Source organism: Balaenoptera acutorostrata, chromosome 16 (assembly GCF_949987535.1).
Source record: "Balaenoptera acutorostrata chromosome 16, mBalAcu1.1, whole genome shotgun sequence".
NCBI classification, from domain to species: domain Eukaryota; kingdom Metazoa; phylum Chordata; class Mammalia; order Artiodactyla; family Balaenopteridae; genus Balaenoptera; species Balaenoptera acutorostrata.
The window spans coordinates 83,722,499-83,793,417 of NC_080079.1; the positions used below are offsets into that span (position 1 = coordinate 83,722,499).

At 40.0% G+C, this 70,919-nt stretch overlaps 1 protein-coding gene and 1 pseudogene across 2 annotated transcripts; one reads left to right on the forward strand and one right to left on the reverse strand.

Moving 5' to 3' along the window:
- The first annotated feature begins 23,226 nt into the window (after nt 1-23,226).
- On the forward strand, nt 23,227-37,824 carry CDK1 (cyclin dependent kinase 1). 2 transcript variants are annotated; one of them, XM_007170833.2, is made up of 8 exons: nt 23,227-23,329; nt 25,416-25,477; nt 27,819-27,975; nt 28,779-28,902; nt 31,298-31,468; nt 32,654-32,817; nt 32,928-33,069; nt 35,818-37,824. In XM_007170833.2, the coding sequence occupies exons 2-8, from the start codon at nt 25,441-25,443 to the stop codon at nt 35,914-35,916; spliced, it is 894 nt and encodes a 297-aa protein (XP_007170895.1). In that variant the 5' UTR covers nt 23,227-23,329; nt 25,416-25,440; the 3' UTR covers nt 35,917-37,824. The 2 variants fall into 2 exon arrangements, with proteins under 2 accessions (XP_007170895.1, XP_057387219.1); XM_057531236.1 differs by having other exon boundaries at nt 23,302-23,343.
- An 8,051-nt stretch (nt 37,825-45,875) lies between these two features.
- Nucleotides 45,876-49,056, reverse strand: LOC102999590 (ferritin light chain-like; annotated as a pseudogene).
- Nucleotides 49,057-70,919: the final 21,863 nt, after the last annotated feature.

Sequence of the window (70,919 nt, forward strand, 5' to 3'; positions counted from 1 at the left end):
ATTTACGAAGTACCCACAATATACCAAATACTTGTGCTAAACCCGCTAGCTACTAAGGCAGAGTGCCTGTTAGAGACATTGCAGTTTGAGTAAATAACCATGAAACTCTAAGATCTAGAGAAATGCGGTTCTAATGTTGAAGGGCAGGCAATGAGATTCATTGGAACAAGGGGCCCATCTGTCATGCATCCAATTTACCTCTTGTAGCCCGCCTGTCAAAAGGTTCCACTTTAGGAATTGGGAGAATGTCATGCTGATCTAAGCTTAGTGTATTAGTCTTCGTTGGCTGCTATAACAAATTACCACAAACTAGATGACTTAAAACAGCACACATATGGGACTTCCCTGGCGGTCCAGTGGTTAAGACTCTGTGCTTCCACTGCAGGGGCACAGGTTCGATCCCTGGTCGTGGCCAAAAAAAAAAAAAGGATATATTTTTTCTCTTACAGTTCTGGAGGGCAGATGTTTGAAATGAGTCTTGTGGGGCGAAAAATAAGGTGTCAGCAGGGTGGAAGTGACAATTATCAAGTGGAGGCTCTTGGGGAAAATCTGTTCCTTGCGTTTTTCAGCTTGTAAAGGCTGTCCTGATTCCTTGTTTCATGTCCTCATATCACATCGTCTTTTCTCCCTCTGCTTCTGTCACCACATGGCCTTCTCCTCTTCTGTCATCACATTTCTCTCAGACTCCCTCTTACAAGGACACTTGTAATTACATTTTTAGGGCCCACCCAGATAATCTAAGCTAACCTCCCCATCTCAGATTCCTTTAACTTAATCATACCTGCCAAGTTCCCATTACCATGTAACATTCACAGGCTCCAGGAATTAGGATCTGGACATTTTGAGGGACCATTATTCAGCCTACCACAATGAGTATGTTAAAATATGCCATGAATGGCCTCATTTTTTTTTTTTTTTTGAGTGATGCTGCAGATGCATTTGTGCCTAGCAAGGGAGACCAGGCAGACCCCTTGGCACGTCAAGCTGAGTGTGTTCCAACTCAACAGGCTCCTAACAGCTTCCTTCTTAAGGAAGTGCTTCTAGAATCATAGCACTGCAAGGCCCCCTGAGAAGACACCTAGGTCCTTCACCTTATAGATGACAAGAATGAATTTTGCAAAATGCCATGAGGCACCTTGCCCAGACTAGAGCCCACGTGTTCCCATTCCAAGCCCCCTGCTCTCTCCCCTATTTCTGAATGTAATTACTTAATAAATATCCATACGTTTCAAAGTTAGCAAATGTTTTTTCATGGAAGGAATATGGCAAAACGACTCCTCCTAAAGGCCAGTGAAGCTAGAAATCCACCTGAGGGTGGAGTAATTAAAGTATGTATGTGTTGTAGTGCTGTGTATTTTTTATATATAATATATATTTTTTTAATTGAAATACATTTGTTGTACAACATTATGTTAGTTTCAGGTGTACTACATAGTATTTGACATTGGCATCCATTATGAAATGATCACCATGGTAAGTCTAGTAACCATCTGTCCCCATACAGTAAGTCCCCTGCATATGAACCTTCAAGTTGCAAACTTTCAAAGATGTGAATGTATTATAAACCTATTACAGTACAGTACTATATAGCCGATTGTGTTAGTTGGGTACCTAGGCTAACTTTGTTGGACTTACGAACAAATTGGTCTTACAAATGCGCTCTCAGAACGGAACTCGTTTGTATGTAGGGGACTTACTGTATGAAGTTATTACAATATTATTGACCATATTCCTTATGCTGTATATTACATCCTCGTGGCTTATTTATTATATAACTGAAGGTTTGCAACTCTTTTTTTTAACTTTTTATTTTATATTGGAGTATAGTTGATTAACAATGTCATGTTAGTTTCAGGTGTACAGCAAGGTGATTCGGTTATACATATACATGTATCTATTCTTTTTCAAATTCTTTTCCCATTTAGGTTGTTACATAACACTGAGCAGAGTTCCCTGTGCTATACAGTAGGTCCTTGTTGGTTATCCATTTTAAGTATAAGTGCTGTGTATTTTTGTTTGAGCCCACCTCCTTTGTGCCCTGAGGTCTGGAAGCTTTCTCATAGCTCTTTACCAGCTCAGCTGGCATTGCCGGTGATAATGGAACTTGTCAAGAAATACTGATCTTTGGGGGAAAAAGGGAAAATTAACCAGTGAATCTGCACTAAGTGGCACCCTACCCAATTAGATTCACCGAGAGGGCTTTTTCCTCTGCTGCCTCACCCCAGACCAGATCCAAAGTCTGAGGCTGGGGCCCAGCAATCTGATTCAACAAGCCCTGCTGATGTCAGCTCAAGTGTGAGAACCACTTCCTTAAGTCAACGCCAGACCTCTCTGGGTGAAGGTGGTGGGTGAGCAGGAGAAAAGAGCGAGAGCAAGGTTTGCTTCCCAAGTTGAGAATGACCATGAAAATGATTATACCTAAGGGTTTTCTTCTCTGGTGTGTTGGGATGGAGAGCTCTGACCCTATACTAGGACTGAGGAGACAGAAGCAATTGACAAAGTACGGAATCACGTGGCTAATAGAGTGGAGAGAATTCAGAAAGATTCTGGAGTGTGGTTTTGGGTGACAGCAAAGGGAACCATTTCAACCAATATGACAGGGAAACATGGAATATGTAAGAAAAAATCTTGCATCCCAGTAACCCAGAGACCTGAAAAAAAAAAAAAGTTCTATCTTTAACAAAAGAGCAAGGAAAGGAAGATGGAGTTCCAGCAGCAAAATCATTACAAGAGAGAAAACCGTAATTCACAAAGATACATCTACCACAATGTTCATCATCACAGCTCTGTTTACAATAGCCAGGACATGGAAGCAACCTAAGTGTCCATCAACAGACAAATGGATAAAGAAGATGTGGCACATATATACAATGGAATATTACTCAGCCATAAAAAGGAACGAAATTGAGTTATTTGTAGTGAGGTGGATGGACCTAGAGTCTGTCATACAGAGTGAAGTAAGTCAGAAAGAGAAAAACAAATACAGTATGGTAACACATATATATAGAATCTAGAAAAATGGTACTGATGAATTTAGTGGTAGGGCAGGAATAAAGATGCAGACGTTGAGAATGGACTTGAGGACACGGCGGGGGAAGGGGAGGCTGGGACGTAGTGAGAGAGTAGCACTGACATATATACACTACCAAATTTAAAATAGATAGCTAGTGGGAAGCTGCTGCATAGCACAGGGAGATCAGCTCAGTGCTTTGTGACGACCTAGAGGGGTGGGATAGGGAGGATGGGAGGGAGGCTCAAGAGGGAGGGGATATGGGGATATATGTATGCATAGAGCTGATTCACTTTGTTGTACAGCAGAAACTAACACAACATTGTAAAGCAATTATTCTCCAATAAAGGTGTTTTAAAAAAAATCATTACAAGAGAAACTGACAACTTGCCAGGTGACATCAGCAGAGATTTGTCAAACTGGTGAAGAAACGATTCAGGAGCCTCCTGTTGGAGGCCGGCTTGAGTTTGGCTTACATGGGGGGGGGGGCGCGGTGTGAAGTGTGGTAGGAGAGGATGCCTTTCTCTTCTTAGATCAAGAGATAAGAGGTAAGACTCTTCAAACTTACCAGGGAGCAGAAATTCCTCTTTACACCTATTGAGACATGGATCTAGGGCACTGGTTCTCCACTGGGAGCTATTTGTTCTCCCGGGCATATTTGGCCATGTCTGGAGACAGTTTTTTTTTTTTTTTTTTTTTTTTTTAAATTTATTTATTTATTTTTGGCTATGTTGGGTCCTCGTTTCTGCGCGAGGGCCCCCTCCAGTGGCGGCAAGCGGGGACCACCCCTCATCGCGGTGCGCGGGCCTCCCACTATCACGGCCTCTCCCGTTGCGGAGCACAGGCTCCAGACGCGCAGGCTCAGTAGTTGTGGCTCACGGGCCCAGCCGCCCCGCGGCATGTGGGATCTTCCCAGACCAGGGCTCGAACCCGTGTCCCCTGCATTAGCAGGCAGACTCTCAACCACTGCGCCACCAGGGAAGCCCCTGGAGACAGTTTTAATTGTCACAACCTGCAAGGTTTCTACTGGCATCTAATGCACAGGACTGCCCTCCGCAAGAATTATCTGGCTCCAAACGTCAATAGGGCTGAGGTCAGGAAACCCTGCTCTTGGGTAAGGTGCCCTGACAGCCTCCACTTCAGTCATATATTAGGTATCAGTCTTTCCCAGTGAAAACCTCATGTTTGCAGGCAGCAAAATTGTACCTTTGAGTGTTCCTACTGAGTCAAAGTGAGAACAGCTGTAAGTGACTGGGAGAACGGGGGGTAGTGATCTGTTGACTGGAAGAAGACTTGATGGCTGGACTCAAAGAAGAGAAAATCAAGTAAACAGGTCAGATAGACAAACCCCATCTTCTCTGTCTAGAGGATCTTGGTGCCCTAAAATCCAATCACCTTCTCCCAGCTCTTTCCCGGTATGGGGGTAATGGCTGTCTTCACGTCAGCAATTCCAGCCTTGCAAGGGGTGGTACCCAAAGATACATATAGCCTTGGGATGGAAAATGTACTATTTAACCAACCACTCTGAACATCAAACACAAATTATACCGACCCTGAATCACCAGTACCGTTTCATCATTTAGCAAAAGTAAAACCTAGTCGGGGATTCCCTGGTGGCGCGGTGGTTAAGAGTCCGCCTGCCAGTGCAGGGACACGAGTTCGAGCCCTGGTCCAGAAAGATCCCACATGCCGCCGAGCAACTAAGCCCGTGCGCCACAACTACTGAGCCTGCGCTCTAGAGCCCGCGAGCCACAACTACTGAGCCGGTGCGCCAAGACTACTGAAGCCCAAGTGCGTAGAGCCCGTGCTCTGCAACAAGAGAAGCCAACGCAATAAGACGCCCGCGCACCGCAACGAAGAGCAGCCCCCATTCCCCGCAACTAGAGAAAGCCCATGTGCAGCAGTGAAGACCCAACACAGCCAAAAATAAATAAAATAAATAAATGTATATATATAAAAAGTAAAACCTAGTCATTATTTAAAAAGCCTTTTAATGAACTTCTCCACGACCTTGCATGGTGTGAGATCCAAGAGGCTAGTATTTTGCACTTAATGTGTTCCAAAAATGCACCGTGTATTCAACATAAACATCTATCTACTTCCTGTCCAGAATCACCCAAAGCCACAAGATGTTCAGTTAAGAGAGCTTTGAATACAATTCACTAAAGGTACAGAAGAAACAAAAATCTGATTTTACTCATCTCTGGTATCTCTCCCACAAATTGTTCATGCTCAAATATAATCCCTTCCCCCCACCCGCACCCCCTTTTTTTGGTCCACTTAATTAGGTAGTGATGTAAAAGTTTGCAGGTGAAATATAGGTTTATTGGATGACTTTGTTGATTTTTACTGCTCTTCTAAGTAGAGCTGGGTAACATTTCTAAGTTTGTCTTAATTGTTTTTTAACCCCTTAATTAAACTGCCTGGATTTTAATTAACTTCTAATTAATTCCTCTACTTCTTCCTCCACTTCACAAGCAAAGTGGTTGAGATGAATAAATCTGGGGTACAGTTTTCAATATATAAGTTGAAATTAAAGCAGTTGTCATTTTTTTTTTTTTAATTGGGTGATTTGACTATATAAGCTCAGTCTTCCTTCAGGACATATTTCCTGGGTCCCCACCTAGTTACCTATTGAAGTACCTGGAGAAATTTTGCTTTGGCCTCTGGGCTTCTGGAGACCATGCATTATGAGCCCGCTTACTTTCCTAGTCTTTAAAAAAGTTTTTAGAGTTAGAAAGAAGAAATGCCATGAATATATTTGGTTATTTATTTATTTAGGCTGATAAAATCATAAGGGTTAAAATTCTCTCTGGATAAAAAGTTGACATACTTTGAAGCTTGTTAATTTCTTCCTGGTCACTGAGTTACGAGTAATAATGAGGAAATCACTCTGACTGCCTCAGGCTACTGGAATCAGAGAAAGGAATTCATGTGCCCAAGCCAACATACAGGAGACTGGCCTAGTCCCAATTACTGCAGTTACTGTTGAGAATGTCAGAAAACGGAGATGTGATCTGAAACAAGATCTAGTTTTCTCCTAAATGTAACTTCCTTTCACCCTGATCTTGCACAATCACACAGGCTCGCCTGTGCACACACACGCACACATACACTTCTCCTTGCACGCAATTTCTAAATCTCCACTCTCCTACTTTAATGGACACATCCACATATAAATTATTAGGACTCTTGTCGGAGAAGTCTTTTCTCAAAATTGTAAAAGGGCTTGCCTTAACATCAAGCTCCTGTTAAAAGTATTGCCCATCCACTCCTTACTGTTAGCCTCATTTCCACTCATCCTGTAAAACTCAGCTCAGTCAGTGCCACCTCCTCTGGGAAGCCTTCCGGGATGCTCCACTCCCAGTTGGAGGGAGCTGTTCTTCCTCTGGGCTCTCTGGTTTTGTGTGCTTTCCTCTCTATTGTAAAGTTGTGATGACTGGGGAAACCCCTCCCCCACCTTCTGCCTCTGCCTATGAATTTATTACAACTGAGTTTTTTTTGTTTAAGTATAGTTAATTTACAAAGTTGTGTTATTTTCAAGTGTACAGCAAAGTGATTCAGATATATATATATATTCTTTTTCAGATTCTTTTCATTATAGGTTATTACAGGATATTGAGTATAGTTCCCTGTGCTATACAGTAGGTCCTTATTGTTTACCTATTTTATATATGGCAGTGTGTATATGTTAATCCCAAACTCCTAATTTATCCCCCCTCCTCCCCCTCCTTTGATAACCATAAGTTTGTTTTCTATGTCTGTGAGTCTATTTCTGTTTTATAAATAAGTTCATTTGTATCACGTTTTAAGATTCCACATATAAGAGATATCATATGATGTTTGTCTTTCTCTGACAGCAGACTTTTTTATTATCTTTGTACATCTGGTGCTCAGGACCAAGCCTGTTACATACTAGGTACCCAGTACATGTTTTATCAATTTTCCTTGACAGACTTATTGATAGAATGAAAAAATTACTCCTCAGCTACACAGTACAGGAATGCATGACTATCAGAAACATGGAATTCACAGTGATGTGTCTGGATAGATAGATATTCCTGAGAGGCAACCAACCAATATGATTAGGAACCACCACACTCTGTAATACCCAGAGACGTGCTAAGCTGAACAACTTCTACTCTGGCTTAAAACCAATTCATTCATTCATCCAACAAACACTTAGTTGTGTGTTAAAAGCCTGGCGCTGAGCTGCTTTGTAGGGACGGAAAGGTAAAAGAAATCTTGGGGAGCCAAGATTGTACGGTTATAACAAAGTGAGATAAGAGCCCAACAAAGGTATATAATGTAATAGCAAAATGATGAGGTCATAAGCTCTAGAGTCAGACTAAGTTCAAGACCCTCACCACTGATTATTATCAATGTGACTTGGGCTAGGGACTTAACCCTCACTAAGCCTCAGGATCCTTACCTGTAGAATGTAAATATAATAACTCATATTTCAGAACCTTATAATGATGTTTTGATTATTAACTTATATAATCCTTATAAAGCACTTACAGCAATGCCTGGGACTTGGGGAACACCCAGTAAATGTCAGTGCTTCTACTGCCACTTCTTTAATAGCACAAAATATGGAAGAATGTCCTACTTAATGAGTAGAGAGAGGGACAGTGAGAGGTGGTATTTTTTAAACTTTTATTTATTTAATACATAATAAAATGTTTTCATTTGTCAACTTTATTTATTTAAATTGAAGTATAGTTAATCTATAATATTTTGTTAGTGTACAGCAAAGTGATTCAGTTATACATATGTATGTATCTATTCTTTTTCAGATTCTTTTCCATTATTGGTTATTACAAGATACTGAGTAGAGTTCCCTGTGCTATACAGTATGCCCTTGTTGTTTACCTATTTTACATATGGTAGTGTGTATATGTTAATCCCAAATTCCTAATTTATCTCTCCCCCCTCTTTAATACATAAAAAATTAACTCATTACTTAACCACATTAGAAAACAAAGATTAAACATACGTCACCGGTATTCTCAAATGAACACTTTGGTGCAAATTGTTCCACAATTTTTTGTTTCCATAGAGAGAGATCATACTACACATACTATTTGGTATCATATTTTCCCACTATTACTCTCAATAATGCATTTATATCATAATTTATAGCTCCCTGTATTCATTACATAATTGCATACTATTGTGGTTAGTCGATTGCCTGTCAGAGTTCTTTTTCTTCTATTAGAATCGACACTGTAATGAACATCTCTCCCTCTCTATCTCTCCCTGTCAATTGTCTGATAATCATCTGATAATTTCTTTCTGATTTCTTTCTAGAAGGTAGCAAAAACTCATCAACAGTTAAACTTAGATTTTTTTTTTTTTTAATGAGGAAATTCTTAAATATTATGACAAGTACAGAGGCGGGCAGAAGGCAGAAGCAAAATTGTGTTCCGCATTTGATCTTTTTTTTTTTTTTTTTTTTGCTGGAACCAAATTGTGAGTGCTTTATTATACCATTTTTTCTCTTTTATTTTATTTTATGTTTTTTATAATTTTTCAATTTATTTTTGTTACAATAGGTCCTTGTTGGTTATCTATTTTAAATATAGCGGTGGGTACATGTCAATCCCAAACTTCCAGTCTATCCCTCTCCCCCTCTTCCCCACTGGTAACCATAAGTTCCATAAACTTACTTTTATCATCTTTTTTTTCAGTAGATAAAACATTTGCATATTTCAAATATCACAACAATATAAAAAATCATAATTAAGATGCCTTGCTAACACTCTCCATCTTGTTTCCTAATTTCTCCCATCATAGAAAACCATTTTTATTAGGTTATTATGTAAGTTTATACCGTTGTTATGCAAATATTAACAAATGCTCCACGTATATTCTTATTTTTCCCATTTCTTACCCAAAAGCTAGCATAGTATACTCATGTTCTGCATCTTATTTTTTTTTTATTTAGCTGTATATTGGAGATGATACCATTTTGATACATAAGAAACTATCTCTTTTCCCCACCCTTCCCTCCTAGGCTTCTTTTTTCTTAATAGTTTAGGATTACAATTTGGGGAGATATCATTTATTTAACAAGTTCATTATAGATTGTCTCCTTGCTCTAATCCCCAGGATAGGTTTGGATAAATTTGACTCTGCCCACTACACCCCTCCACCCCTTCCTCGTTTAGTAATGGCAGGACCAGAAGGGCAAGCCAATGACCAAACTGCCGAAATTGTTCCAAACCTTTGGGAGACAGCAAGTGTCCACCATTTCTCTAGTCTAGCTTCTTGATTTCTAGGGTTTCCTTCCAAACAGAAACAGGTGAATAGACTATGAGAGACATTTATAACCACATGCTTTATTCGTTTACACTGACTGGCAAAAACAGTGGGGAAAACACAGGTGTCTGGTACCAGGAAGCTCTCCCAAGCACAGGCTCAAGTTAATCCTGTAAATACATAAACATTTCCCTCCCCTCCATGACTTCCTTCTTTCTTTATAGCACAGACCCCTCCCAAAATAATCCCCTGACTTTCTTCCAAGGAATGCTTACTAGGCCAAGATCCCTAATGGCTATTTATTTTATTTGCACGTAGGTTTTCTTGTTATGGTATAATTACCGTAAAATGATGATCCCACAGCCAAGGTAAACCAGAACCTGATAAAGGACAATGAAACTTTAGCTAATAGTTCTGTTTCCTCTCCTTGTTTTGCTTTCCACTCTATAAGGCTGCTGCCTCTCGTGTTCTGGCTGACCTTCAATTTCTCTTGAAATTACTGAATTCATTCCTTTACTACCAGCTAAAAGTGAGGCCTTTCTCTTCCTCTTAGCCAGAAAATTGCAGACCCTTTCACTCAACAAAGTACAGATAAAGCAGATAGTCATTCCAGATAGAGAGAATGCAATATGATGTGACTGAAGAATCACAAGTTGTTTGAAGCTACTGGATGTAGCACAGAATGAAGCGTCAGGGCTAAAAGGAGATGTGATAGGTTAGATAGACTGGAATTGTACTGTAAAGAAAGGAGAAAGCCATGCTAATCGGTTTAGGCTCTATTATCTCTGTGATGGAGAGCTACTGAATAATTTTAAAGAAAGTACTAACATGGCTGTAGAGATTGAGGAGACTCTGGAGGGAGGACAACCAGGTAGGCAGTTATTGAAACGGTAACCAAGAAGTGATGATGACATAAACTACAGGAGTAGCAGTAGGAACGGAAAGAAAAGAAAAGGCAGAATGGACATATCAAATTAGGTGTGGCTGGGGAGGACAATGGACCATTGCAACTTCGGGAGTGGGTGAAATGGAGAGACTGTATTTGGTTGGGGAAGATACTAGAGGTTAAGATGCCAGTGGGAAATCCAGGTGGAGATGTCCAGTAGGAGTAACCCTGGAGCTCAAAAGAGAGGTGAGGATTGGAAATAAGCATTTAGTCATCACCATTCTATAGATGGTAGCTATCACCTTGGGGTTCAATGAGACGGTCTATGCAAGGAAAGAGAATAGAGTGAGAAGTGAACGCCCAGGGTGGAATCTTAGCAATCATGATGGAGAGAAAGGAAATCAGCCAGTGAAGGAGACTGGGAAGCAGAAACCAGTGGTAAGAGGAAAACCACGAGAGAGGCTGGTATTGAGAAAGATGTGTCTTTTACTTTTTTATTTTATTTCATTTATTTTTGAAAGATGTGTCTTCTAAAACATAGTTTCAAAAGGCAAAGTTTTGCCAAAAATACTGAACGCCTCATAGAGGTCATACAAACTTATGTACGTATAACAAATAAATGCTTCTTGTCTGACTTTTCTATCTGTATGAATAACAAACCAAATAATTTTTACTTCTGTAAAATAACCCCATGAACTTACCTTTTTTTTCAAATTCTTTATATACCCTTACCTTCTATCTTCGATATTGTTAAATAGCCAATATGTGTTTGTCATCAATATGTAAATACCATTGCTGTCCCACCCTCATCTCATTTATCACTATTTCACTACAGAATTACTTATTGGACCATTACAATGTGCTAAACCCTGTCCAGTTCCTGTGGGTCCAGAGATAACCAGTCTCTGCCTCCAGGCCCACATAGTTTGCATTCTTGTCATCTTAAACTAAACAACTGGAAGTCACTAGGAGACTGGCAGAAATTGCTGGACCAGAGGGCAGCACGGGAAAGCTGTGTAGGTGAAGGGCAGGGAAAACAACCGCAGACCAACAAGTCTTTTTTTTTGGCATGCGGGATCCTAGTTCTCCGAACAGGGATTGAACCTGTGCCCCTGCAGTGGAAGCACAGAGTCTTAACCACTGGACCACCAGGGAAGTCCCCAGACCAACAAGTCTTGACTGGTGCTTCCCCACTCCTACCCTTGACATTTCCTGGGCTCAGTTACATAGTCTAAGAAGGGAGGGAGGTAGGGGTGAAGGGAGGGAGAAGATAAGATAAAACAAATTTGGCAAAATGGTGATAATCAGTGAATCCAGGTGAAGGCATAGTGGTTTTATTGTTACTACTCTCAACTTTTTTGTAGGTTAAAAATTTTTTTATTAAAAAGTTGAGGGGAAACATATACCCACACACTCTTTAAGACTGTACAGATAAGATAAAATTACACAAAAATACAAGCAAAGGAATGATGATTCAGGATAGCAGTTACCCAAGGTTGGGGTGATTGTGGAATGAGATGGTACAAAAAGGATCACACACATGTAAGCTATTGTTAAGGTCCCAGTTTTGTAGTTGGGTTATGGTTTCGTGGGTGCTTATTACATTATTACTATAAATTAATAATTGTATGAATAAAGGTAGTCAAAAATACACCAATGATGAAAGTGTGTCACAAACCATTAATCCACTTCTGTGTTCTTAAGGCACCACCAGCCTACACCCACAAAAACAGTGAAAATAACCAGATACCTTGAGTGGAAAATTCTAGTAATGAGAGAAAACCTGGACCGACAGCTATTTGAGAATGAGTTCTGAATTTTTTCATCCCTTTCATCTGAAGCTAATCATTGTGGTGTTCCAGGAATAATGAACGACTATTTTAAATATTCTACTATTAACCTATGATTCAACCTTGTTTAATCACATTCTTGTTTAAAGAAAATGATACACTTCTACTGTTCTTTAAGGAGACACTAGTGAGAATGAAATTATCCTTAAGATATGCAGTATAAGGGCTAAACGTATAATTCCTATTTACCAAAATTAGTGTTAATAACATTTCCAATAATTTATCGTCTTAGAGGGTCATATTTATTTTATCACATGTAAGTGGAAGATTGCATGGTAGTGGAGAAGCTGGGCTTTGGAGTCAGAAAATCCTGGGTTCAGGGCTCCATTCTACCTCTTGTCAGCTGACACTGGACAAATTATTTACCCTCTCTAGATCTTAGTTTCCTCCTTTGAAGCTGAATCTGCACCAATAGGACTGTTGCATTTTTAAAGATAGACCATGTAAAGTTCTTAGCACAGTTCATGGCATAAGACTAAATGTTATAAAAGGTAGCTATTATTATCATACTGAAACATTTAAACTGATTTATTTTATCTATTTTACTATACACACATATACATATATTAAAACATGTTTACATTATTTCCTGCTTACTAACAAAGTTACACTGCTTATTATCTGGAACTTAAATAACAATACAAATAAGTCTGTGGAGCTCTGAAAATAGGGGAAATGTAAAAACTTTATTTCCTTAACACTCTCTTCATTCCTCATAAGATGATCTCTAAGGCTCCACAGCTTTAACATTTTATTATCTTATAAATTCTATGATTATTGCCTTTGCAAGTGTTTAGAAGGCATTGAAATGAAGGTGAGTTTATTTTTAGTTTTGGAGTTTTATCATGTTTTTACCAATGGAAGAGGGTGGTCAACACAGACATTTTCATGACTGAACAAGTTTACGGAAGCATCTACTCCTACACTAGGACATGCCTATTTGATATTTAGTAACACACAGTACTGCTGCAATACCGACTCATTTCATTTGAACTTACTGTTTGCTCTGCTGGCTTCTTTGCATTCCTTTTCTTAAGCTGCTGTGGAAGGTAGTTATAAATCTTTTCAAATACTATATTTTACTCCAGAGATGTATTGATTGTAGACATATTCATTCTAGGTGTCTCAATTTAGTTTCTTCCTTTCCTCCATACCTTTCTTCCTTTTTTTTTTTTTTAAACAAGATAAGGTCATTGAAGAGGGTTATTGTGATGAGAAGTTTAATATATAGTGATCTTTGCACCGCGCAGCCTTGAAAAATGTAAGTTAAATGGCAATATCTTGAAATTGTAAGTAAAATGTTAGTTGCAGTACATTCCCTTTTAGTGTGTGGTCATTGTAAAAACACCATAAAACTAGTTGGATGGAAATGTGTTTAAATGACCACACATCCCATCACACTAAGAGAACAATTCTGTGTCTATTTCATTCTACAATAAATTCATGCTTTTATAAACTTGCAATCATAGTGTATGTGTTTGGGTGTGTGGTATTTGATTAAGGGGGGGAATATCATAATTCACCTATTTAACTATTTGCCTATTAGACTTCTAGGTTGGCTCTAAATTTTTGTTATTATAGAAAATGTTGTAATAAGCTTTTTCAAATATATGACTTTTATTCATTTAAAAAGTTTTACTTATGATAAAATAATGTTGGAGGAAATACTAAGTTTACAAAAAAAAAAAAGTATGGGTATTATAGCTCTTCAGTGCTATATTAGTTTCCAAAAGGATGTGTGTATGTGTATAAAATATGGCAATATATACAACATAGCAATATATATTTTAAGACATTATCTATAAATGAGTATATTAAAAATATGCTTCTTCCAACTTCAATTATCTAAGAGAACACACCAGAATTCACTTTTACCAATTTTCTTTTCTTCTTCTTTTCTCCTCTTCCTCTTTCTTCTTCTTCCTCTTCTTCTCCTTTTCCTTCTTTTTCCTTTACTATAATCAATAAAAGACTTGGTTGTAATATTTTTGGTTCACGTTTTTAAAAAAAGAGTTTCTTTTCAAGGTCATAATGAGATATTGGTTATTGTGAAGAGGCTAACTAAATACCAACTAGTTTTCTGGTCTTGCTAACCCAGCTATATCACCTTCTAAAAATTGGGTACCTTGAATTTACTAACTTGTCTAGAGCTACAACCTACTAAATGTACTTGTCATATTTTTCTTAGCCATGGAATGACTGAATTAAGCTTACAACCATTACAAAATATAGACAAGAAGAAAAACACTTGGCTTGTAACAGGTAGAGATGGTAACAGCTTCATCTACTTTACCAATTTGTCTCTACTACCCTCTAGTGGAACCATAGTCATAATATCCTTACAGCATTGCTTCCAGATTACACACACACACACACACACACACACACACACACACATACACACACAGATTTATAAATTTCAGCTTTACAGAGTTGGTCCCAGCCTTAGATATGATGAACTCCTGGAACGAGTTATCTTTTAACTGACATTCTTGTTCCTCTCTCTTCCCACACTAATCCTCTGTGAAAAATATTGCCAGATTAGTCTGTTTAAAGGGGAAATGTGATCCTATCACTCCCCTGCTCAAATGAATGAAAAAACCTTCAGTCCTTCCTTCCCTTTGAGCTGTTGGAAGTGCTGCTGGTAAACTTCCCCACAGTGACTTCCAAAAGTCTTCACAATGTAAATCCAGCTCTCCTTTCCCCTCTCCTATCCCTTTACCTCCTGTCACACCCCACCTTCCAGCCAAATCTCACTGCTGGGTGTTCTCCGTGCCTGCCCTACGATTTTCCTTTCTGCCTACCTTGCCACCCGTGCAGTCATCTCCACCCCACCAACTTTCCTTCTTTCATTTCTATTTGCCAGAATTGGGCTCATATTTCAAGACCTTGTTCAAATGTGCTTTTATTCAGCATCATCAAGCTCCCTTCACCAATTTCACGCAAGCTGGGTACCTCTGACGCTATGCCATCTATTGCATATGCTATGCCTGGATGTTCTCCGCAGGCGTCTCCCCTTCAGTTGCCATTTAAACTGACATCAGCTTTCCTTCCCAACCCAATGCAAGGGTCACGTCATTTAATGAAGCCTGATCTGCCTCCCCCAGTTTTGTTTTTTCCCAACTCTCCTGTGACCCCATAGCAATTTACTCAAGTCTCTGTTCCAGTATCTACCCCCAGAGCTAATTTTGTGAGAGATAGTGATCAATACAATCAAGGAAAATCCTATGTGTGAAGTCCTTACTGTGGGCGAGGCGTTGATCTAACTAGACATTTCATGGATTACCTCATTTCATGCTCAAAACTGGGTACTATTACTCTCATCATTTGAGTAAATGAGACACAGAGAATTGAAGTGACTTGCCCAAAGCCACAGAGAAGTTAAGGGAAGGAGTCAGGTTTTAAAAGGATTTGAGCCCAGGTGACCTTTGGACCCTGAGCTTTTTTTTTTTTAATAGAAGTATAGTTAATTTACAAAGTTGTGTTAGTTTCAAATGTACAACAAAGTGATTCAGTTATACATATACATATCTTTTATTTTTCAGATTCTTTTCCAGTATAGATTATTACAAGATATTGAGTATAGTTCCCTATGCTATACTGTAGGTCCTTGTTGCTTACCTATTTTGTATATAGTAGTCAGTATATGTTAAGCCCCAGCTCCTCATTTATTCCCCCACCACCACCCCTGCTATCCCTGTTGGTAACCATAAGTTTGTTTTCTATGCCTGTGAGTCTATTTCTGTCTTGTAAATAAGTTCATTTGTATCTTTTTTTAGATTCCACCTATGAGTGATATCATATGATAGTTGTCTTCATTTTACTTAGTATGTGAACTTCACATACTAAGTTGTCTTCACTTACTTAGTGTGATAATCTCTGGGTGCATCCATGTTGCTGCAAATGGCATTATTTTATTCTCTTTTTATGACTGAGTAATGTTCCACTGTATATATATTCCACATCTTCTCCAGCCATTCATCTATCGGTGGACATTTGGGTTGCCTCCGTGTCTTGCCTATTGTGAATAATACTGCTATGGACATTGGGACCCTGAGCTTTTAACTGTGATGGAACAGCCATTCCAGAAGGGCTCTTGGTCAGGACAGTGTCTCCTGAATGGCTTTCCTCCTACTTTTCATTTTGGATGTTTGGTTTGGGATCGGCTGTGAAAGAAATCAAAACTGTTTCCTGGGGTAGGAAAAAGTTTTTGTTTTGTCTTGTTGAATAAAACGCTCTACTTTCCTCTTTGAAATTTTTTCATTTTATATGTTTCCCCATCTGGAGTCTGAAGTTTGGGGGCTTGCATTTGATTCTTGTTTGTACGCCCATTATTTAAGCTAGTGCTTGGGACACAATAAGGCCTTCATAAAGTTATCAAATGTTATTGAAACAGTGAATATCTTTCTCTTTTTGCCTTATTCGAATGTAAATCACTTTACCTTGTACTCCCTCAGTACTAGGCTCAAAGTACCAGCCTAAGGAAAGTATTTAATTAATTAGCATAAAAGAAGTATAATCATTTGGTGCATTTTTCTTATCTCGACCCCTCCTGTCAAGCTCAATAAGAACAGATATCTAATCCATCTTTGTATCTTTAGTAGCCACCAAATAATTCCAGACAAACAGAAGAAACTCAAATATTTGGTGAGTGGAGCCGATAGAGTTTAATTTGCTGTCGTACTTCACTCTCACATCAGGTATAAACCGATGCACAGACAAGAGCCAGACAACTGATGTTCATGGGGAGGCCCTCGGGTTCTACAAGGCTCTGAAGTGCCTGTCTTGTTTTTTAAAGATAGAGTAAATAATGTTTACGTATCATTTTAGCAGTAAGAACGGGTAACTGTAACTTCGCTATTTGGAATCTGGCAATTATAGTAAGCATTTCACCTGAAGCAGAATATTTCATAATGTGAAATCCCAGCCCTGTATCATTCCAGATGACAGTTTATTGAGTTAAAATAGAACCTCATCTGTTTGACACCATTAGAAAATGGTCTTTTACATTAATTCCTTAACCGACTGATTAAAGATCTAATCATAATCCATTGCCCTGGTTTATTGAGGTGACTTTTCAAACATAACTATTTAAAGGATTACTTGTCACTATAAATTTTTAGTTCTGGCAGAAGGGCCTATCTTAGGCATAAGCAGTATTGTGAAATTTAAGGGACATTAGGAATTCATAAAACACCATCAAAGGTATCTCAGATATTCAGCTAAAACAACAGCCCTGATCATTTCTCTTGGCTCCAAATATGTATGAAATTGTCTGCCAATTTCAGAGTTAAATTCACCATGAATCTCATGAAACTTACATATCAGGATCCTGTCTTTGCACAGGCCCCTTCCAGGGCTCTGAGAGAGGTGTTCACATGGTCATGTCTTTGTAAAATGTATAAAATAAGATATTCTGAACACAGTTTGTTAAGGCTGCTGTTTCCACTTCAACTTCCAGGCAGTCACACTTCTCCACCTGTCCTGTGACACTGGCAGGACCGTGAACACTGTTGAGATTCAGCTCAGGAGACGTTGAATTAAGGATATATTTAGTTCAGGATGAGTGATATCTAACACTTCCAAGTTACTCCCAGCAGTCCTAATATAAGAAAAGCTTCCGGGGGCTTCCCTGGTGGCGCAGTGGTTGAGAGTCTGCCTGCCAATGCAGGGGACACGGGTTCGAGCCCTGGTCTGGGAAGATCCCACATGCCCCGGAGCAACTAGGCCCGTGAGCCACAACTACTGAGCCTGCGCGTCTGGAGCCTGTGCTCCGCAGCAAGAGAGGCCGCGATAGTGAGAGGCCCGTGCACCGCGATGAAGAGTGGCCCCCGCTCGCCGCAACTAGAGAAAGCCCTCGCACAGAAACAAAGACCCAACACAGCCAAAAATAAATAAATAAATAAATAAATAAATAAATAAATAAATAATCTAGAAGAAAAGAACATATATCCATGAAACAAAAAAAAAAAAAAAAGAAAAAGAAAAAAGAAAAGCTTCCGGGACAACTCCTTCCATCCATTCTGTTCACTCTCCAGGCATCTGGAAATGAAGATATAGGGCAAGAGATGTTACCTGAACTGGAAATAAGTGGGTAGTGGGTAATAGGGGCAAAGCTAATCTGTGGAAAATTCTTCCAGTTATCAGATGTGTAAAGTTATATCTACGTGTCCCATCAGTGCAAAGAGAAAACCTTACCAGACGACTCTCATTATCCTCAGTTCTGTTTCACTCCTTTATTTTCTTTTTAAATTTTATTTATTTTATTTATTTATTTTTGGCTGTGGTGGGTCTTCGTTTCTGTGCGAGGGCTTTCTCTAGTTGCGGCAAGCGGGGACCACTCTTCATCGCGGTGCGCGGGCCTCTCACCGTCGCGGCCTCTCTTGTTGCGGAGCACAGGCTCCAGACGCGCAGGCTCAGTAGTTGTGGCTCACGGGCCTAGTTGCTCCGCGGCATGTGGGATCTTCCCGGACCAGGGCTCGAACCCGTGTGCCTTGCATTGGCAGGCAGATTCTCAACCACTGCGCCACCAGGGAAACCCCTTTTATTTTCTTAAAGAGTTAAGAATAATGTTCAAGCGCAGAAATCTCTCTTAAGGATATGGTAGAAGCAATGAAAGAGAGAATTTTCCATACTGTAGTGTATCATTACCTCCACTAAAATGAACTTTTCTTGTATTAGGAACACACTCGTAACACAGCATGAATAATTATAAATGCATCAGACAATTTTGGGGATCTGGAATATTTAGAATCACGTAAATTAGAATCTTCCATAATTGCTGTGTTTGTAGGACATAAACTCAGAGTATTAGTACAAACACCTCATATGTGAAAGAAACTTGATTTAAAAATCCCCCAAAACAAAAAACAATGCCATTGAAAAATGGGCAGAGGACCTGAATAGACATCTTTCCAAAGAAGACCTGCAGATGGCCAACAGGCACATGAAAAGATGCTCAACATCACTAATCATCAGGGAAATGCAAATCAAAACCACAGTGAGGTATCAGAATGAATATTATCAAAATGACAACAAATAACACGTCTTGGTGAGGATGTGGAGAAAAGGGGACCCTCTGGCATGGTTGGTAGGAATGTAAATTGGGGCAGTTAACTAAGGAAAACATTTATGGAGGGTCCTCAAAAATTTAAAAATAGAACTACCATATGATTCAGCAATTCCACTTCTGGGTATGTTTCCAAAGAAAACAAAAACACTAATTCGAAAAAATATATGCACCCCTATGTTCATTGCAGCATTATTCAAAATAGCCAAGATATGGAAGCAACCTAAGTGCCCATCTTGAAATGAATGGATAAAGAAGATGTGGTATATGTGTACAATGGAATATTAGCCATAAAAACTAAAATCTTGCCATTTGCGACAACATGGATGGACCTAGAGGGTATTATGTTAAGTGAAATAAGTCAGACAGAGAAAGAAAAACACTGTACGATTTCAGTTATATGTAAAATCTAAAAAACAAATGAACACATATAACAAAGCAGAAAGAGTCATAAATACAGAGAACAAGCAGGTGGTTGCCAGAGGGGAGGGGGGTAGGAGGATGAGTGAAATAGGTGAGGGAAATTTTTAAAAATAAAAAATTAAAAAAAATAAAGTACCAAAATGTTAGCAGTGATCCCTCTGTCTGTCTTTTGTCGAGGAAATGAGGGTGGAGGCACGGATATCGTATGTGACACACTTTTTTTTTTAAATTTTATTTATTTTTTTATATAGCAGGTTCTTATTAGTTTTCCATTTTATACATATTAGTGTATAGATGTCAATCCCAATCTCCCAGTTCATCCCACCACCACCCGCCCCCCGCCCCCCGCCACTTTCCCCCCTCGGTGTCCGTACGTTTGTTCTCTGCATCTGTGTCTCTGTTTCTGCCCTGCAAACTGGTTCATCTGTACCATTTTTCTAGGTTCCACATATATGCGTTAATATACGATATTTATTTTTCTCTTTCTGACTTACTTCACTCTGTATGGTATGTGACACACTTTTATTATGGAATTGTTTGAAACATTTATAAAAAACCCCATTATTTTGTAATCAGAGAAATGTCTAACTGAGGAACAGCCATGAGAGTTCAGTGTTTTCAGTTGTGATTAAAAGGTCTTGAAACTATGTGTCTTGCTTTTTTCCACTGTTTTACTTTCTGAATTAATGTAAAGGAACAGTCTTTTCCTTTTGGATACGTTTTTTTTAGAAACTTCTATGAATTTTATCCAGTAGCAAAAGAGGACTTGGCAAGATTCATTCATGCATGCATTCCTTCATACATTCATCCATTTACTCTTTCATTCATTTTTGGACTAAGGTGACTAGCTTTTGAGTTTTGAACCATACACTCATATGGTTCAAAATTCAACAGCTACCAAAGCCTCCCTCCCACCTCTGTGCCCCAGGCACTATTCCACTCCACACAGGCGCATTGTTATTAATTTGTTGCATCTCCTTCCAGGGTGTTTTATGTATTTAAAAGCACGTTTCTCAAACTTTTTTATCTGAAAAAATACTTGTCTTAGCTCAGGCTGCCATAACAAAAGGCCATAGGTCGGGTGGGATAAACAGAAATTTATTTCACACAGTTCTGGAGGTTGGATCGAGGTGTTGGCATGGTCGTAATCTGGGGAGAGCTGTCTTCCTGGCTTGCAGATAGTGCCTCGTTCTAGCAGTGTCCCCCCACGGAGGAAATAGAGGGACCAAGCTCTTTGGTGTCTCTTCTTAGAAGAACACTAATCCCACAGTGAGGGCTCCACCCTCATGGTCTTATTGAAACCTAATTTCTTTCCCAAGGCACCATCTCTAAATAACATCACACTGAGCCAGAGGCTGCAACATATGGATGGGAGAGAAGGGGTAGTGGAGAGAAACATAATTCAGTTCACAGTAACACTTATATCTCAAAACAAAACAAAACAAAACAAAACTTAGGTGCAGTGCCAATGGATCTTTTTTTTTTCCCCCTTCTAAATGGAGGTTGCCAAAATATAAATATGTAACTTAGGGGAGCACATGCCTTTCCATCCTCTCCTCTTTAGTTTTTTTCCACGCCACTTCCAGAATTGGTCCAAAATATTGTGCCAAGGCTGTAGGTCTCCTGAGCAGCCCCTTAGAACAGTATTCAGGGCTCTTCAAGATTCTGACTCCAAATTCCCTTCCCTGTTTATCACATAAAGAGCCCTACACCCTCTGATGCAAGCACCCTGAATTACTTGGGCAGACTTCAGTGCTTTACTCATGCAACTTCCTCTGCGTGGAAGGCCCACGCCACAATTCCTTCTCCAGTGTTCCTTCAAACGTCACATCCTCTGCTTGAATTAGTAATTTCCTGCTCTGTGTTTTCATATCGGCTTATAGCAGAACGTACAACCTCAGTGCCAGAAACAAATTATAAGTAATGGTTGTGTTCTCCCACCCCCAACACCTAGAGCAGGAAAAGTATCTGACTTATTTTTTGTGACACTGAATAGAAGTTGGCCCAATGTACAATAAACTGTATTTGCTAAGATGATAGCCTGAATTTACAATAACCCTGAAACTTTAAAAAGAAAGACGACCAAAACAAAAAACAAACAAAAAAAGACAAGTCACACACACAAAAAAAGAGAGATAACGGAGCTAAATTTTTTTTTTGGCTTTGCCACGGGGCTTGCAGGACCTTAGTTCCCCGACCAGGAATTGAACCCAGGTCCACCATAGTGAAAGTGCAGAGTCCTAACCACTGGATCGCCAGGAAATTCCCCCTGAGATAAATTTAAATAAAAATCTAGCATCAGAGCTATGGAAGCCTGTGGTCTTCTTTATGTTGAATGTAAAATGTATGTAATGAATTACTAGCTGTTTTTAGATGATATAAATTGAATCCCTTGCTTAAGCCTCCCAGAGAGAAAGCTATATATATATTTATTTGTTAAAATTAGTTAAAAATAATATCCTAGACTAGCAGAGGAAAGTCTTCTCTAGAGCACTTCTCTGGGGCAGATTTTTATTTAAAATGTGAATTTGGGATTTTAAAAATAAGTTTTAAAAGTTATTAGGTTCAGGCCAAGATTTCCCAATCCCCTCCTTCTACCCTGAATCCCAAATGCTCTGCCTCTGTTACCGAGTAGCACAAAATTGCCAAGGCTGAGTGTTTGTGCCACATATACGGCCAGATGACAGATGCTGCTCCTTGTGTAACAAGGTATTAAACACTTAAATGCATGTGATATGCTAGTTCCATTGCTTATCCTAATCTGGGTCATCTAATATGTAATTGTAGCGGTCACGGTAATCAATCTTTGTTCTAGGTCCCTTAGAGTCAGTGCAAAGACTCTTATTATCCCCAGTTCTATTTTACTTTTTTATTTTCTTAAAGACTTCACAATGATGTTCAAGTGCAGTAATCTCTTTTTAGGATACAGTGGAGGGCAACGAAAGAATTTGGAGATACTGGATTATTTAAAGTGTAATTTAGATCTCTTTTTCTTCCCCCGCGGAAGTGCAAATTTTTGTGTTTTAAAGAACATTTCAAATTCTGATGTGAGAATATTTTAAAATTTTAAAAAAGAAAAATTTTGTTTTTAATTTTTAAATAAAATGTTAAATAGATTAAAAATTTAAATTAAAAAAGTGAGGTAAAAACATAGCACAGCCATATATATATGTGTGTGTAATGTAAGAAAAAGGTATCTAAGTCCTATATCTATATATATAGAAAAATTTTCTTTACATTATTGAGGACATCTTTCCTAGCTTTCTGTTATCTCCTTCTTAAGGTAACCGAAATGTGCTCTTTTGGCCCAGCCTGAGAATCATTAATTTAGAAAAACATAAATATACACTAGCTTTAAGTATTAGAAGTGAAAGTAATGGGATTTGGATTACATGTAGTATCGCTTTTGTGATGACCTATTTGAGCACAATAAATTTTAATTGTGCCAATATTGGGAGGGAAAACAAACAACCCAGAGCGAACAGCAGGTTTCTGATGACTAGAAACAGTAAGACGACGCTTTCTTGGAATGAAATACGGCGCTTGCGCTCAGACTCAGTGGGCGCCCGCCCTCCTGCTTTTTCTCCAGCCGCCGTTTCCTCCGCCTTTCGCGCTCTAGCCACCAGGGAAGCCCGGCCTAAGGGAAGCTGGGCCCTGATTGGCTCCTTTGAAAGTCTACGGGCTATCTGATTGGTGGATCCAGGACGCTTTAGCGCGGTGAGTTTGAAACTGCTCGCACTTCTCTTCAAAGCTGGCGCTTGGAAGTCAGGGTAGAGCGCCGCTGACGTGGTAGCCGCCGCTGCTTTCGCCGGGGGATAATAAGCCGGGTAGAGTTGCCGGGGTCAGGGTCATGCCTATGGGGCGTCGACTCGGCAGGGCCGGCGTCGACTCGCGGGCCTCGGAGGGGGAGTATTACGGAACCGGGTGATAATTAGGCGGCTGGGGTCTGCGTGCGGCCAGGCCGGGCCTTCACCTGGGGTCCGGGGCCTGGGCGTGGGAGCGACGCCGGCCGGCTCTAGCGGGAGGCTTGTGGGAGCCCAGCCCCGGCGGGGTTACTCCGGCAGGGCTGGGGTTGCCCTGGCCTTGGAGTTGCAGTCTGGGGTCACGCGGGTGGCTGAGGAGGCTTTCGGGTCCTGACTGAAGCCAAATCCGTGCCTTGGTTGGACGAGGCCGAGCGCTTGCGGAGTGCCAGGCTCGGCCCTCGGCCCTGCAGCTCCCGCCCGTCCGCGGTGCGTCCTGCCCTCGCCTCCGGGGGTGGAAAGCAAGACCGCACCTGGGCCAGGTACCCGCGGCCAGTTCCCAATCACAGGCTGTCCCGGAAAACCGATCGGATGAACTACCTTGTGGGCCTTCTCAGGCTTGCCTCTGTGCCCATGACCCTACTAGCCCTCCTAGAGCTTTTAAGAACACTTAGCCAAGGCATAGAACACTAGAGAACTTGAATTTTTTGTTGTTGTTGTCGTCGTCGTTTTTATTTTATGCTTTGTGGTGGTTACATTCTATGGAATTGGCAAAAAGTGGAAATCTAAGACATGCCGACAGTTAGAAACGTGTGTTTTAAAATCCTTTAATCAATTTTTATTTAATACTAAAGTTACCCGTGTGCACGTCTTGCTTTCTCTAAAGACCTGGAGGTCTCTGGGTGGATTAAGCCGCTGGTATTTCACATCCTGCCACGGGTAGCACAGGGGGCATTCAAACGGTATGCTGAGACCGTATCCTTTATTTAAAATAGTTACAACCAGGAAAGGGTGGAAGAGTAAGCTTTGGAATTGGGTTGGTTTTCAGTTATTTGTTTAAAGTGAGCTCAGCAATTTCATCGTGCTTTAGGCGTATTACATCTGGATATTGAAGAAAAGAGAATTATCCTAATCGTCCACTGTCATTTGTAAAATTAAAGCATTTTTAAGATGGCCGGGGTAGTGCAACTTTGTTCATTTAAAAAGATTTATCTCTACTTATTTCTGGAATGCTTTTGAAGAAGAATGTGAGAAATATAACTTAAGGGTCAATATAACTTCTGGCTCAGTGACCTTTATACATGGTTTCATCGGTGATGTATTGTAAAATGATGCTTTGGGCTGCTGCAGCTATTGTTTCATTGCAAACTTACCAGCCAAGACTTAGCAGGAAGTCTTGAGTATCTGGTTGTCATTTCAGCTCTTTTTTTTTTTTTTTTTTTTAACCATTCTTTGTGATTCAAGTATATGGTTTTTCACTTTGTTCTTGACATTTGTGTGGGGTATAATTAGATTTTATGTGTGGAATTGCACTTTTTCTTTTAGAGTGCTTAGTGATCTTTCCTACCTTACAAAAAGTACCTTGAAACTTTTTGTCATGTTTGTGTTACGTGACTGCTGACAACAGGAGAAAGATTAAAACTGTCACTAGAGCAAGTTGAAACATGTATACTTTCGCTAATGCGTGAGCAGTGTGACCACATTTTAGCTCCTTACTCATGTCTTTAAAAAAAAAATTTTTTTTTAAATTATCTTCATAAAAATATAAAGCCGTACAAATTCAGTCAAATAACCTTGTTAAAATATTTGGGTATAACTCTGGCACACACTGGCGTTCCTTAGAAGTGTTACATAAAAAGAACATCTGGGATTTGTTTGGGAAGAATAGGTAAATCCATGTGTGAATTTGAGGGTTAATTTGGAAGAGGCTAAATGTTACACTGGTATAGGATATACAAATATTTCCAATGTTTCAGAAGCTAAGAAGGGTGGGAGAGTCTTTGAGTTCTTTCCCTTCTAACTATTGTTTTAATATAATAGCTAATATTCATGGAAAATTAATACTGCACTAGGCACTGTGGGAAATGCTTTACTTATAGTATCTCATTAATAACGTAAAAGCACGCTTTGAGTTAGTGACACGTAATCAAATCAGCTTTTCCTCTCATTTTAGGATCTTCCATACCCATTGATTAACTATGGAAGACTATACCAAAATAGAGAAAATTGGAGAAGGTGAGTGGTTTTAATAATATAAAAGGATTTTTAAAAAATGATTTAATGACGCTGTAACATCCTTGACATGAAGACATGTAAATATTCATTAAAATCCAATCTTTGGGACTTCCCTGGTGGCACAGTGGTTGACAATCTGCCTGCCAATGCAGGGGACACGGGTTCGAGCCCTGGTCCGGGACGATCCCACATACCGCGGAGCAACTAAGCCCGTGAGCCACAACTACTGAGCCTGCGCTCTAGAGCCGGCGAGCCACAACTACTGAAGCCTGTGCGCCTAGAGCCCGTGCTCTGCAACAAGAGAAGCCACCGCAATGAGAAGCCCACGCAGTGCAACGAAGAGTAGCCCCTGCTCGCTCCAACTAGAGAGAAAGCCTGTGCGCAGCAACGAAGACCCAACGCAGCCAAAAATAAAAAAATTAATTAACTAATTAATTTTTAAAAATCCAGTCTTTCAGGTACATGTAACAGTATATTAGTGCATTAATACATATGTTCTCTACATAATAAAACACAAAAATGTTCACATTTCAAGAGAATTGAAATTATTCTGACATGTCTCCCCAACAGCCCCCTTCCAATAATCTTACATCCTTCTAATACTAAATGCTTAAAGCAATATTTGTATTTTGAAAACACTATTGATATCTTGTAGGTGTGTTGGGAAGGGTGTTAGGGCAGTGGAATTATGTGCTTTACTTCTAAATACTTCTGCATATATACTCTGAAGTTCTAGTCAGGGTCATGCATTTCATTTGGTGGTTAAATGTCTCCTTAATGTCTTCTGATTTAGAATTGTCCCCCTGACTTTTCCCCTTTGACATTGAGCTTTTGACAGCCCAATTCATTTCTTAAATATATCCAGACTTATTTCAATTATTATAAAGTTGTTCTCTGGTTTCTTCTGAATAACAAAAATCTGAGTGTTGTTACATTAGTCTTGGAACTCCTTCCTGCCTTAAGGAAATGTCTTTTTAGATTGTAGAGAACATAGCTATATCCATGATGTGGAACCTTAGCTGGCATTTAGTAGGCACTCTGTAAACATTTGTTGATCAAAGGTTTTTCTCTTTACCGTTCACTCTCCATAACTTGTCCATACCGAACATTTTAGAATTTTATAATGCCTAGTTCATTTCAGAGCGCATACCTTGTATGTCACAAATAATTTTTGGTAATTAACCAGTGGAATCACTGTGCTCTGTTTAACTAGAGCTCTATTCCAGTAGTTCATTGAGAAGTGATATGGTTCAAAAAGAGTCAGAAGAGAGACATAGAGCACTTGTGATGTCTAAAACTCAATTCAGTACATATCAAGGAACTTAACTGGTGGCACAGTGGTTAAGACTCTGCGCTCCCAATGCGGGGGGCCCGGGTTCGATCCCTGGTCAGGGAACTAGATCACACATGCATGCCTCAACTGAGAGTTTTCAAGCCACAACTAAGGAGCCCGCGTGCCGCAACTCAGGAAACAGCAAGCTAAAACTAAGACCCAGCGCAACCAAATAAATAAATAAATATTTTTTTTAAATGCATATCTAGTGTTTGCTGTAAGTTAATCAGTGGTTGTTATGAGTAAATTTTAGGACCAGGTGAATGTTGTACACTTGAGGGAGAGGTAAGCATACTTAAAAAAAAAGTTCTGAATTTACCATTAACAGTTTCTTTGACTATATTATGCAAATGACTGGCCTTCCTGAGTGGGATCCACTCCAGGATCCCTGTCAATGTCAATATTGACATTGTTGCTCATTATCTGAAGCCCATATATCAGAATCAGTGTCCTCAACTTCCAAATGGACGTGAGGCTTTCTCCTATATAGTAGATGATATGAGCTTGAATAGATCAAATATTTAATAAAATATTTTATCCTCATTCTTTTCTAGTTGAGGATTGTTGACTATATATTTGAAGTGTATGAAGCACTCTATATGAAGTTTTCTGAAAGTGTCACAGTGACTCCTGTTAGTAATATTTCCTGAGCCCAAATCTTTACACTGTATTTTATGCCTACCTTGTTGCCAGGTAGGATATTTGACAGGAGATACATTCCAATCTGCAAACGATCCTTCTTCTCTAAAATGTGCTGGAAAATTACTGGTAATTTAAATGTATGGGAAACCTGTGATGACTATATGAATTCTCTAAACTACAGCCATAATAGGTTTTAGTTACCTTCAGTGTTGTTTTGGAAGTGATGAGGGTATAATTATGACTAAGATGCTTCCTATCTGGCCACAGCAGATATTTCTATCATGTGACACCTTATGGGATTCAGTCATTTTTAAAATCTTTTAGTTTGTGGAGGTTGTCACATAGCAGACACTTTGTCTATTTCAGGTACCTATGGAGTTGTGTATAAGGGTAGACACAAAACTACAGGTCAAGTGGTAGCCATGAAGAAAATCAGACTAGAAAGTGAAGAGGAAGGAGTTCCTAGCACTGCAATTCGGGAAATATCTCTATTAAAAGAACTTCGTCATCCAAATATAGTCAGGTATGGTGTAATATCTGAATCTGAATCATTTTCCGCATACTATTTCAAATGTGAATTTCATTGTGGAAACTTTTATATTTGCTTAATTTCTGGTCTAACCTTGCTGAGCTGACTAGAACCTTACTATTTTTGTTCATTGAGAATGCTGGGCATAGAAAAAAAGAGGCTGGTAAAGCAGGAACAGAGTTAGAGGAGCTTGGTGATAAAGATTAGTAGTGGGGGCTGGAAAATCAGGGTAAACTGGTCAAGGGAGAAAAGGAAGTCCTTTTCACAGAGCTTTGACACTGCTCCCACTCTGAGAGCTCTGATGCTTAAAGACTCCTTAATCAGAGACCTGAGACAGTTAGATAGGTCAGATGAAGATAAAGCTTTCCTTTCTAAGTATTTGGGCTGGCATCTTTCCAAATTAGGATTTAACTGCATTTTTCTGGGGCGAGAGATAGTGAGCAACTAGTAAGGTCAGATACTGCTCTAAGGTTTGTTTCTATTATTTACCTCAATGGAAAGACAAGCTCTGAGCAGCAAGCAGTCAACCTAGAAACGTTCTTCTGGAGTAGAAGCCGCTTGCCACTTAGCGCCTAATATAATATGACTTAATTTTCAATTGCTGCCCTGAGGTTCCTTTCTCAAATTCTAGTTTAGTGCTACGATTTTCACCACTAGGGAAGCTACCCCCTCTTCTTTCCCAAAGCAGTGTAGTAAGATTTCTTATGGCCCTGCTTTATGTAACAGCAACTGTGAAATTTGTGAGAGGTCAAAAATGTTAGAGTTTTAAATTTTCATATAATTATTTTATTCTTCAGTCTTCAAGATGTGCTTATGCAGGATTCCAGGTTATATCTCATCTTTGAATTCCTTTCCATGGATCTCAAGAAATACTTGGATTCTATCCCTCCTGGTCAGTTCATGGATCCTTCACTTGTTAAGGTAAGAATCTTGCCTAATTTTATTAGTATTTTTCCACTGTGAATGTAAAGTGTAATTATCCTTACACCATCTCTACCAAACCTCTCCTCAGAGGTAGGCATTCTTTTTTTTTTTTTTTTTTTTTTTAATATCTTTACTGGAGTATAATTGCTTTACATTGCTGTGTTAGTTTCTGCTGTATAACAAAGTGAATCAGCTATACATATACATATATCCCCATATCCCCTCCCTCTTGCGTCTCCCTCCCACTCTCCCTATCTTACCCTTCTAGGTGGTCACAAAGCACGGAACTGATCTCCCTGTGTAGCCATTGTTTTATTAGTAATCTTAGAGATACTCATATGTCAACTTTGTATGTGTATATACATATACTGTTTTTATTAAAATGGGATTATGTATATATATATATATATGCATTACTTTCCATTTTTCTATGTAAAACGTTCGACCATAGGTCTACCTGTCTTTCTAATTTTTTTTTTTTTTTTTTTTACTCAGAAACATTATTTATTTTTGACATCCATCTATATCTTAACGTAACTGTAATGAGTATTCCTTGTAATATCACCTCGTAGGGAAATCCCCACTATGATTTTTCCTTCAATTCCATTTGTTCAAGATGTCTTCCTAATTTTTGATACAGTTATGTAAACCAGTTCCACACTGGTGGACCTTGAAATTGTTTTCCAGCTTGGTGATTCATGCCCTTATGATCAGTGCTGCAGTGAATATCTTTATATCTTCGTATACATCTTTATAGGATGGATTCTCACAGGTGGAATCCATGGGTTGAAGATGTTTATTTACACTTAAAATCTTGATAGAGAGTGCCATTTGCCCTCTAAAAAATTAGAGCAATTTACTCTTAAACATCATGGTGTGTATTTTCTTTTAATACCTCACTGTCGAAACTTGTTTTTATCAATCTTTTTGATAATAATCTATTATGTGAAAAAGACTAATATCATTTTACATGTCATTTAACATTTTTTCATTTCTTAGACATTTTATAAACAGCCTATACATATTCTTCACTGATGATTCTTTTTTTTTTTAATTATTATTTGTTTCTTTATTTTTATTTATTTATTTGGCTGCGTTGGGTCTTCGTTTCTGTGCAAGGGCTTCCTCTAGTTGCGGCAAGCGGGGACCACTCTTCATTGCGGTGCGTGGGCCTCTCACTATCGTGGCCTCTCTTGTTGCGGAGCACAGGCTCCAGACGCGCAGGCTCAGTAACTGTGGCTCACGGGCCCAGCCGCTCCGCGGCATGTGGTATCCTCCCAGACCAGGGCTCGAACCCGTGTCCCCTGCACTAGCAGGCAGATCCTCAACCACTGTGCCACCAGGGAAGCCCCTTCACTGATGATTCTGTTAGGATATTTTTTCACTGGTTTCTAAGAGCCTCTTATCTGTAACATGTTGATAATAGTTCTTTTATTCCTTTTTTTTGTCTTTTGATTTGTTAATGGAGTACACCGTTAGTAATTTTTATAATTTAACAATCTTGTGCATGACTTTTGGACTTTGAGATTTTTTATGTCTTATTGAAGTCTTCCTCACTCAAAGATCACATGTATTAGAACAATACATGACAATGTTTCTAGTAGTTCTAGTAGATAACCCCCACCCCCTACTTTTGTCTTAAATTCTAGATAGATCAAAGGTTTATTTTGGTGTAAGAACGAGGGTTCTTAATTTTTTTCCAAATGGCTAGCCAGTTGTTCCAACTGATTGATTTTATGTATTTTATAATTTTGAACTTTATAAGTCAATACTGTAACTATGTATATTTTCTATTTCTGTAATACCCATGTTGCTTCAAACGCCAATTACATTGTCTTGGCAACAAGTATCTTATTAAAACACTTCTCTGAACTTACCAAACAGCATTTTGCGATAATTGTATCTCTTTAAATACACAGTCATAATATTCTCTTTGTTGTTTCTTTTGGAGTCTGTGACCAATGTCTCCAAAGAGGAAATGAATATGTAAAGATAAAAGACTGAAATGGAAAAGACTAACCTTATTCAAGGTAGAAATAGAGTTGCTATAATTATATAAAACAAAAGTTTAAGAAAATTTCTGTATAGAAAACTAACTTATGACTTAAGAATTAGGGACCAAAATAAGTAAAAGAAGAATAAGTGAGTTCATAAAGATGTGCCCATAAGGTGAATATCTTTGTCATAGGTATACAAACATGATACCTTATGTAAATGGGCTTCCCATCCCCAAATACTTCCTGTTAGTCTCAAATGGCCTGAGAACTTTTTGGTAAATTGTTTATTTCTCCGCATTATAATCTCTTATGTCTTTGAAAGAAAGCCACCAAGATTATTTATAAAATCGTTAAATGGTATGGTTAAGTTTCTAACTTATGGTTCCTTCTTCCAGAGTTATTTGTACCAAATCCTACAAGGGATTGTGTTTTGTCACTCTAGAAGAGTTCTACACAGAGACTTAAAACCTCAAAATCTATTGATTGATGATAAAGGAACAATTAAACTGGCAGATTTTGGCCTTGCCAGAGCTTTTGGAATACCTATTAGAGTATATACACATGAGGTATGGTTTTTGGTGCTTTTGTTAAGTGTGATTGCTGGATTGTTTTCTATATTCTTTAAGTCAAGAAAGAAATACTCAATCAGAAAGATTTCCACTCTGTGCCAGTATCGGTTTATTGCCTCTCTGCTCCAAAATCATCCTTCATTGCCTGCTATGTGAAAATGTATCTGGAACCTTTTGAGTATTTTTCTTTTGCCAGTTGCTGTGATGTTACTCTTTGACAGTAGAGGGTGCTGGAGAGGCATTACAGGAAGGAGTCATTATTCTTACTAGTCAATCTCTGACTCTTCCAATCCTCTGTTGTAGTTACTAATCCTTTACAGTAAACTTTCCCCATTCAAATTACCATGAGATTTCTGTCTCTTGATTGGATCCTCTCTTGAAACAATAAGATTGGTTAAAAGACAGGTTTTGTTGCTTAAGTGCTACTATTTCAGATGCATTTAGAAGCTTCTAAATATAACCAAGTTTTGTCTGTGTTATATTGATGACTTGGCATTTTGTTTGCTATTTCTGGAGGGAAAGGGAATGTTGACTCACATAGTTAAGGATTATTGGGAAACCTTGTCTTCCATGGAGTTGTCTACCCTTCTGCCCAAAGACTTCCTCCAGATCAAAACTTAATGACAGTGCTGATCTGGTCAGATGTCTTGGCTTCCTTTAATTATCTCTTTTTATCATTTTTCCCATGGCTCTATAAATAAAGATTATTTGGTTTCCATTGGCTTAAACATATGCCACTGACTTCCAGTGTGATAAATTAGATATGCTAAAGTAGTAGATTGGTGCTAGACCACTAATAAACTGTTGTTTGACTTAGTTGTGATTTCAGCATGTAATCGGTACATGCACTTGTACAGTGTCAACCCCAAATCCATTATCATTGGGCTTTTTTTTTTTTTTTTTTTAAGTGAAGGCTATCTTGACTATTTTGATCCTCGCATTTTAATGATTTGAAAAGACTTGGTGTGCTTTTTTCTTTTCTCCCCTAATGAATATAGCTTAGAAATACTTCATTATTTATCTAACATTTAGTATTGTGAATAGTTAATTGACTTTTAAACACTATTATCAGAGGCAATCAAGCAGCATTCTGAAGGACAGTCCTAATGAAATAGAAATGTTTACATTTAGGTAATTTAACATGCCACATTTATTCCAAGTAAGATATTTTCTTCGTAATAGGTAGTAACACTCTGGTATAGATCTCCAGAAGTATTGCTGGGGTCAGCTCGCTACTCAACTCCAGTTGACATTTGGAGTATAGGTACCATATTTGCTGAATTAGCAACTAAGAAACCACTTTTCCATGGGGATTCAGAAATTGATCAACTCTTCAGAATTTTCAGGTATTTTTGTTTTATACTTGAGCTATTAAGAACTTTTAAATTAACATGTATATAGCAAGAGTTATGTTTATACTTTAACCATAAGTTTTTGTTTTGCTGTGGCTTTTTAGAGCTTTGGGTACTCCCAATAATGAAGTGTGGCCAGAAGTGGAATCTTTACAGGACTATAAGAATACATTTCCCAAGTGGAAACCAGGAAGCTTAGCATCCCATGTCAAAAACTTGGATGAGAATGGCTTGGATCTGCTCTCAGTAAGGAATGCCCTTTATATTGACTTTAACACTGTGCATGATTCTGAATGTACTTAATTCTTTCTTTCATGTAGGAAATAGGAAGAAAACCACCGTATACTGAGCCAGGCACATAACTATCATGTCTGTTATGTTTATTGCCGAAGCAAGCACATTACTAGCTCCATTGTAGATACGCAAAACACTAGTGGTTTTGAGAGGAGGATTTGGCATTTGTTCACTTTTTTTTAAATATAAATTTATTTATTTTTTTGGCTGCATTTGGTCTTCGTTGCTGCGCGTGGGCTTTCTTTAGTTGCGGCGAGTGGGGGCTACTCTTTGTTGCGGTGCGCGGGCTTCTCATTGCGGTGGCTTCTCTTGTTGCAGAGCACGGGCCCTAGGCGCACGGGCTTCAGTAGTTGTGGCTCGCAAGCTCTAGAGCTCAGGCTCAGTAGTTGTGGCGCACGGGCTTAGTTGCTCCGCGGCATGTGGGATCTTCCCAGACCAGGGCTCGAACCCGTGTCTTCTGCATTGGCAGGCGGATTCTTAACCACTGCGCCACCAGGGAAGCCCTTGTTCACTTGTTTTTAATCTGATAGGCAGCTGTAGATACTCTGAAGGGGAGGATGAGGTTAATAAACCTTTAAGTTGCGGACTTGGAGTGGCCTTCCTCTCCAGCTTTTTTGTCTCAGTATTTACTGCTTTTTAGTTTAGACACAGTCGTTTTAGTTTTTAAAGTCTTTACTGCATGAATTCCCATTTCTCACTTTGCCTCGTTTCCACATCAGACCGGTTAGCAGAAGGACGAATGTAGTTCTTAAAACCTTTCCCGTCTGTAACGTTGCTGTTCCCAATTAAACAGTTGTGTTCTTTAAAAACAAGACAAAAAAAAAATTTGTTAGGATAAAAAATTGTCCTAGACCTGCCTCAGGAAATTTGTTTTAGAACAGTATTTAAATACTGAGATTTTCTTTTCTTTTCTTTTTAAATTTATTTTTTAATTTATTTTTATTTATTATTTGGCTACATTGGGTCTTCGTTGCTGCACGCGGGCTTTCTCTAGTTGCGGTGAGCGGGAGCTACTTTTCATTGCGGTGCACGGGCTTCTCATTGTCATGGCTTCTGTTGTTGCAGAGCATGGGCTGTAGGCGCATGGGCTTCAGTAGCTGTGGCGCGCAGGCTCAGTAGTTGTGGCTCGCAGGCTCTAGAGCGCAGGCTCAGTAGTTGTGGGGCACGGGCTTAGTTGCTCCACGGCATGTGGGATCTTCCCGGACCAGGGATCGAACCTGTGTCCCCTGCATTGGCAGGCAGATTCTTAGCCACTGCACCACCAGGGAAGTCCAATACTGGGATTTTAGAAGGGACTAGTTTTTATGAATCTCAGGTACTGTGATTGCACACAAAAAAAAGATTTTGACAGGTTACTAAACAAAGGAAAAAATCTACTGGTATATCATCATACACATGTTCTAACTGATCTTTGAGCCCCTTCACAATTTATAAATCATGCCACCAAATTCAGCTTAGAGTTCCCAAATGCTTACAAGTGCAGTCCAAGATCCTTTACTGCCACTCAGATATTTTGCACATTAATATTGATGGTAAGATGTAAAAGGCCTTCTATATTCCTGGCCCAGTCTGTCTTTTTAACTTCCATGACTCTTGAACATGAAGAATTTCACTTTAGTTAACGAAATGAAAATCGTACTGTCAATCACGGTTCCTTAGTGAGCCAGTGTTGACATCTTGGACTGGCTCCTTCTTTGCTGCTGGAGGCTGTCCTGTACATCGTAAGCTATTTAGCAGCACCCCAGCCCTCTGTCCCATAGGTGCCATTAACACATGCCCCCCAGTTGTGACAACCCCAGATGTCTCCACACATTGCCAGATGTCCCCTGAGGGGCAAAGTCTCACCAAGTTGACAGTCACTGCCGTAAATCATAAGTCGGTCTTGGTTTCAAGTTTCAGCTTTATCACTCTTAAACTCTATGAACTTGGGCAGGTTCCATAACCTCTTTGAGCCTCAAAGTTCTTATTTGTAAAGTGGGACTAATTCCTACCTTTTTTTGTGAGGATTAAGTAACATGAAACGTACAAAGCACTTAATAGAGTGCTAGCTATATAATAAGAGCTGAAATGGTAACTAGATAGTAAAAGTATCTCTGGGTCTGCTTATTGATTTAGTTTTCTTTAAGATTAATAATATTTCGTTAAGATAAATTTTAACTTTATTCGGCCTTTTCTGTTAATGTGTAAATAAACTTCAATACTAGGTTGTCTGACCATAATTCATTGAGTGACTCATTTAAACTATGTTTATAACACATTGCAGTCTGGTTTTGTTTTTATTTGGAACTTGCTGGAAACTACATTAGACACCTCTATAGTTAATTGCCACCACTTCAGGAATGCTGTAAATAACTCAGAGGGCCATTTAATTCTCAAAGTAAATATAATTAACTAGATAATCTTTCTTAAATTTATGCCTTGGTTTTAAAGCTATCTGAATGCTTGTGTCTTAAACCATAATTTATAGCAAAAAGGGGTTATCAAGATATCTATGATTTAAGGAATAGATTATGTAGAGCTAGGGGGTGAAGTAGGACATTTATGTGTTTTGGTATTAAACTGACAGAAATGTTCATTTAGTAGTTTTTCATTAAAATTATTAGCTTATGGCTTATTGGTAGAAAAGTAAGGCTTTTTGGAGATTTTTTTAAATGGTTTATTTCTTAAATAACCTTTTAAAAAATCTTTTTCCTCCCACAGAAAATGTTAGTCTATGATCCTGCCAAACGAATTTCTGGCAAAGTGGCACTGAATCATCCATACTTTAATGATTTGGACAATCAAATTAAGAAGATGTAGCTTTCTGACAGAGTTTCCATGTGTTGTGTCGAGAACAGATAGCTGTATTTTTACTGTTAACTGTTTTTGTCTTATGTATTTTTCTTTTCTTTGTTGTAAAACTTAAGCTGTGCCTCATCTTCTGATTTCAAAAGTGTAACTTAAAAATGTAAATACTGTTCTATATGAATTTAAATATAATAATTCTGTATATGTTTGTAGATCCCACCGTAACAACTATTTGTTACTATAATAAAACTATATAAATCTAGTATTGATGTCAGGAATTGGGAAAAATTTGAGTTAGCTTAAATCATCTAAAATCCTACAGCAGTCTGCTTTTCCTGTAGTTGGAAATACTAAACTTTAGGAAAGTGTGCCTGGTTGAAAATTCATAATGCTTTGAAGTATTTTTATGTTCTGAATGTTTAAATTTTCTTGTCAGTTTCTTGCCATGTGATAATTCTACAACCTGCTTAAAGATGAATATTTTTCTACTGGTATTTCAATTCGTGACCTAAATGTTTAGGCATTCAGATGAGAAAACTATCCAGATTTGAGAACTGATGCTTAAATTTAGAGAGGTTTTTAGTAAACTTATAAAACTAACATTAGCGTATGCCAAAGTTTGCTAAGTTTTACAGTCAGAGATTAAGGGCTGTCCACAGCAGGGGAGAACAGTTTAGAAAATTTATGAGCTATCCTATTTTTAGGTAGGTTATGAAAGTTATTTGTCTGAGTGAATTCTTGTGCCTTGGTCAGAGGTAATAACTATACAAGGAGTTGCTTATCTTGGCTTTCAAGCCTGACTTTAAAACTCGGTTTGTAAATTTTGACATAGTTTAGTTTATTAGCAGCCTTCTTAGAAGGTTCTAATGTAAAATTATTTAGCTAAAATCACTAGCTTTGGGAATTGTTTAATTAATAATGCTGCTCATTGTGATTTTTACCTGTAAGCAGGCTAATTTATTTGTTATAGCCAAGAGAAATGTCTCTAAAGATAGTTTTATCATTTTTAGTGTACATCTATCCATTGTCTGCCCATATACTCTATTTTTCCTCCTGGTTACTTATGGCTAGAATGGGCATTCTTGTGTGACTGATCCAGTTGACTGAATATGTAATGGGTGATCTGCCTAATCTTGTTGTCTTAGAATTTTTGCACTTGAGGAGAAAGGATAGGTCACTTTCTTTGGTGACAGGGCTTATAAGGTGAGAGGTTTGGTGGCCTTGTTCTAGGTCCTTTGGCGGAAGCCAGCCTGCAGTAAGGGAATGCAGAGCTTGGAAGTCATTTGAGGTCATACTGTGGAGAGATTTCATGGCTTGAATTTGTTAAATGAAAGGTCACACCAAAGATTTAATTGAGATGGTGAAGTGGTGTATCTACAGAATTGTGTTCTCTTACCTGTGAAGTGAAGTATTGAAGTGAGTCTACTTTTCAAATTGTGCATTGCAGCCCTTTAGCGCTTCAGGATCAGCATTAATCAATGATACCCTTCCCCCCGCCCTCCCCCCCGAAATTATCGGTGTGTCTTATATAATTATTTCTTGGTATTTTTGTTTCAATAATATATAGATGCACTGGCGTCAGCAATGTCTGGGGCCTTGTGGACTTGGTAGCAGCAGCACGCATCCTCACTGGTATTGTTCCTTGCCGTCTAATTGTTTGAAAAGTCAGTAATTCATCAACTGAGAACCTACTTAGTGGACCAGGGAAATGAGACGGTAGAACACTGCCAACAGTTGCTGTAATGAGTGACCTCCTTTCCGTCCTGCTCCAGCTATCTGAGTAGTCCCGTGTAAAGTGTTTACGGCAGCTTCAGTGACTGCGTGAAGAGCTACTGAATTGGGTCCTCATCTCATGCATATTTTTACATTGGCTTGTGTTGTGGTGCTCCTGATTCATTTTAAAGTGGATCTTTTCCCTGAGCCAATAGTTCTTCTATTTGTTGTGTGCTAGAAACACCTGAGACTAATTCTGGTCCTACCCTGAACAATTCTGAAATTGAAAATTTGTCTCTTTTCAAAATTTCCCCAAGGTGATTCTGATGTAGCCAGTTACCACCAGTTGGTGGTGAGTTTAACAACTTTGGACCAACATTTAGTTTTAGTTGTCTTAAAACTTCATGTCATCTTGCATTACCTTTAACTTGTTCTATTTCTGTTTCAGGCTGTACTCTTTAGTGAGGGGAGAGGGTTGTATATTTCATCACCAATAGAAGACTTCCACATACTGTGACAATTTCTCTATCTTCTCATTGTCCGTAAGCTTTAGAGAAGGGTTTTTTGTTGTTGTTGCTGTTAAAGTTAAAATATATAGGCAGTAATGGTGCAAAGAAGTTAATACGTAATTTGTAGTAAAATCTTACTAATTTATATGTGGACATGGCATATGTGAATTAAATGTTTGAAAAAAAATGATAGTGTTTTAGAGTTAATAAAAGGTCTTTTGGGGACTTGGATTAACATACTAAAATAATTTTTAATTAGTAAAAAATAATTTTTAAAGTACTTAAGGAGACTTGAAAGTTCTACTAGGTGGAATACACTTCCACTTTAGTGCCTTTAGCAAACTGTAGTTCATAATAGGTCAACTTCGGTTCCACCCCTTCTAAATCGTTGCCATATTCAAACTGAAGTCACTGAGGTTCCATAGGACCCTAGGATCATTTTGCATTTTGTGGACAGAGTAGAGACAATTAGAGATGTTTGTGGGCTATGGAGTTAAGAGAGTAGTGGACATTGTTTAAATAAGTCTGGGACAAGATGGATAGAGTATTGAATGATTAAAGGGAAAGCGAGGGATGGAGGGATAAAGGGTGAAAGTCCCTGAAGAGGGAGGTACTTCGGACCTAAAAATAGCATCTAGTAGAAGGCTCAGGTGGGATATTAATGGTACTGACAGGGATTGTAACTTTAGACCCTTTGGAGAAAGGAGTGAAGTATTTGGAAGCAAGACTAGACGTTTTTAGTCCCATGCTGTCATGTAAATATCAAGTTTCCTAAGATGCCTTAAAAGCTTCAGAAGAGATGCATTGAGAGTCATAGACTTGTTGAGGAGGAAAAAAGGTATTGCAATACCAGCGTTCCTTAGAATGCTGAATTAGGGTCTCCTGGAGAGCTTGTTAAGAGATTTCTGGACCGTCCCCAGAGTGTGATTCAGTACATCCTGCATAGCCACGAATATACTTTCTTAACAAGTTCCCAAGTGATGATTCTGATGGTCCAGGGACCACACTTTGAGGATCACTGCCTGGGTAGCTCTCAGAACTCTAGAGAACTGAACAGAAACCTAGCTATTTGGTCAGCTTATTTGTAGAGGAAGCACAGAAGAGCAGAAGGAGAAACTGACTTAGAGCCAGGCATACATTTAGAGGTTGAACTGGAATTCGAACCTAAATCTTCCATTGTCATTGAGAATTGAGAAAAGTGAATAGTGTAATGTAAAGATTCCAGTTTTAGAGCCATATTGGAGCTTGGTTCCCAGTTCTGCCAATTCTGTCTGTAGCCTTGGATAAGTCACTCAACATCTCTGAATCTATTTCCTCAATTGCACAATGGAGTTAATAAATGGGATTTATTTATGTAAATACATAGGTAGGATTGTAGTGAGGGATGTAGATAGGGCTGCCAGGCATCATGCATGTATTATATATAGTACATGTCTTGTCAGAATGCCCTAAATATTCTTTTTTCAATACATTACAAAAATTGAGCAGTCAGAGCTATTTTTTCTGCCACAGTAATTGGTGCTTAAATCTGTTAAATGGCAACACAAGGTGCCCTAGATGGGGAATATGGGTAAAGTTCCTGACACACGGTAATTCCTCTCTCCTTTGAAGTCTCAGCACTTTTTTCTTATATTACCTCTTCTGGCACTTTCACTTTCTCCCTTACTAAATTCTAAGTCCAGTGAGGGCTGGGGCCATGTCTTGTTCTTTCATCCTCACAGCCCTTGGTCTAGAACCTCGAGCATTAGACACGATCCCAGCCCTTTAAGGTTGCTCACAGGTTATGGTGCCTCCACATCAGTAACAGCTGAACATCTACAGTGAGCAGCTACTGCGCTTTACATACATCCCGTCTTTCCCAGCAACCTTGTAAGGGAGTGGGCAACGTTACCTTACAGATGGTGAAACTAAGATGCGTTGAGCATAAGTAATTTGCCGAAGGTCTCAAGGCTAGTAAACGCTGGAGCAAGGATCTGGGGGCTCTCTGGCTTCCCATCGTTCTCTTCCCATGGCATCATGTTGTTTCCCACAATAAACCGATAAAGTGAACGTGTGTTTAGTTTCTAAAGCTTAAGAAGAAAGAACCTGAAGAAGGCAGGCAACTACTAAAGCCAGCGCAGCCCAGGTGCCAAGGAGCACCCAGCTCAGGGGTGTGCAAACCAGCCCTCACGGGCCTGCAAGCCCCTCATTAGCACCGAAGCTCCTGAGACCTCTGCCTCAAGGCTGAAAGGACCAAGGTGAGAGAGTTTGCAGTCCAGTTCATTTTCCCGTCCCATTTTAGGTAGCACTGTCTCCTTTTATCACATTGCACGTGGTCCTCTTCTTGAGCTCCTTAATTCTGGCTCCTTGTTCATACGGATGACCCAGAATGGATCAGTGCAGTAAACCATAACCTGACCTTTATAAACAAACAAATAAACCGTAACCCAGCAGCAGTAATTGGTCCAGGGGTGGGCAAACGATCTGAACAAGGCCCATGAGAGTCCTTTTTGCTACGGAAACCTCGAGAGAATGAAGTCGTCTTTCTGCTGATTGTGCCAAACTGGGATGACATGGCTGGAAGCCTGAGGCATCTCCCGCATTCTGCCGAACTGGCTGAGCCAAGAAAGTGATGAATAGAGAAAGATTCTCAGGAGTTTGGTGTCCTTGGTTCCGGCGGGGCTGCCTTAGCATTTGGAGCTACCCACTATCCCTTGTGGGTGTAGGAGTGGTGGGTTGTTTATTCTTTTTTGCTTAATCTTGTTTGAGTTGGGGTTCTGTCATTTCAACCCCAAAGAGCCACAGTTGTCAATACCAAGATAACACTTGGATAAATAATCCTAAAGGAACCCCCAATTTTAAGCACCCTCATAGTTATAAATCCTTACATAGTTAAATATCTTCCTTTAAAAGCACTTTATTTCTCATAATTATTGTTTTCACTGCAGCTTCTAGTATTGGTTGTGTAGAATGGTACTGATATAGATGTATTCCTATTGACCTTTCAAAGAACCTACAAACTTTTGAGGAATGCTTACATACGTGTACCTACTCTTTACCAGTCAGGAGTAGAAATCTGCAGCATTTATTTCCATGGGCAGTCATGCCTTTCCTTGAGATAGGATTTCAAAACCATGCTATACTTTTCTGTTAAGGAAATAATGCAATAACAAAAGCAGAACGTTTGGGGAGAATTTGTTTCCTAATGAGTATTAGTAGTTTTTTGTATTTGTAAAGAGCTTTGTAATAATTAAGTGGCCTATGCTATTTCAATAGACAGAAGCTTCCTATACTATAAAAATACCCTTAACTATAAAACCACAAGAATAATTATACCATAAAACATACTTTATAATATGGACAGAAAAGATACATTTCCCAACCGACCATAGCCAATTGTCTTAATGGTTCTGGTATCATGACAGACATATTTATGTGCAAGAAAATACAAATCTATTCTTCATGAACTACATTCACTGCTTCAGAGATCCAAGTGGGGAGCAGAACATTTGCTCCATCTTAAATCTTCTTGCTAGAATTTGAACATAGTTTTAGAAATGCTTTTTGGCTTCTTGTTTGAATTACTTCTCATGCATAGGCACTAACGGAAAATGGTTCAGAACATAAAAAGATTGCAATTTCCCCGGTGAGCACAAAACATTTTAGACCAGTCAACATCAATCTGAAGCCACACGGACTGGATGACAAATGCAATGTTATTTATATGTTCAGAGCTCTTAGTTACCCATGCCAACAGAAGGTTCTAGCGGCTTGGATAACCTTAAAGAGCCAACATCTCACCTCCCTCCCCCCAAATTTTGGCATTCACTCTGTGACCCACCCACTTGCAGCAAATCTCATTTCCAAGTTAGTGAAATAAAATTTTAGAACTGAATGGGATCTTGGACATTGTTCAGTTCAATCCTTATTTTCCCAGGGAGGAACCTACAGATTTCAGCAACAGAGTGAGAAACAGAACCTAGGTTTTCTGACTTCCAATTTAAAGAGACTTCTACTCTGTTTTCGATTGCCTCTGACAGTGAAGCTGGGAGTCAATAATGGCTTCAAGAAAGAAATTATGTATTTTAAGGATAAAATGTGCAGACAGGAGAGAACCCAAGTAATCAGTGAGGAGAAAATAGAAGTCAGATCAGAGAACGTTGCGTAGATTTTCAGTTGCTAGAAATTAAAAGTGAAATAGCCAACAAGGCAAGGAGCACATGCAAGCCAAGCACATTGTAAGTGAGAGGTACTGAGCGTGTTCTTTGCAAGAGCAAAATAGCGATTTTCATTCTCTACTTCCCTTCAGAGTGTAATCGGGGGTTTAACTCAGATGTTACAGGTATTTTTAAATAGTCACATTCTAAAAAAAAAAAAAACCAAAAAAGGAAACTGTCCAACTGCAATTTAAGTATGTATCACGTAATAAACATTGTGATGTTAGTATTACATATTCATATGGTCTCTGGCACTGGAATAGCTGGCGTATGTATAATAAAGGACAAAGGCAAAGAACTCAGCTTTATCTCTTTTATCCCTTTTCAAGAGGACTATCTCGTGTGTTACCATGTTTGGAATATCTCCTAGCATGGCTGAAAAAGCAAGGAATAAACAGCAATCATTCAGTGCGCCTGATGGCACAAAATAAAGCAGTTATTCACAAACAGAAAACTGGACTTTTGAGCAGATGTTTATTTAAATACAAACATCAACTCCTACGTTTCCTGTTATCTCCAATTATGTGATGCAATATTTTTACCAGAAGAAGCTCTTTTTAAAAACAGCCTTCCAGGGAGTGAATAAACAATACTATATTTGGCTAACAGCTGCTTTTGGAAAATGAGATGTCAGCAAAGCTGAATGTTGTTTAAAGAAAACTAATTATCCAGCTACCTTTGACTTGGATCAGAGTAAATAAAGCACTTCCCTATTTGCACTGAAATGTTTTGTCTAGGAATTAAATATTAGGTATTAGTCAGATATTTCACTTCTTCCATCATTTGCCATGTGGAGCAAATTGCATTTAAGAAGTATCCCTGTGTTTGATTTTGCTGCCAAAACCACGTCAGGTCATCTGGTGCTGCAGAGCCGCTGCTGCTTTGCTGCTTCACCATCCATAGGTTCGTCTGTTTAGTGTAAAGCAGTGTGTTTATGGACACATTGAAACACAGGTGACCTCGTGACACACAGTATGGTGGCATTTGTGTGAATTTAATTATGCAAATGTCAGTATAAGTGTATGTGTAAGATCACATATAGAATCTGAAATAATGGAAATACCACCAGTTTTTGAAAGTTCATTTGAAGGTTGGCAAGCCAAGAGAACTGTAAAACTGGTGTATGCCATTGCCAACTGGCACTTTTGACAGGGAATACATACCTGCAGCCCTTTGTCAGCATTGTGTCAGCCAGGCTGTGGCTTCCCTGAATTAGAGCTCCTGCAGGTGCCTGTGGTGATGAATCTCCTTACTTTTCTTCTTTTTTTTGGCCACACCTTTGGGCATGTGGGATCCTAGTTTCCCGACCAGGGATCGAACCCGCGCCCCCTGCCTTGGAAGCGCAGAGTCTTAAACCCTGGACCGCCAGGAAAGTCCTGACTCTCCTTATTTTCACATCGATTGTTTTATAATTTGAAATATTTTTACGGAGGATGCCACTGGGATGGGACCAAACCGCATGGCTAGAGCTCGCGGGGTCGAGGGTTGCTTGCCTAATTGGATTGGGTCCAAGGGAGAGAGAGCTGGAAGGGGTTTCTCGGGCCAGTCTGCATTCGCCAAATGGCATCAAGCTCTGCCTCCAATCAAAGATAATGGAGTCTCTTCCTGCCATTTAGAAAAGCCACTCAGACTCACACTTCTCCAGGCCCCTTTGTAAAGTTAAGGTAACTATCAATAGCAATATACAGCGGCCCCGTGTACCCGTTACCCAGTGTCATTATTATTACATTTGAAACCCACAGCATATCTCTTTCTGTCCACATCTCCCTTTCTTTTTCAAAAAGATGTATATCCTTACACTTTTTCAACTTTTCTTTATACTTTTACAACATATCTGTCTATCTTCATCATCATCATCATACTGCATGCTTTTATGCTTTATATAAATATTAAAGATTCTGACATTTATTTATTTTGTTTGGCTTTGTGAGATTTATCCATGTTGATAAATGTAGCTATAGTTCATTTGCTTTTACTACAGCATTCCATTGTATGACTCTAATTTATTTGTCTCTTCTATTAATAGACACTTGTTTCTCCTGTTTTGCTGTTACGAACAGTGCTGCTATAAGTTTTATTATATATGTCTCCATCTGCTCGTGTACAAGGGCTTTTTTTTTGTGGGGTGTGCAGACCCATTCCGTGTCCTTCCCCTGCTCTGTTCTGTATCTCAGGAACCTGACCAATGGGAGGTGCTGGCAGGAGAGAGAAGAGAAGTCAGAGTGTGTATCTGCCTCTTGCTCAGATGATGTCGCTTCTGCACCTCTGGCTCCCATCCCACAGGTCCACCCTGGTTCTAGCTTCTGCCCAGAGACCCCAACTAACTCCTGGTCTTCTGTAGCCTCAGTCTTTTGTCTCAGTAGACTGAGATGGGAGTGAGTTCCTGAAATGGCTGGTCCCTGGTCGCCTCACTGTTTGCTGTTTGACTTCTCAGCTCTTTCAATCCACAGGTCACCAATTCCTTTGATTAAATTCCTTCTGTTTCAAGACCTGGAATGGATTTTCTTTTCCAGTTACATCCTAATATATAGGTTGTGCATATCTTCAACTCCAAATTGCTGTCCAAAGTGGGTACACCTACTTATGCTTCTAGCAACAGTGTATGTGTTCCCATTGTTTTAATAACCGATATTAAGAATTGTCAGGGCTTCCCTGGTGACACAGTGGTTAAGAATCCACCTGCCAATGCAGGGGGACACGGGTTCGAGCCCTGGTCCAGGAAGATCCCACATGCCACAGAGCAACTAAGCCCGTGTGCCACAACTACTGAAGCCTGCGCTCTAGAGCCCGTGAGCCACAACTACTGAGCCCGTGTGCCACAACTACGGAAGCCCGTGTGCCTAGAGCCCATGCTCTGAAACAAGAGAAGCCACTGGCAATGAGAAGCCTGCGCACCACCACGAAGAGTAGCCCCCGCTCACTGCAACTAGAGAAAGTCCATGTGCAGCAACGAAGACCCAACACAGCCATAAATAAATAAATAAATAAATAAAAAAGATTGTCAGACTTTTACAATTTTGCTAATCTAATTAGTCCAAAACAATATTTCACTGAAGTTTTAGCTTTCTTTCCTTGAGACTGAGGGTCTTTCTGTATATTATTGACTGTCCAAGTTTTCCTTTGGTAAATTGCTTGCTTACCTTTTAGAAATAAAACTGTCTTTATTTGCATACAACATGATCATCAACATAGATAATCCTATGGAATCTACAAAAAAAGCTAGAACTAATAAATGACTTTTACAAGACTACAGAATATAATATCTGTATGAAAAATATATTGCGTTTCTGCATACTAGCAACCATTTTTCAGAAAAATGTGTTGGTTCCTTAAAAAGGGAAATATACCACAAAGTATGACCGAGCCATTCCACCTCTAACTACCTAAGAGGTATAAAATTGTTTGCCTTTTTTTTTTTTTTTTTTTTCTGCAAAAAAAGCTTTATTGTTCCCACTTGGTCCAAGGCTTGGGAGAGGGCTCCAGGGTGGTTAACAAGCTGCCTACTGGCTGCAGAGAAGGGCTTCAGGCAGAAGCCCTAACGCCGGAGGGCTCCTCAGAGGTCGCTGGGCTTCGGTCGGCTCCTACTGGTACTTGAGGGTGAGCCTTTCGAAGAGATAATCGCCCAGCCCAGCCTGCGGTGGTTGGTCAGGTGGTCGCCCACGTTCTTGATGAGTTTCACCTGCTCGTCTAGGACGCGGGCTCTCCTGGAAGTCACACGGGTGGGAGTCTGCGTCGGCACAAGCCGGGGCATGCAGGTCCAAAATGGCCTGGCTCAGGTTCTTCTCCGCGAGCATGGCGGCTTCCATAGCGTCCTGGGTTTTACCCCACTCATCTTGGGGCTCCTTCTGCGCGTCCGGAAGAGGGCACAGCCACTGCGCTGGTTTTGCATTTTCAAGAGACACTGGGAGCCTTCCCGCTTCTCGTTGGCCGATTTGCGGGAAAAGTGGCCCACGCCCTCCAGAGCCACATCCTTGCGGTGGAAATAGAAGCCCTGAGAGAGGTAGGTGTAGGAGGTCCGCAGATGCAGGTTGACCAGGCGGTGGACAATGGCCTCCACCTCGGTGGAATCATTCTGACCAATCTGGGAGCTCACGGTTGGTTGGTAATAAGGAGTTAAGCTCAGAAAAGGGTGTGGGCTGGTCCCGAGGCCGAGGATCCTGAACTGCTGATTCTGAGGGTTGCGACTGGGAAAAACGTTGGAGGGTGGTCGGAGACTGGGGCGAGGGGCGTCCCCGGGTCTGTGGCCTCCAAACGCGGTTGCAGCAAGAGAGATCCATGGGACCACGGAGCGTACTGCTTGTTTGCCTGTTTTTTGATTGTTTGGTTCTTACTGATTTACAGGAGTTACTTATGTTCTACATACTAATTCTTTGTTGGTTATACGTGTGGTAAATACCTTCTCCCATTCCTTGTCCTGTCTTGCCATTTTCTTCAATAGTGTGTTCTCATGGACAGATGTTTCTAATTTTAATGTAGTTTTCACAAAGTTTTAATGTTTCCCTGAGTTTCACGGAACATTGCTGATCAGATGAGGGCCACCAGATGTGACCAGCCTACCGGTATTGACAAAATTCTGCAACCCACATCCCCTCGACAGAGCATGTCCAGAAGGCAGCTTGCAGTTGGCTAGTCCGGAACCCTATGTCAGCATTTCCCGTTAGAGTAAACGGGCTCCCGGGAGGAAGTCTAAGGCTCTATTTGCTGCAGATCCTTCCTACCTGGGAGCATGGGGGGGGGGGACCTGGCCGCACTGGGGGCACCTCCCAGGCTTTTCTAGCCCAACTGTATCTCACACTCAGCTGAACGCAAGCCTATAATGGCAACGTGTTTTTGTTTGTTTGTTTGTTTTAATTTGTACTGAGCCTGGCTTGGAAAGTGTATTGAACAGGGTGAGTCCCTGAGACATAGCCAGCTATGTTCAATGTGACCAACTGGCAACCAAGAGCCATGCTGGGTTGGAGCAGAGAACATAGGCAGTGTGCAGCTGGGGCCTCGCGCTGCCACAGGAAGCAGATAAATCTTAAGCGCGACTACACAGCAGGCTGAGGAGAGGGGGCCCAGGACCAGCCTGGCGCCTGCACGCAGCTCAGGCCCGCACATCCGTCTCTCCACTGGTGACGGCAGCCTGTAGCACAGGCCCACTGTGAGGCCTGACTGCCCAGAACAAAGGTTAGGAGCTCTTATAACATGTGCATTTTAGGCTAGTTGTTACTTGCACATGATATTTTAAAAATTCAAACAGTGTAACGAAAAGTACACAAAGTCCTGCTTCTTTCTTGTTCTCATCTTCTGGGTTCCCACCTCTCATTCCCCCTCTGATATTTTCTTTATGCAAGTAAATATGAATGTATATTGTTATACCTCTCTGTTTTTACCCCAAAATAACACATACAGACAGATTTTTTTTAAACCACAGATCTAGGAAATATTTGATGAAGAATTTTAAAATCAGGTTTTATTTAATTAGATCTTTCCTATGAATGAACTGTGTCACTTTGATAATTTTTTCCTTATCTTTTTTTGGGGGGGGTGGTGCTGATCTGCACGGCTTGCGGGATCTTAGTTCCCTGACCAGGGATTAAACCCGGGCCCCCTGCAGTGGAAGCGTGGTGTCCTAACCGCTGGACTGCCAGGGAATTCCCTCCTTATGGTTTGTAAATTATCTTACAAAAGTCTGTGGTCACCCACCAGTCCAAGACAGATGTAAGTCAGGTATAAAAGGGTGATTTTTTTTCTTTTTAAATACTTCAGAATCAGAAAAAAAGTTGTGTGATGTGTTTATTAAAGAAAATTTAGAAAATAGAGAAAAGCACAAAGAAGAAAAAATTTAAGAGTAATTCTACTAGCAGAAATATTCCAGTGATAACCATTATGGTGTTTAGGATACAATATTTTATAATGGGTATATTGCATGTCCCCATAAAACACATATACAATTAACATATATATATTTTTTTAAAAACTTTATTTATTTATTTATTTATTTATTTATGGCTGTGTTGGGTCTTCGTTTCTGTGCGAGGCCTTTCTCTAATTGAGGCAAGCGGGGGCCACTCTTCATCGCGGTGCGCAGGCCTCTCACTATCGCGGCCTCTCGTTGCGGAGCACAGGCTCCAGACGCGCAGGCTCAGTAGTTGTGGCTCACGGGCCCAGTTGCTCCGCGGCATGTGGGATCTTCCCAGACCAGGGCTCGAACCCGCGTCCCCTGCATCGGCAGGCAGACTCTCAACCACTGCACCACCAGGGAAGCCCCAATTAACATATATTTTGAACTGTAAAATGGAAAAACATTAATCAATGCTTGTTTATTTACCATAAAATCACAAGCATTCGATATTTCCAATTCATTGGTGACAATAATGTGATGTGTTGATGTATGCATTAGCTTGCTCTCTCTCTCTCTATATATATGTACATTTAAATTTTTTTCTATGTGTATATATATATTCTCTATATGTGTTATTTTTAAAAGGAGTCTTAAGTAGAGGCACATATTGATTTTTTGCCTAGTGTAAAGAATTGCATCACCTCTCTATTCAGTTCAAGGTGTTTCAACATGTATTTATTCTCTACTTTAATTATAGTAGTAATTCCTCACATTTGTATACAGTACCACAGTTTGCAGAAGTCTTCTTTCCTCTTTTGAACAGCCCGTTGAGTGAGGTAGTACTATTCTTATTGGCTGGATAAGGAAACTGGGGATCACAGAGGTTAAGTGTCTTGTCTAAGGCCATCTAGCTAGTTGGGTAGAAGACTTGTAGGTTTGGATTCCAAGTCTAGTTCTCATTCCACCAGACCATGGTGGGGACAGAAGAAAGAAGAAACACCCTATGTTCCCAGACCTGTTTAGGTTTACGATGTAGTTGATGAGACGAGTCACAAAACCATTAGACACCCAGAGAAGAAAACACTTGGCCTAACAGAGGCAAATATGATCACCCTCATCAGGCCCTATGCGTCATCCTTCATTTAGCCAGTTTCCATCACTTCTCCCTGTTGCCTTACTTGGTCTTCTTCTGGCCTCTGTGGTACCCACCTAGACCTCAAAGGCCTTTGAAGAAAAGCTCCTGATGAGAAATTGGAAAGAACTTTAGCTGATTTCTGGTCCTGGGAATTCCAGACTGTAGGCCAGGCAGAAGATGTGCATTCCTCCAGCAATGGAGATTTTTCATTGACAAGTGAGAATTACGCCTTAAATATTGTGTTTCTCCTGTAGCTTAAAAATGTTTGTCATGCATTCGTTCGATTGTTCAGTCATTTACTCGATCATGTTTGAATTCAACAAGCATCACTGAGGACCCAGCATGTCCTCGGTGTCCTAGGGCACCCTGCTAGCCCTAGAAATGAAACATGAGTTAGCCCCTTAAGGAGTTCCATTTCCACATGACTCTTTTGGTTACTTGGGCAACAGACTTGAGTGCAGCATTATTAGATAGCACATGATCTACACAACTGGGGTACAACTCTGTAAAAGTATCGCTTAACCAGAGCACAGGCCAAGAGTTGTTTTTCATCTCTTTTTCATACCGTATTCACTCCTGTGAAGATAAGGGCTCTGTTCCAGGACCAAGATTGAAGGTGGTGGAGTCCAACATGTACAAGACAACCCACATAGGGTGCAAAAAGAAAATATTTTGATGTATCCTTGTAACATTTCTTTTATTGGGAATATGTTTTCCATGATGTATAATATGTTAGTGTTACATGCAGTAGTGCACATATATACTTTCTGAATCCATAACTACACATGTGTCATGTGCTCAATAGTGTTTTATCGATGGGGTGGGCAATCAAGAATTTGGGTTTCCCTGCTCTACAGCCACAGCTACACTGCCTCTCCTTTCTCAACAGTATATAAAACTCTGCTGAAAGGCTCATTTGGGAAGCTTTCCAAAGTCACTGGGTTCAGATTTGGCCTGATGGCTGAGGAGAGACTTATACAAAGTTTCTAGAGCAGTAAAGTTTGAGTGAGGTCCTACAGTCTGTGCCAAATCTTCTCTTTTACACAGACAGAGGAAGGATAGATTTCTTCTTAGCTCAGTAATCCCTTCCTTCCTGCCAGGATCTTGAATTTTAAGAGCGTACTTTTTCCCCTCATACTTGGAGAATTTGTTTTATGTTTATTTGATGTTGGAGCTCTTCTGCAGAGTGACTTTTCACCTATTTTCCCAAGGAAGCACCGTGCTTTATCAACCGCCTTCACTCCTTGCCCCTCATCTGGAGTTGGAAGGGAATCGGTTGGGGTCCGAGTTCCCCTCTCTTCTATTGCCAGACATTTACATTTGGCAATAGATGCCAAGCAAGCATCATCTATCATTATCATTCTATCTCTGGAATGGAATTCTAGAGCATTCTACCAACTTCACCAACGAGTTCTACTCATTTACCCAGTGTCTGGGCATCGAACACTCTTTGCCTACTTTCTTGCCCAGAAATCCTTTCTGCTGTACCATAGTGGATTTCTGGGCTGAGGATTATTTTTCACTTTCATCTAAGTGTTCTATTTTCTTCTTCCTCCACTCCACCTCTGCTCTCGCTTCAGTGATATCGTGGAAATCATTACAGCTTCTGAAAAATATAGGCTGTGTTTCACTAAAAGAATTACTAGTCTATGATATTTCAAAAAGTACTTAGGTGGGGAATGTGGATTGTGATTATTTGAATTGCAAAAAGGTCTTAAAAGATTCTTTATTTTCTTGACATACGATCAGTTTGATAAAAATTTCAATTTTGATCAGCTGTTCCAGAGACCCATCTGTTGTGTAATGTGAATTTTACTTGAAGTATCCCTTTCTTCCAGTTCAGGCCTTTGCTAAAGTCCTTGCATGGAGTGTCTGTGTTTTGAGATGAAATTTGGAAAAATTGCTCATCCACATTAGAGGTAAGCCAGATGATCCCTGCAAACACCCCCACCTGGTTTCAGACAAGAATTCTGAGCTTATCAACTCCCAGGGCCACCTGGGGGCAAAGGCAGTCTGGCAGAATCGTTTTGAGCAAGCCATTTTGTGGGATCTTTTCTTCCAAAGCAAATGAGGGACTCCTGCCCTTGATGCTAAAGCGTAATGACATGTTCATGACATCTATAATTAGATAGGGAAGGCTCACTGCCTATAGTGTAAAATGGCACAAACACAAGAGAAGTTTATTTTATTTTTTTGGGCTACGCTGCGTGGCTTGTGGGATCTTCGTTCCCCAACCAGGGATTGAACTTGTGCCCCCTGCAGTGGAGGCATCAAGTCCTAACCACTGGACCACCAGGGAATTCCCAAGAAGTGTATTTCTTGCTCTGATGAGAGCACTGGGGAATGAAAAGGATGAGAGGCTGACTCTCCTATAGGCAGCCATTCAGGGACTCAGACGGGCGATGCTCTAGCATCTCCATCCCATGACTTCCCGAATCGCCCTAGCAGGCATCTCCGTACCAGCCATCTAGAAGGCAGGTAAAAACATGGAGCAATGTGCCCGGCCAGGTGTGGACACGGCACACCTCACTTGTCACATTCCATCAGCTAAGACACGGTCACATGGCCGTGCCTAACTGCAAGCCAGGATGGGAAATGAGGGCTAGTTGGGCGTTGAAGAAGGAAAGGAGAATGTGGGTACCCATCTCTGCCACCACATCCTTACCCTTTGGCTCATGGAAACATTTATTCCAAAGTCCCCCTTTATCAACCAGTGAGAATCAATTGTGTATTCAGAGGTAGCTCAGGGATCCCTTTCCTAGGCAGGCCAGGTACCTTATCATTTTACAGAGGATGACAAACCCGTTCTAAATGGTACACAGTGGATTTGAGTGTCTCACCAAAGGATTTCAGATGATCAGCAAATCTCTACGGGAACAAGCAGGGGTGACCTCTCCGGAACTGTACACACGAGTGTGGCATATCTACCTTCTCATTGGAGGCTATGATCCAGTGTTCCCAAGTGTCTGGAAAGCTGATATACACGGCCTTTTCACTTGATCAGGGGAAATTCTGGTCTTATCTTTGCAAATAAAAATAATTCTTCTGCTGAAATTGCCTACTTGTTATCTGGAAAGACAGCAGGAATTCTTTATCAAGAAAGGCCCTGGCAACCGGCCTCAAACCTGGGCAATGGAAATAGATGGTCTGGGCAAATGCCAGAGACTTTTCATCTTTTGGAGAAACTAATACATAGGGCATCAGCTGAGTTTCCATTTCAGTGCAACTTAAGCCTGAGTGATAAAGGCAGCCTGTTCTGTGAACCTTATATTACATAACCCTCATGTGATTCAGGGCTGCTATTTATAGTTTTCCATTGTGTGGAAATGGAGCGAGTTACAGGGATGCAGCTTCCTTCTCCAGCGTCCCAGAAGGAGATCAAAATGACTCTGCATTTATGACCTAGCCTAGGGCTTTCAAAACTGCTCTTGCTTTATTGTCAAAAACAATTTTGGCTCCTACCTTACCCTGAAGTTCGTTCGTTCATTCGTTCGTTCCTTCCTTCTTTCATTCATTCATCATCCATTCATTCATTCATTTAACAAATATTTAGTGAGTGTCTACTAGGCACCAGGGGTGCAAAGTTGAATAAAACACACATGGAGTGGAGGAAGGGGTTGGAAACACTGATTCCTAGATCCCATCCCAGACCAATGAAAACAAAGTATCTGGGGGTGAGTTCTGGTGGGTATGTTTTAAAATCTCTCCAAGAGAGTCCAATGTGCAGCTTGGATTGAGAACCACTAGAATTTGTAGACATTGAAGCCAGAGGAATGTATTAGGTTTAATATGTCAAGGAGGAGCACTAGAAAGAGAACCAAATAAAGAAGACATTAAAGAACAGTGCAGAGGGCTTCCCTGGTGGCGCAGTGGTTAAATCCGCCTGCCAATGCAGGGGACACGGGTTCGAGCCCTGGTCCGGGAAGATCCCACATGCCGCGGAGCAGCTAAGCCTGTGCACCACAACTACTGAGCCTGCAAGCCACAACTACTGAGCCCACGTGCCACAACTACTGAAGCCCGTGTGCCTAGAGCCCATGCTCCGCAACAAGAGAAGCCACCACATTGAGAAGCCCGCGCACTGCAACGAAGACCCAACACAGCCAAAAATAAATTAAAAAAAAAAAAAAAAAAGAACAGTGCAGAGAGGATTGAAAGTTGCTTGATACAGCTAAAGAGAAATAACTTTGGTGTCCGATCCATCTCTGGTGGAACTTCAGCCTTTCTGCTTTTTAGCTTGTGTGATGCTGGGCAAGCATTTAACCCTCTGAGCCTCAGCTTCCGCGTTTTTATTTTTTATTTATTTATTTATTTTTTAATTTTAACTTTTTATTTTTGCCTGCGTTGGGTCTCCGCTGCTGCACGTGGGCTTTCTCTAGTTGTGGCGAGTGGGGGCTACTCTTTGTTGCAGTGCGTGGGCTTCTCATTGCAGTGGCTTCTCTTGCTGCGGAGCACGGGCTCTAGGTGCACGGGCTTCAGTAGTTGTGGCATGCGGGCTCAGTAGTTGTGGCTCGTGGGCTCTAGAGCGTAGGCTCAGTAGTTGTGGCGCACGGGCTTAGTTGCTCCGCAGCATGTGGGATCTTTCCAGACCAGGGCTCGAACCCATGTCCCCTGCATTGGCAGGCAGATTCTCAACCACTGCGCCACCAGCGAAGCCCAGCTTCCGTGTTTTTAAAATGAGGATAATAATAATCTTCACATCCTAGGATTGCCATGAGCATCTAATCAAAATGCCTGGCGTGCAACAAATCTCAGTTATTTTTGTTATTATTTGGAATTCAGGAGGAAAGATCAAGCATAAAAAGTTGGGTAGTTAAAGATCTGAGCATGGATCCCAAGCGATTCTCTCTTGCTGCCAAAACTGGGTGAAGGCCACCACATATCTGTGAGTATTCTGAGACCTCAGCCCCATATGGTGCATCTTCCTTGGGGAAAAATAAATCATTATTTTTATTTTAAAACGAATGTAAATATGTTGTTGACGAGAATGTCAGATTTGTATCAATTAATTAAGAAAAAATTGTCCACATGGTTTGAAAAGATCCCCCCCCCCCATTCTGGGGAGGACACGGTAGGCAGTGCTCGGGCCTCCCTGAGGGTACTGTTCACGCCTCTGCTATTAGTCTTCCCTGACCTTCAGGCGGAAAGCATAGCCCTGAGCATCACGAAGGTCTCACCGTGTTGAGTGAGTCAAGACTTTCAGAGATCATTCTTTCTGGCTATTTAACTAAACACGGTTAACACTTCTTCACGTGAGAGATTATGTAAACATCAGCAGACATGTATATTCAGTGCTTTCCTCTTTGATTTGTAACACAAGAGGATAGCACAGTCTGTGCACTTTTAAGCCCTGAATTTTACCTTAACAATATCTCATGGAGATGATCTATATCCACCCATAAAGAATGTCATCCTTTTCTTCTTTTATAGCTGCATGGTAGCCTTTTAGGTGGGTGTATTATAACTTACTTAACCAATATTCGGTTGATGTTTTCAGCTTTTTGCTGTTTAAACATTGCTGCAACAAATGACCGTGTACCTAAGTCATTTTGCATACGGGAGCATCTTTTGTTCTATAAATTCCTGGGAGTGGAATGGCTGTGTCAAAGGATATGGGCATTCACAGACTGCCCTTCACAGGGGCTGTTCTAATTTTCACTTCTGCCAGCAGTGTAGGAACAGGCCTCTTTCCTCACAACCTCACCAGCACAGTCTCCTACCAAAGTCTCATGTCTGCCAACGGGCCGGGTGCAAAACGACCTTCCCTGATAGTTGTAAAGTACATCTCTCCAATTGTGAGTGACGTTGAACCCCTTTTCAGATGTTTTAAGAACCTTCTGTCTTTTCTGTGCTGGGAAGAGTTGGTTCATATCATTTGCCTATTTTAAAATTTATTTATGTATTTATTGATATTGACATATAGTTGATTTACAATGTTGCGTTAGTTTCTGGTGTACAGCAAACTGATCCAGTTATACATACGTGTGTGTGTGTGTGTGTATATATATATATATATATATATATATATATATATATATATACACATATATACACACATTCTTTTTCAGATTCTTTTCCATTACAGGTTATTATAAGATATTGAATATACAGTAGGTCCTTGTTGTTTATCTATTTTGTATATAGTAGTGTGTATCTGTTAATCCCAAAGTCCTAATTTATCCCTCCCCACTTTCCCCTTTGGTAACTCTAAGTTTGTTTTCTATGTCTGTGAGTCGATTTCTGTTTTGTAAATCAGTTCATTTGTATCATTTTTTAAGATTTCACATATAAGTGATATATTTGTCTTTCTCTTTCTGACTTACATCACTTAGTATGATAATCCCTAGGTCCATCCATGTTGCTGCAAATCATTTGCCTAGTTTTTAATTGGGCCATTGGTTTGTTCCTTGTTGATTTTTAGGAATTCTTTATATATTTAGAAAAATTAGCATGGTGTCTATTACAAATATATTTTCCTTCCAGTTTTGTCATTTGTCTTTGATTTTTTCTGCAGAATGTTGTGACTTCTGTGTTTCGTATGTGTCATAAATGCAAAGATATTCTGCACTCTGAGATTATTAAATAATTCTCCCATGGTTCTTATGTCACTTGTCATATGCTATTCTTTTTTACATTTAAATTTTTGTACAACTCGGAATTTTTCCTGGTGAAGTTGTGAGGTATGGGATCCAACTTTATTTTAGATGGCCGTCCAGTTGTCCTAAAGCCTTTAATTGAATAACGTATCTTTTCTCCATGGATTTGAGATACTGTTCTTTAAGCTATATTAAATTTATCACATACTAAATTTCCACGTGCTCTTAGGTGTATTTATGGACTTTTTATTCTCTTTCATTGATCTCTTGGTCTATTCATGTATCAGCACTATACATTTTTAATCACTATAGCTTTATAATATGCTTTGATTTCTGGTTTGGAAAAAATCTGGTAATTATTCTTTTTCAGAATTTTCTCGACTACTTCTGCCTGTTTATTTTTCCAACTGAACTTTAGAATTAACTTATTTAATGTGAAAAGTTAATATTTTATTGGCTTTGTATAACACATTGGTTAACGAAGAGGGGACTGATGGCTGTATGTGTTACCTTTACAGTCAGGGGTCCTGCCCCTTGGTTCATGTGATCCAAAGGATGTTAGACTCTCACAAGTATCACCACTGAGATATCACACTACTCTCCCTAGGGGGTCGAGTGAGTGATGGGGAAGAGAGGCCACCAGAAGGATTTACCACTCTTTTTGGGGGGGAGTGGAGAAGAAAACCTCTTGTCCTATGGAAACATGAGGAGCATGTGGATAAAGGTGTCACCATAACAGTGGAATTTAAGGGGCACCTGCCAGGGGCTCTTCTCAGGATATATTTCAATGGCTTCTAAAGGAATTTGCTTTTATGATTCTGGAGATCTGAGACACTAAAGGTGTGTGTAAAGTATTTCATCTGCTGAAAAGGGCGGTGAGAGGCAGGTGTAGTGTAAGGAGCAGGGGCTTTAGAGCCCATTGAGACTGAGTTCAAATCCCAGTGCGACCAGCTGTGTCATTCGGGGCACTTAATTTCTCCAACTCTCACTTTTCTCACTTTTATAGATACCTTGGAGAATTGTCAATCTTAGTACTAATATATATGTCAAGATTCTAGCAAAGCACCTGGTATACATTAGGTACTGAAAAAAAGAGATGCACATTTTGCACCAAAGACAAACTTAAACTATTTCACAGTTTCTCTGGAGGCCTTGGCACACCTCTCCTGCAGAGAGCGGCCCCATACACCAGAGAGACCCCGTATCCTCAGCTCCACAGGGAAGGCACCTAAGAGACAGGACAGACCTTTAGGTTTCTGGAATGCCAAGCATTTTAGCTCTCCCTGAGTGACTTTGATCTTGGTCTATGATTCACTCCGGTTCCCTCATCTCAGTTCATTGCTATGCGTCTCACTTTGCAGGAATTTTTTTCATGTTTCTGTGTCATCCTGAAATGGAGATATTTTACATATAAACAAACAGAACATTGATCCTTAAAAAAAAAGTGCCAAATATTTTTCCTGATTATGATTTTAATGTATGTTCAGTCAAGAAAAAATAGGTAATCGAGAACAGCATAAGAAAGTAAATATTAGTTATAATGCTATGAAACAGAAAATGCTTGTTAGTATATATGTTTTTTTCTGGGCTTGTTTCTGCATCTATGCCCTCCTCCACATGGACCTTGATATTGACATTTACATCCACACTTGTGGAGACTTGTACACCGTGTTGATCTTCACACTGATATGTATATAGGACCTCAACTGATATATAACTTGGTGTTTTGCTCTTTTAACATTATATCATAGCTTCTACGTTTTACAAAATTTCAGGTAAGCATATTTTTTTAAATTTCTGCATAATATTTGCTACATTTTTCTTTTAAAAGTCAAGAATTATGCAAGCAGATTTTTATCTACATTGACACTAGTTGGGAGAGGAAATAAAGATTGGAGGGTTATTATTTATACCTTTTCATCTAAATACTAAACAAGTGAAGTAAACAAACTGCCTGTTAGTTTCTGAAAGCTGAGAATTAGAATAAAGAATGAGAGCTTATTTAGAATCACTCTTTCCTGCCCCCTTTTAGGGAAAAGACTTGGGTATTTTTCAGAGTTATTACTGAGTAACTTGTGCAACATTGTTTTCATGAGGGGGTCCAACAAAAAGCCAAAAGTAAGAGTTATGTCCTTCTTTCCCCTTCCAGAACACAGCATGTTTATCCTTCCTATGGGGGTAAAGTTCAATATTTTCCGTAAAGCAAAACAACCTGGAAATCTAGAGTGATTTGAGCCAACTGGTAAATAAAAAGCAAATAAAGTAAATCAAGAAATACTTGTGGGAGAATGAACAGATCACTTCTGTCATCCCACCGACTACTGTTTGCTGTGTCTCTGGCAGCTGACCACAAGATGTCACTATGGCATCTTTAATCCTAATAATCATGTAGCTGGCTGGGGGTGGGGAAGGAACAAGGGAAGAAAATCTTACAGTTTTATGCAAAATGGAACAGTTTCCCCACCTACCCCTGGCAGGCAGCCAGGCTAATAAAAAAAAAAAAAAATTCTGTTTTTTAACCAACACTATGAATTGAAAAGGCTTTCAAGAAACATCTGCACAGTGAAACTGTTAACTCCAAAGAAGTCCAACATCATATTTATACTGTATAAATTAAAATGGAAAATAAAAACCCATTTGGGCCAATGTGCAAAATCTCCAAAGCAAGAGAAAAATACTTCTGAAGTCAATCCATTTTCAGAACGACGGCATTAAATATGGAGGCTGTAATAGCAGAAAACAACTGAAATCTTGCCCAGTGAAGATTTAAACAACCAGTTTCCCAAAACAAATATTGTTAATTAACCAAATTTCCCTCCATGGACTCAAATTTTAGGGGAAAGAAACAAATCATTCTTTAAAAAATGCAAGCTCCTCTCATGTCACTTGGGTGAAATGATTTTCAGAAATGGCTAGCGCGGTCTGCAGCGTCCCTTCCACAGGACACATCTACAGGTCAGGGGAGGAGACCCGCTGTTCTGGATCATGATTCTGAAGAACTGAAAGTTCCCGAGTCATCAAAAAAAAAAAAAATCGAAAAAAAAAAAATCGTATTTCTTTATGTACACAGAAGGTGAGAAAGTGCTTTTACAAAGCAGCGGTACACAGGATGGATCCTTGTTCCAGAAGATGGAACAACCGTCTTTTGGGTGATCTGCCCAGCTCGCCACCTGGATGTGGGCATCCCTACTGCACCCCTCCCCCAACACGGTCATGGTGCGACTGGCACGCGCTGTGACCCACCCGGTGTCCTCACCAGTGGCTAGCCGCCTGACCAATATCCCTTTTTCAGGAATTTGGGATTAAGTCAGTTGCGTCTCAGTCCTCATGACTGGAACTGTCATACACTCTGGAACTGCTGGTAACTGTATTTTCCATCTTGCCAGCCAAGAAGCAAAAACATAGGTCTACTGAGAGACTGAAGGATGAAGGGGGCACTTAGGACAGAGAAGGAGCCTTGGTGGCATCCAGGTGTCCGGTTCCAACTTGTCCTTGAGTCCCAGAGTCCACTCTTTGGCTGTGGGAGAAAGCCCTGCATCCTCATAGTAAATAATCATTTTGTTCAACCAGACCACTCTTAACGACTTTTCAGGATAATCTGGAACTCAAGTCATTGTAATTTTTTTACTTGCACCCTAATCTTCCCCTGCTCCCCAGTTGTCCTCTGTGCTCCGCCCCCCGGCCCCATCATTTATGCAGACACTTAGGTTATGGGATATTTTATTTAGTCATTTGAACCAGCTCTTAGGGCTTGCCGAGGGACAGTGAGAGTAACCTAGGAAGGCCTCAAGGAATGCTTTGAAAGATGACTTTTGGTCTCCATTATTTTTGGGTGAATTGGATCTATAAATTAGGATTCTACAATAGCACTTCCCAAAATTTGTTCCTTAGAACATTAATCCTGAAAATGTTAAGAAAACAAAGTATTCCATAGTAAAATAAGTTTGGGGAAAAAAATGCAACATATATCTCCCTTTTGGAGACTTAGAGGTCATGTTAATATATTAAAGGCTCTGACAAGTCCTGCAGCAAAGAAAGGGATCAAAATTTGTTTAGCCTAGGATTTTCCAAATTTATGTGACAGTAGATTTCTTTGGGGGGGAGTTAATCCTTATTGGCAACATTTTAAATGTTACTTAAAATGTCTGTTTAACTCTGCTTTACAGCCAAACTTGAGTCTGAGGTGGGCTGACCTTGGGAATTTTGATAGGAAAGTCCCTGGAAAATTCCACTCCCTCACCTCCTACTTCACAGCCCTTTATTAGTCAGGCAGTTAGTCAGAAAGCTAGGGAATGGCCTAGACATCCAGTGCTGTGGGAGAGACTGCCTTATGGCCTCTCTCGAAGTCCCTGCATTTCCCAGAATCCTGACTTTATGCCTTAATTTTATACCTTTTTCAAAATATACACAAAGAAAAGCGCATAAATCACAAGTGTATAGTGATGAATTTTTCCAAACTGTTTCACACGCTACTGTAACCAGCACTAGGTCAAGAAATGACATTACAGGCTCCCAGAAGCCCCTTCATGCTCTTTTAGTCACTTTACCACACAAGGGTAACCACTATCCAACTTTATGCCTTTTCTTTCCACATAAATGGTTACATCCTGCGGGATAAGGCACGATCCTTGACCTCCTTGTATCCCTGTGGTGTCTAGAAATGGACTTAGTAAAGGATAGGTAGTTGGGCTCATCTATAAAGCAAGAACCATAAAGGCGCAAGTGCCCATCAGACTCCTGTACAGGGTAGTGGAGGGGCCCTGGAGTCAGACTGCCTGGATTCAAACCTGTGTCTACGAGACTCCTACCCCTCTGACCATGGGCAGTCACTTAATCTTCAGGAAACTCAATTTCCTGATTTGCAAAGAGACTAGCCTGGATTATCTGGGTGGGCCGTGAACACCATTGCAAGTATCCTTATGAGAAAGGCAGAGAGAGATTTGAAGGTGGCCTTGAAGACTGGAGTGATACAGCCTCAAGCTAAGAATTGCCAGCAGCCACCAGAAACTGCAAGAAGCAAAGATTCTCCCCTACAGCCCCTGGAGGGAGTGTGGCCTTTGCTAACACCTTGATCCTGGCTCAGTGAAACTGATTTCAGACTTCTCGCCTCCAGAAATGTAAAAGAATAATTTTCCTTTGTTTTTTTTTTTTTTTTTTTAATTTATTTATTTATTTATTTTTGCTGTGTTGGGTCTTCGTTTCTGTGCAAAGGCTTTCTCTAATTGTGGCAAGCGGGGGCCACTCTTCATCGCGGTGCACAGGCCTCTCACTATCGCGGCCTCTCTTGTTGCGGAGCACAGGCTCCAGACACGCAGGCTCAGTAGTTGTGGCTCACGGGCCTAGTTGCTCTGCGGCATGTGGGATCTTCCCAGACCAGGGCTCGAACCCGTGTCCCCTGCATTGGCAGGCAGATTCTCAACCACTGCGCCACCAGGGAAGCCCTTCCTTTGTTTTAAGCCACCAGGTTTGTGGCGATTTGTTAGGTCAGTCATGGGAATCTAATACACGTTATCAGGCGATCGGTGTTGAGGAGAGAGCAAGAAAGAAAAAGCAGCCTTCGTGGAGCTTATATTGTATAGTGGAAGACAGACGATGAACAGATACACGGATGCACAGTCTAATGCCAGAGTACTGCTGGCTATACCGTAAAAATAAAGCAGGTGGTGGAAGCCCATAGAGCTTGGGAGAAGGTTAGAAGGGAAGTTGGGCGGGGTGTGCAGGGCTTGCAGGCCCTGAGTGATAAGCAGACAAGGGTTTTGTATTTTCTTCTAAGAATGGCTTTGGGGATTCTCCGTGTGTGCCAGTGGGTCCCTCTTCCAGTTTTCCTGGGAAGGGCTCAGGACCGGGGTCAGTTGACTAGTGTGCCTGTCCTGGGTTAGCCCTATAATTTGCTGTGCCCTCGGGAGATTTCGTTAACCTCTCTAGATTTAAACGTCCTTAGCCCAGGGTGGAGTAACTAATTTAACTAATAAGGCTCTGGCTCTTAAAACAAGAAGCCAATGCTCACGACCCTTGTCCGAACAAGGAAGTCACGGTCAAAACAATGGCTCCTCCGGCTGTGACGATCCTCCTCGGGGCCGCTAGAGGGAGGCGGGCGAGGCGACCTATGCAGAATTGAATCGTTAAGAAAAGACGGAGGGCGTGTTGTTTTAAAAAGAAAAAAACAAAAACAAAACAAAACCTTCCCTCACTCCGGGATCTGCTTCTAATTATCCGCAGGGCTAGACTCCTAACCACACACGTTTTCAGCCAATCCTAGATGCCCCAGGCTCCTTTTTCACCCTCAAAGCAGTGAAGCCACAGGCGATGCACTTTTCAGACCAGAGGAGTGGAACGAAGATTCACGGATCAGGCGTCCCACCCCCTGGCCCTGCGGTCCAGAGCCTCCCGGAACTGAGAGCGGCTGAGGTTAAGCTTTCCCTGCCGGCTGTCCTAATTCCTGATGGCCAAAGCTAAGACGGGACGCAGGCGCCTTTCTACATTCTTCCCAGAGTAATTCTCTAATTACTCTTTCCTCTTCATGTTGCCTTAGAGACTGGCAAACGATCCTCTTTCCTGCCACATCAAAGTAGGAACAAAATAATTTGCAGTGCATGTAATGAAAACCTCAATTTCTGGGGTTTAAAGGCCCTTTTAAGAAAAATGACAGGGGGAGGTAAATTTTGGAGGCACTTGTAGCACATATTGTTAAAGCAATGTAAGGATATAATAATAACCTTAAGAGACTTTTTGGTTTTGTTTTTCGGTTTTTAAAAAAATTTTATTGAAGTATAATTGACTTGAAATGTTGTGTTAATTTCTGCTATACAGCAAAGTGACTCATATATATATTCATTTTCATTTTATTTTGCATATGGCTTATCACAGGATATTGAATATATCGATAGTTCCCTGTGCTGTACAGTAGGGCCTTGTTGTTTATCCATCCTATATGTAATAGTTTGCATCTGCTAATCTCAAACTCCCAATCCATTCCTCCCCCACCTCCCCTCTCCCTTGGCAACCACAAGTCTGTTCTCTATGTCTGTAAGAGACTTTTCGTTTTCCTCCGTTTAATCCTTCTTACATCTAAATCCAGAAGCTGAAAAAAGTGGAGTATCTAGAAAAAGATTCACTCGTGTATTTGTTGAGTAAACTTTTTCCCTTTTAACTCCTTATTTTGACATAATTTTGGACTAACAGAAAAATTGCACTAATAATGCAAGGAATTTCTGAACTTCCTTTTCCCAAATTCCAAATATTATTTTACCACGTTTGCTCTTTTCTCTCCGACCCCCTCTCTCTCATATTGTTTTCTGAAACATCCGAGTCAATAACAGAAATGTTACCTCTCCCCTATTCACAGTGTATTTCCTAAAAACAAGAACATTCTCTGACATAACCGCTGTACAATGATCCAGATCAAGAAATTAACATTGACTATTATTTTCTAATCTACAGACTTTATTCAAGTTTTTCCAATTGCCATTAATATTATTTTTTAATATTTTATTTATTATCATTTATTTATGGCTGCATTGGGTCTTCATTGCTGCATGCGGGCTTTCTCTAGTTGTGGCGAGTGGGGGGCTGCTCTTCGTTGGGGTGTGCGGGCTTCTCATTGCAGTGGCTTCTCTTGTTGCAGAGCACGGGCTCTAGGCATGCAGGCTTCAGTAGTTGTGGCATGAGGGCTCAGTAGTTGTGGCTCGCGGGCTCTAGAGCGCAGACTCAGTAGTTGTGGCGCACAGGCTTAGTTGCTCTGAAGCATGTGGGATCTTCCCGGAACAGGGCTCGAACCCATGTCCCCTGCATTGGCAGGCAGATTCTTAACCACTGTGCCACCAGGGAAGCCCAATATTATTTTTATAGTAAAAGAAACCCCCAGATGATAGGTGGCATTCCATTGTCATATCTTTTTAGGCTAGTTTAAACTGAAACCATTTCTTGGTTTTGCTTTGTTTTTATTTGTATTTAACAAAAATAATATTGTCTAATTACCTTCTTTTTTAGTATTTATTTTTATTTTCTTTACTTTTTGGCTGCATCGGGTCTTAGTTGCAACACTCGGGATCTTCGCTGAGGCAAGTGGGATCTTTTGTTGTGGCACGCTGGCTGTTCATTGTGGCATGCAGGCGTCTCTCTAGTTGTGGCGCACGGGTTCCAGAGCGCATGGGTTCTGTAGTTTGCAGCACGCAGCCTCTCTCGTTGACGCACACGAGCTCAGTAATTGTGGCACGCGGGCTTAGTTACCCCGTGGCATGTGGGGTCTTAGTTTCTTGACCAGGGATCCAACCCTCGTCCCCTGCATTGGAAGGAGAATTCTTTACCACTGGGCCACCAGGGAAGTCCCTGTTTGTATTTTTTTTTAATTTTAATTTTTTATTTTTTAAAAATTTATTTACTTTTATTTATTTCTGGCTGTGTTGGGTCTTCGTTGCTGCACGCGGGCTTTCTCTAGTTGCAGCGAGCGGGGGCTACTCTTCGTTGCAGTGTGCCAGGCGGATTCTTAACCACTGTGCCGCCAGGGAAGTCCTATTTTTTTTCATATATTGACATTTTTTAAAAGTACAAGTAAAATATTTGGTAGATGTCAGTGTTTGGGTTTATCTGAAGTTACTTTACAATTAGATTCAGGATGTACAATTTTGTTAGGAATACCATAGAAAAGATGTTGTGTCTATCTCAGTACATTATATGGGAAGCACATGATGTTGATTTGTCCCATCACTGGTGATGTTGACTTTGATCACTTTTTAAGATAATAGTAAAATATTATGAAAGCTATAAAATATATATTAACACATATAATATGTAAGCAAAATATAATATACAAGTAAAATATAATATGTAAGCAAAATACAATGTGTAAGCAAAATTAGAATAGAATAGAATAGAATAGAATAGAATAGAATAGAATAGGAAATGTGCTAGACTAGTGGTTCTTAAACTTCTGGTCTCATCTCAGAAATACTTTACTCTCTTAAAAATTATTGAGGGTCTCAGAGCTTTTGTTTATTTTAGTTATATTTATCAATACTTACTGTATTAGAAATTAAAACAGAAATTTAAAATTTTTAACTTATTAATTTATTTAAAAATAACAGGGCTTCCCTGGTGGCACAGTGCTTAAGAATCCACCTGCCAATTCAGGGGACACGGGTTTGAGCCCTGGTCCGGGAGGATCCCACATGCCGCAGAACAGCTGAGCCCGTGTGCCACAACTACTGAGCCTGCGCTCTGGAGCCCGCAAGCCACAACTACTGAGCCCACGTGCCTAGAGCCCGTGCTCCGTAATAAGAGAAGCCACTGCAATGAGAAGCCCGCACACTGCAACGAAGAGTAGCCCCCACTCTCTGCAACTAGAGAAAGCCCGCGGGCAGCAACGAAGACCCAACGCAGCCATAAATAAATAAATAAACTTATTAAAAAACAATAAAAAATAATAATACTGAACTTGTTACATAGAAACATGAATAATGTATGTTTTATGAAAAATAACGATATTTTCCCAAACAAAAGTGAATAGAATGTCATTGTTTTACATTTTTGCAAACCTCTTTAATTTCTGGCTTAATAGAGAGCAGCTGAATCCTCATATCTGCTTGCAATATGGATTCAATCTGTTGCAATATGTTTTTTGCTTAAAGTATATGAAGGAAAAGAAAAAAAATACATACACATTTGGGAAAGGGAGGGATATATTGGTAGCGTTTTCAAATGATTGTGGATAATCTTTGATACTATACCAAAACTCAATAGGTATAACTTCCTAAAGGTTAGTTGCAGTATAAAATCTGAAACCACATCAATGAACATTTTGTTCTCTCTTACGTTAAAATCCACTGTTTTATCCTGCACTTTGAGTGGATCTTTTACCCATGCGTGATTTTGTTAACATTATACACTGGTCATTTGGAAAATATTGGCTCCCTGAGCTATACATATCTTCCAAATGTTGCCACTTCTTTACATAACAACCAAAACATTTTTCACATTTGTTAATATCACTACCAACTTCTCCTGAAAAGTGTTTATAGACGTTGAGAAGCTGTGAAATTCACAGTGGTAGATATAAATTTTCCAAAATTTGAGTCTTCACTTGAAAGCTCAAATTTTTATTATTGTCAATAAATATTGTGAGTTGTTTTCTTTGAAGTGACAGGTTTACTTTGTTTATTTTGAGAAAATGTCCACTAAATTCCCAACTCTGAATAATCATGGTTTGTCTGTCAGTTGTTCTTTCAAGTAAAAACAGTGTTACAGGAAAAAAGCCACTAGCTCAGCTCACAGCTCAAACAATGGCACAAATGCTTTTTTGGGACAACACTTGCACGTCGATGTGCAGCAGAAGTGCTTTATGTGTGTCCCCATTTATCACGCAGAATATTAAAAAGATGAGCATTCAAGGGTCAAGATTTAATAAAATTAATACATTTTAATGCTTAATCAAGGACTTTTTAAGTGCAACTTTCTTTTTTAAAAAAACCAAAAGTGCGTGGCATTGATGATTACAGTGACTACCAGTACTGTATGGGGCTACTACCTTGATTTGTGGTAAGGTGCCCGTGGTTTTACACACCATTGCTTTCGTGATTTGTGCAAATGTCAGCCTATGAAAAAGGCAAACGACGGCTTAATATTATTATAAAAAACACTTTGAAATAAAAGTGTCTCAGAGACTCCCAGCGTCTAGGGACCACACTTTGAGAAGATAATGAAACATAAACATCTATATAATATACATCGTCTGTCCTCCATGAACTTGACCTCTAGTTGGGCCAACAGAGCAGATGACAAGAAGCAGGAAGAGGGAAGCATCTATAGGTAGACATAAGTTATTGCTAGTATTTTAGTTCTTGTTTTTGGTCATGTGTGCATGGAGTTTGGCTATATTATAAATCTGTGCTGTCCAGTATGGTAGCCACTGGCCACATAAGACTTTTTTTTTTTTTAAGGTATATTTTATTTTATTTTTATTTTATTTTTTATATATATATATATATATATATATTATTTTTGGCTGTGTTGGGTCTTCGTTTCTGTGCGAGGGCTTTCTCCAGTTGCGGCGAGTGGGGGCCACTCTTCATCGCGGTGCGCGGACCTCTCACTGTCGCGGCCTCTCCTGTTGCGGAGCACAGGCTCCAGACGCGCAGGCTCAGTAATTGTGGCTCACAGGCTCAGTTGCTCCGCGGCATGTGGGATCTTCCCAGACCAGGGCTCGAACCTGTGTCCCCTGCATTGGCAGGCAGATTCCCAACCACTGCGCCACCAGGGAAGCCCCCACATAAGACTATTGATCATCTGAAATGTGACTAGACCCAATTAATATATGCTCTAAGTGTAAAACATGTACCAGATTTTGAAGGTTTCATATGGAAAAAAATGAATGTAAATATCTCATTAATAATGTTTATATTGATTATTTATTGAAGTAATAATCTTTTGGCTATATTGGGTTAAATAAAATATATTGTTAAAATTAATTCCATACGTTACTTTATACTTCTTTAAATGGATCTACTAGAAAATTTGAAACTACATATGTGTCTTCCATTGTATTTCTACTGGGCAATATGGTCACAAATAAATACAGAGATAAAATAAAACACTTACTATAAAACAGGGCCAAGCATAGGCCAGCAATGATAATGCATTACAAACCAAGGATTATTTTTCAACCAATTCTGTGCCTATGAAGTCAAGGGCAAAAAAAGAACTTTATTTAAACAGTGTGGTAAAGATTATTTAAATCATTTGCTAAAGACTCAGGTTGCTGAGGGAGCACAGAGGAGGGGCAACTAACCCACTTTTGGGGAGAGCACAGGAAGATCTCTTCCCAGAAAAAGGGTTGTCTCGGTTGTAACAAAGAAAATTAGAAAATTTTCAGGCGAATTAGGTACAAGTAGGGAGGAAGGACAGGGAGAAGGAACAGAATTTGCAAAGACTCAGAGCCTTTGTTCAGAGCACACTTGGAAAACTCCAAAAATTTATAGGGGCTATTGTAATACTGTTACATCACCACCTGCAGCTATTTACATAAAATTCTGTTTTCCCTGAGGCATGTGTATATAAAAGAGAAGATTTATTTTACTTTCCTGAATTTTTTCTCAAGAGGATCATGGATTTTAAATTATATATTTTAAAACCTGGGTAACATCCCGGGCTCATACTAAGAGATACTTTGGGATTACTATTTAGTATTATAGACACACATGGGGTTTTGCTTATCCACATCTTGCCAAAAATGTGGCCTTTCACATTCAGGATAGTAAAAACCTGACTCCATGACACTTACAGCTGCACATGGCTCTCAGCAAGAGGAAAAGTAAAACAATAAAGTCTGCGAAGACATAAAAATCATATTATGCAATGACATCACGTAGATACTATGGTTGATGCCAAATCGAGCCGTGGGATCCTGGTGTCAGGACCTGGAGAATTAGCTACCTTCCAGCCCAAATGCTACTCCATCAACTGAGAGAACAGGCCCAGGTGAATGGTGGAAACAGGATTTAAACTGCCTCCTATTTTGACGTCTCCCCTCCTTCTCCTTAGATGAATATCATGTCTGAAGTCCTCAATCTTTCAAAAAACTGGAGACTAGGACATCTTCCATCTGAAAAAAGCATAGTCAAACCCTAAACCAACGCCTGGAGCTCTCCAATTTACCTTCATAACTATCTCACTCAGGCAGCAGCCCACAAACATGATGCTAATTCTCTGTGCTTGCTTGTTTATGGTCCACAGGAGTGTAGATGCTTTGAGAGCTGGGGCCTCATCTGCCTCGTTTGCATATTGAGAATGATAACGTGTCCTCTTAACCCAGACGCTCTCTCTCCCCCAGGAGGCTGAAGAGGGCAAGGCTTAGTACCCGGCCTTCAGCAGTTAAGGCACTGACAACCCTGGAAAAGCAGGAGCTGGGAATAAACGCCATTCCCTGTCTCTCCCAGCGCCTCCTGCCCTCCGCGTCACAGTCACTTCCACGGACACAGCGCCTCCTCTGTCCTAAGCTGGGCGCTTCACAGACATCATGTTTAGTTCTTACAATCACCCTACAAGATGGAGACATTGTCGTTGTCTTCATTTTACGAATGAGGAAACCGAGGCCACTTGCTCAGGTCCATACTGTTGGTAATAATCCACTTAGCTGGGATTTGAACCCTGCTCTGATTTCATCCCAGAGTCTGGCCTTCCTCTTCCATCCCCAGGTAATCTGGTCTCAGGTTCTGGAACGCCAGCAGCTGGAGGAGGAGAATCAGTGTCTTTGGGGGCACCTGGAGGAAAGTGAAGCGAAGAGCAAGCGGAATCAGGGGCCTTTAACCCTTCCTGAGCACGTGCCATGGGCCCGCCCTGCACCAGACATGTTACTGGTGCATCTCAATTACTGGTGGATACGATTTTTATGCAGAAAGAAATGTCAGCCTCGGAGAAGTCATAAATTTTGTAATTTTGTGCCAGGCTTTGGAGCTAGTGAGTGGTAGAGTCAGACTGTCATGAATCTGAGGTTCATACTTCTTTTTCAAAAAAACTAACAATATATATATATTTTTGAAAAGGCATTAAATCCATGTGGCTCAAAATGTTGAAAGGACATTCAAAGATATGCACTTAAAAAGTTTCTCCTATCTATGTTTGGCACCACACCCCCTCCTCCTGTAAGTATTTTTCTAATGCTGTTCTGTGCAAAGAAAAGCAAATACAAATAAGGGTTCTTATTTTCTCCCATTTCTTACACAAAACGTAGCATATTATACACCTCCAAACTTTGCTCTTTTCACTTCATGGACTATAAAGTAACTAACCCTTATATGGTTCTTCTCTGCTGTGTGGCAGACCCAGTTCTAAGCATTTGATGCATATTAACTCACTTAATACTCTCATCAACCCTATGAGATAAGTGCTATTATTATCTCCATTTTATAGATGTTATATCAAGACACAGAGAGGTTAAGTGACTTGCCCAAGATCACACAGATGGGAAGAGGTGGGGCAGGCTTCTGACTTAGGTAGTCTGGCTGCAGAGTCTGTGCTCTTAACCTCTCTCCAAACTGCCTTTCTCAGTATATATATATGGTACACACATATATCTGGTATTATACATCATGAATATATAGTATAGATCACATATTATAAAAAATCTATTCACTTTCATATAATATGAATTATGTATCTTCTGTATATAGCATTAAATATCTACTATATCAGTACATAGAGGGCTTTCATACTTTTTTGTTTGTTTGTTTGTTTTTGGTTTTTTTTGGCCATGCCATGCAGCTTGCGAGATCTCAGTTCCTCGACCAGGGACTGAGCCCAGGTCATGGCAGTGAAAGCGCCGTATCCCAACCACTAGACCACCAGGGAACTCCCACTTTCTCACTTTTTAAACATCTATATAGTATTCCATTATGCTGATGTTCTGTAATTATTTAACCATCCATCTTTTACTGATGGATATCTTGGTTATTTCTAAATCTTTTGTTATAGTAATAATAATAATATAGAATAGAATAATATGCACTTATATATAACATACCATAATATAATATACCATTATCATGTATGATTATAACAAAATAATAATAATATAAATGCTACAATAAATATCAATAAGATCAATAATAATAATATCAATAGAATATAGAGTATAATATATACTTATATTATTATATTGTAATATACAATTATACCATTATACTATAATATATAATTATAGTAAATAACATAATAATAATATAAATGCTACAATAAGGATGAAGCTCACATTCATTTCCTATGTGTGCAGGTTTATCTGTGGAATACATTCCCAGAAATGGGATTACTGAATTGAAGGCTATATGCACTTGTAATTTTGATAGCTAGTGCCAAATTACCTTCCAAGAGACCTGGATCCTTTACCATCCCCACCAGCTATGTACCAAAGTGCCTATTTCACCATTGCAGGCTCACACAGCGTGCTGTCATAAGACTCACACTCACACTCACACTCACACAACCACTGCACCGTACTGTGTCCCAAGGACAAATTAGTTTGAAAGCTGTTTGAGTCCAAGGAAAACTAAG

What these genes read in the sequence shown, in the direction of transcription:
- CDK1 (XM_007170833.2), top strand. Translation starts at nt 25,441, where the DNA reads ATGGAAGACTATACCAAAATAGAGAAAATTGGAGAAG. An exon ending in TTAGAGTATATACACATGAG is followed by an intron (nt 31,469 to 32,653) that starts GTATGGTTTTTG and finishes TCTTCGTAATAG; the next exon opens with GTAGTAACACTCTGGTATAG. An exon ending in CAACTCTTCAGAATTTTCAG is followed by an intron (nt 32,818 to 32,927) that starts GTATTTTTGTTT and finishes GTGGCTTTTTAG; the next exon opens with AGCTTTGGGTACTCCCAATA.